At 48.2% G+C, this 71,455-nt stretch overlaps 1 protein-coding gene, 2 long non-coding RNA genes and 1 other non-coding gene across 4 annotated transcripts in view; 3 read left to right on the top strand and 1 right to left on the bottom strand.

The window, feature by feature from the left end:
- The window catches only part of LOC143271696 (uncharacterized), a 6,142-nt gene extending 651 nt beyond the window's left edge, over positions 1–5,491 (top strand). Inside the window, exons 2-4 of the long non-coding RNA XR_013048887.1 lie at positions 1–472; positions 3,547–3,636; positions 4,653–5,491. The exon at positions 1–472 is cut by the window's left edge and continues 57 nt beyond it. This is a non-coding gene — a long non-coding RNA (uncharacterized LOC143271696). The remainder of the gene's footprint in view (positions 473–3,546; positions 3,637–4,652) is intronic.
- A 1,913-nt stretch (positions 5,492–7,404) lies between these two features.
- On the top strand, positions 7,405–9,983 carry Gja4 (gap junction protein alpha 4). Its single transcript, XM_076565091.1, has 2 exons — positions 7,405–7,541; positions 8,440–9,983. The coding sequence occupies exon 2, from the start codon at positions 8,457–8,459 to the stop codon at positions 9,456–9,458; it is 1,002 nt and encodes a 333-aa protein (XP_076421206.1). The 5' UTR covers positions 7,405–7,541; positions 8,440–8,456; the 3' UTR covers positions 9,459–9,983.
- A 28,148-nt stretch (positions 9,984–38,131) lies between these two features.
- LOC121827697 (U6 spliceosomal RNA) lies at positions 38,132–38,235 on the top strand. The gene has a single exon (XR_006070013.1). It is a non-coding gene; the product is annotated as a U6 spliceosomal RNA (small nuclear RNA).
- Positions 38,236–40,738: 2,503 nt separating this feature from the next.
- LOC143271989 (uncharacterized) lies at positions 40,739–55,294 on the bottom strand. Its single transcript, XR_013049333.1, has 3 exons — positions 54,304–55,294; positions 50,899–51,045; positions 40,739–42,378 (listed from the first exon to the last, which is right to left on the bottom strand). It is a non-coding gene; the product is annotated as an uncharacterized LOC143271989 (long non-coding RNA).
- Between the last annotated feature and the right edge of the window lie 16,161 nt (positions 55,295–71,455).

Here is a 71,455-nt window from a genome sequence, read left to right as displayed (position 1 = left end):
GATGATAACGGACTAACCCACCAAAATTGTAAGCAAGCTTTCCTTTCATAAATTGCCTTGGTCATGGTGTTTTGTCACAGCAGTACAACAGTGACTTAGACACGCGACAAGCACCTACCAACTGAGCTTCCTTCCTAGGCCCCTCCAGAACCTTCCTAGGTAGGTGACAGATGTCTAACAAAGGGTGGCCCAGAAGTCACAGCAACCAGAAAACATCCACTCTTCCAGGAGGGGACTGAGCTCTTGGCCCTGGTCACATTTCTCCCAGATGGAAGCCAAGCCCACAGAAGGAAGGACATCTTTCGCCTGCTTCCCTGGCTCTTGCTGGCAAGTCCATTCCTTTATTGGTATAGAGCCAACTTCTTCAGGATTCCGATGTGTGCTAAAGACCAGCTGAGATCTCCAGCCTTGCGGACCAAACAACTACTGAATCATAAGACCTTCCGTTGGTAGATGGCCACTGTTGGATTGGGTAAGCCATTCTAATAAACCCCCTTTCTGCATATAGGTAGATTCATTCTCTAAGTTCTGTTCCTCTAGAGAAACCTGACTAATCCAGATTTTGGTACCAGAAGTGGTTCTAGAGCAACAGAATTATAAGGATGATCTTTAAAAAAGTTATATGGAATAACTTTGAAATTTGCCAATACCTACAGTTAACAGTTACTGAAGCCTCTCCTGGAAGCTCGGAGAGTATTGAAAGCCCACACTGTGAACTGTTTTACAAACCTAAGCAGACAAATGCATCTGATTAGCCTGATTCACCAACTGTGAGAAGCAACAGATTTGGTGACTCTGTCTATAAAGCTTTTAATAGTTTGTGGAAGAATAAGGAAAATGATGATGTTGGTTACTAAACTCCTGCCCTCCCTGGATAAATTGACAAAGGAAAAGAAGGGGTTCCATGATAAAATTAACCAATTTCTAGCATCTCAAAACACAATGAAAAACAATAAATTTAGGGACAAAACTGACGGATTCCAGATGTGGATAAATGTCTAAAGTTTTCTATGTATGCCCCGGAAGAGGATCTTCTCTCCAGCAGCCACCAAGCTCAAGTTTTAGACAAACCAACGCTTTCATTCGGATACTGGCTGAATTAGAAAGAAAATTCAAGCCCCAGCCTCTGAAGGTGTTAAAGTGGGAGCACTGATTGGTAAAAAATGGGATCCTGTAACTTGGAGTAGAGATGTGTGGGAAGGCCCCCATTGAAGCTGAGAACTGTAAACCCTCAGATTCTCAAGGGTTTATCTCACCTGAGGAAGGAGTCTCTCCACCCTCAACAGAAGATATACCCCACGCCTACCCCCACCCACTGAAATATTGCCTTTTCTGCCTTGGACTGAGGAGATTAATCTTTCATTGTCTGCTAAACCAGCAGTGACTTTCCCTAAAGGAGATGCCAGGCAAGACAATACTGCCGTCCCTCAGGGCTCACCAATGGTTACCTCTACACCTATAACCTAAAGCAAGCTCCTAGAAAGGAGGTAGAAAGTGTAGTCCATGAGGAGGTGCACCACACTGCTAAAGAGCTTAATGAGTTTGCCAACTCACTCAAGCAGAAGTCTGGAGAACATGTGTGGGAATGGATTTAAGGATTACGATAATGGCAAAGGGAGCGTAAAACTGGATCAGGCTGAGTTTATTGATACGGACCCTCTATGTGGAGATTCTAAGTTTAATACGGAAGGCTTGCACAGTTTTTAAGAAGTGTCAAATTTTGTTTGAATGGTTGGACAAAGCTTTTGTCAAAGGAAGGCCTAGGGAAAAGAAGTTGGAGGTGCCTGATCTCCCTTGGCTTAGTGCTGGTGAAGGGATTGTAAGGCTCAGGGAAACGGCAAGGCTAGAGTGGGTGCACTGTGCACCCAGAAGCCATGCCCAGAAGCCATGGCCTTCACTAACCCTGTGAGATGCACAATGGTGAGAGTGTGCCAGCGCATTTGAAGAGCTTTGCTGTTGCCCTTCTCCTGTGCCAGACCTTTGGAGACCCTGCTGCTCAGTTGGATGAATTAAATACAGTGGGTTTAATTGGCACCCAAAATAGCAGAGGCCAGGTGGTAGCACTGAATCGCCAAAGGCAAAGCGATCGGAGTTATCATAATAAGCAGCAGAGACAAAGCAACGTTCATAATAGCCTGACCTGTGATACTCAGCAAAGGCAAAGTGATTTTTATAGGGGCATGACTTTTGGTACTGGCTAATCAATCATGGTGTTTCCAGATACGAAATATATAAAATGCCTTCTGAATTTTTGCCCAGCCCTGTGCATCGAGCCTTTGACAGAGATGTTCTGAGGCAGTCTGCACACTGATCCACCCGGAGCTTGTATCTAGCTGCTGTTCACAAGTCCCCAGTGACAATCACTATTGCCACCAGGTGGCACTCATATCCCCTTGGAGTGCGTCTCTCCCTACCTACCCTTCGCAGATGCAAGGGGAGTTACAGCAGGCCTCCCTCATTCCTGCACTTAATAGGAAATTTCAAGTCATCTCCAAGTCTGAGTCTACTGCACATGGTCACCACGCCCTACAGCCCCAGATGAGCAAGAGGTCTTCATTCATTCTAGAACAAACCCCAGTGTTGTATATGGACAGAATTTGTGTTATCCTCCCCGGCCCCCAAATTCATATATTGAACTCCTGTCTCCAGTGTGATGGTATTAGACAGTGGTCCTTTGGGAGATGTTTGGATTATGAGGGTAGAGCCCTGTCAAGCGGGATTAGTGTCCTTATAAAAAGAGATACGGGAAAAGCCCAGCGTCTGAGAGGCTGAGGCAGGAGGATCATCAGTTTGAGGACAGTCTCGTCCATGCTGTGAGACTCTTAAAAATACAAACAAAAACAAAAGGTGTGGGATGAGTTGGGGGTGTAGTTCAGTTGGTCAAGAGCTTGCTTAGCATGCATGAAACCCTGGGCTCAGTCTCCAGCCCCCCACAAAACTGAGTGTAATGGTGCAACCTCACAATCCTAGCACTGAGTAGGAAGAGGTAGAAGAGCTGAGGTCAGGTCATCCTCAGCTACATATGGAGTTTGAGGGCAGCATGGCCACAGGAGACTGTTGAAAAGGGGGCAGTCTGCATGTGTCTGCATGTGTCACCCCACGGTTTATTCCTAGCACAGCCCGGGGTGGGGACAGGCTGCAGAACCAAAGTGAGACCACAGCATTCCTCTGCCTCAAACTGTCAAAGTCGTCTGGGACAGGCCTGAGTATCTGCCCCACCCCACAATTTACCTTTCACCTTCCTGAGTGCCTCTTTATTACTGGTCCCAGCCATACAGATCTCCTCTCTGCACCTCCGGGAGGAAACACCAGACCCACCCCTGCCTCGGGGATTTAATACCCAAGTTCTCTCCATCTGGAATGCCTAGGCAACCATGGACCTTCCTTCTTCAAGGCTCAGCCTGAATGGCAGCTGTTTGGTGCAAATTTCCCTTCTATGGGAACTTAAAACCGGATGTTCTGTGCTCTGAGTCCCTACTGTATTTGCCCCTCAGCATGAATCACTAACTCATCTTTTATTTCATTGTCTTCTCTGTCTTCCCACAGCTGGAAAGTAAAGTTCAGGAAGCTAGGAAGCTCTGTGTCCTCTGCTTGCTCACAGTGTCTGGACAGTGTTACAGAACCACAAGGTACTCGGTAAGCACACGTCGAATTGGTGAAGTCGTCTACAGGCCTGCCGCCCTGCTTTGTGCTGGTTGCCGGCCCTTAAGAAACTCCCAGTGTAATGGGGCAGGGGGAGTAAAGAAAAGGGGATTCAATGAGTACCACTTCCACGTGGCAAGATGAAAAGTTCTGGAGAGCTGTTGCCTAGCAACGTGAATATACTTGATAGGTGTTGAAGCTAACTCAGCTGAGATGCAGGTTTTATGGTGACAGGTGTGTGTGTGTGTGTGTGTGTGTGTGTGTGTGTGTGTGTGTGTGTGTGTGTGTAAAAGGTCCTCTTACACACACATACTGCATCTGTGTTAAAGATGTCCTACCAGGCTGACTGATTAGAATTGTGATTGTGGGGAACTGAAATGTTAGAGGTCTCAAGTCAAATTATCTTATCTTTATCACCCCTAAAAGCCATCTATTGCCCTAACGTCCTTGTGACAATTAGGTAATATGGTTGGAATATACAGACTCCTAGCTTCTACCAATCCAAAGGCTAAGAGCATTCTGATTGCATCTGGGGCCTGTAGTATGGAATTCTCTGCTTGGCCAAGACCCAGCCCCCTGATGTTTCCACCGATGTATTCTTAAAACACTTTGCTCTGTTACTATAAAAACCTCATGAAATTGTTACCATGTTAGAACACGATATTTGGGGTAACTTAAGTGCGAGTTCCCAGGCCTTGGCCACTCATATTTGGCTCCAGAATAAATAAACCTTCTCTTATTCCCTTTGGAATAAGAGCTGTGTTTTGATTGAGACGAGATCTTGTGCAGTATAGGCTAGCCTATGACTGTCAATCTTCCTCATGAATGCTAGAACTACTAGTCTATGCCACCAAGTCTCATATATATACATATATATATAACATATACATACATACACTATATAGTGTATGTATATGTTAAATCATGCATGTTATAAATAAATATTTATATACATATGTATTATTACATGTATTAACTACAACTAAAGAGATTTAAACAATGAATCGCAGGGCAGAGGCACACCTGACCCAGTGGAGGCCAGCAAGAGGACTTCTGGGGAAGAGGACATCTGAGCAATGACCTGAGAGACTAGAGGGATCTACATGTGAGGGTGCTCCAGGAAGGTACAGTGCCATGAACAAAGGCAAGAGCACACAGAGACCCCATAGTTAGAACAACTGCATGGGGCCAGTGACAGACTGACAGAGTGCTAAGGACACAGGCCAAGGCCTGGGAAGTGAAAAGTGCAGACCCTGCCCTGAAGGCAGGAAGGGCCATAGCAGGGTTTGAAACAGGGCGACTTAATAGCCAAAGTTCTATAAAAATGTGGCCACTGAGTGGCACAAGGGCCTGGAGGCTAGGAAGACCACTGAGGTGACCTCGCAGGTCACTGAATCGGTGGCAGCCTGAACAGGGGAGGAGGGAGAAGACTGGGGATCTAAGCACATTTTCCCTCAGAATGGCTGACTTGTGGACATTGTATTGGTTGGTCTCTACTTCTTCTTCCTCCGTGACACCTGATCTTGGAGGTCACAAGGGAGGGGCTGGAGGTGGGTAAGAGCAGCCTTGGCATCACCCCCACGGTCCTCAACTAGCTTCCTGCCCCCTTCCCAGGGAACAGGATGGGAGCACAGCCTTCCAAAGCGCCAGGCCCAACCCCAAAGGCATCTCTGCTGAGCAGCGCTGTAGCAGAGGCTGTCTTGGGCTGTCTTGGGGGCGTGGTAGGAGCTGGCCAGGCCCCGTTCCCATGCCCTCCAGGGTCAGGACTAAGTGGCCACAGTTGTCCCCTTTGGAATCCCAGGAGGCCGGGTTCAGCCCGTCCTACCCTGGCCCTGAGAGGTCTGGAAGGGAAAGGCAGCCCAGTCTGGTCCTCAGACAGCAATCATGCTGGTCTGTGTCAGAGCCCCACCCACTGGCTGCCCCCTCCCAGGAGGCCCTGAGAGTGCAAGGGTACAATCCTGTTTGGACTGGGACTTCCCCCAGCCCCGGGCTGCATACCCACCTGCCACCTTCCTTGCCCCTAGCTGCCCTAGACCCCGCCAGTCCTCCACTCTGACCTCCCCTGGCTTTCCCCGCCCTCTCCCGGAACAACACAGATCCTTTCTGCCAGGTTTTGTGATTTTTGTTTGTTTGGCAGGTTGGTCATACTCATAATAATAAAGACTGAAACCTTGGGCTCTTTACAAGCCAGGCAAGTGCTCTCCTACTGAACTACGCCCGTCAGATTTCTTCCTTTCAACTTTTTGAGACAAATGTCTTTCTAAGTTGCTCAAACTGGCCTTGAACTAACTAACTAACCATCTCTCTCTCTCTCTCTCTCTCTCTCTCTCTCTCTCTCTCTCTCTCTCTCTCTCTCTCTCTCTCTCCTCATGTATCCCAAACTGGCTTCAGATTCACTGCGGAGAAGGGGATGACCCTGAACTTCTAACCCTCCAGCCTCTACCTCCTGAGAGGTTACAGGCATGTGCTACCACACCTGATCCATATGCTAGGGCTAGAACCAATGCTTTGTAAGTACTGGGCAAGCACTCTGCCGATTGGGCTACATCCCCAGCACCATAGCGCTGAAATTTTAATCTCTCTGCCTCAACCTCTCAAGTGGCTAGGATTACAGGCCTGTGCCACTATGCCTGGGTATTTCCTTTGTTGATTGTTTGTTTATTTGTTAGAGCAGTTCCCACTATCCCAGGTTGGCCTGGAACTCTTGCTCTGCCTATCTTAGCATCCCAAATTCAGGGCTTACAGCACAGTGGTTTCAGGTATTGACTCAGACCTTCTGGACCAATGGCACAACAAGTGCTTTGGCCGAATTTCCCATCAGCCTTCCAAAGCAGGCATATTTCTGTCCTTATTCTGTATGGGGAAGATGGAGACGTGCCTAAGGGCAGAGGAGGCAACAGATGTCTGACCCTCTCTACTCTGGCAAGGGTCACGTCTGGGTCTCCAAACCTTTTCTGAGCGTTAGCCCCAGCACCAGCCAGACCTGGTAGCTCCAGGATGGGCCGCTGGTGCTGTTCTGCACTGTCTGGGTTACTCAGCCCCTAATCACACCCTGTGATGCCCTGGTTCTACCACAGAGGACCCCACATTTACATTTTTACTGCTACCCAACGGCTTACCTGCTCCATTTCTGCACCTAGGAAGAAGCAGGGCAGGAAGCCAGGCCTGGCTAGTTTATTCTGGTTTTCCCATCTGCAAGGTGGGTCCTCCTTAATCCCATGCTCTTCATTCACAGTGAAGCCTGAGTGAATGACAGAGCTCTGCTTGCCTCCAAATTCCTTTGAAAGGCTTCTCTCTCCCTTTTAGAGACATCAGCTGGGATCCAGCTAAAGGACTGGGATCCACCCCTCACCCACACCCGAGTCTTTAAGGGTCCTAGGGAGTTCCTAGGTGACTTCTGAAGGTATAGCCCGCCCAGAACAGGCAAAGTAGAGACCCCTAGATCCACCGGATTCTAGGAAGGGGGAAGTCTCACCCCTCTCCAGTGTGAGTCCAATGTCTAATAAGCCCGGCACACTGAGTCTCTCTCTTACCCCACCCACTCCTCACAGGCTCGGGACCAGGGGTCAGATCTGCCAGCTCTCGCTGAAAACCCGCTCCCTACAAAGGACGGGGACTGAACCCTGGGAGAGTGCAGTCTGGAAGATCAGCGGGAATAAACAAGAGGGTTTCCATCTCCCGCAACACAAGCAGCTCGATCTGGGCGTGTCCTGGGAGTCTGTCCCGCCCAGTCCCCGCCCCCTGCTCCCCAGAGCCCTCCCGCTGGCGTTTCCTGCCCTAAGGCCGCAGCTGCGCGCTATTTAAGGCGTCCGGCGGGAGGCGCGGTCCCGCAGGATTCCCGCAGGAGCAGCTTCGGCCACTGTCGTCCCCTCCACCTGGGCCAGCCGGGCAAGCAGGCGGTGAGTTCGGGGAGCTGGGAATGCGAATCACTCCACTCCTGGGGGGCTGAGGCTTGCTTGCCCCGAGTGCCAGACGCGATGCGAGCCACCAGCGGCGCTCACCTAGCTTGCCTATAGCCCGGCTCTGTGCTCAGCGCCCTTCCCTCGTATTTCATTGAATCCTTCCAGAGAGACTGGAAGGTTACTTATCCAAATCCCCAGCTAATGAGAGAAGGAAGCAAGATTTGAATGTAGGTCTGGTAGTACCTGCTTTACTTCTAGGAGAAGCACCCACCCACCCACTCCCAAACACACACCCTAAAATGTTTTGGGAACCTTGGGACCCCCCACGCTGCTATGGTCATTTCTTTTAAGGGTCTAAAATGACTGCACCAGTCTCGGAGGGAAATGGGATGGAGGCAAAGGCTAAGACCAGGTGTAGTCACTAAAGTCACAGGTGGTCTTTCGTTGGCAGGTGAATCAAATGCCCCGGCGTCTTCTACGCCCCTCACCCCATCTTCCCTCACCCCCACCCCCACCGGCAAGTGCAGAGATTACAGTGAGGCCCTCTCATTTTAAATGAGGCATGGAAGGTGGGAATAGGGACCCCTGATAACCTGGAGATGACATCTCGCTCCATCCCTACTGTCCCAGTGTAACCAGCCTTGAAGAAAAGGGAGGAAGGGCATGGCATAGCTGTGCGGCCTTGGCCAAGTCCCTCAACTGGTCTGTTTCCATAGGAACCTCTAGTTAATCCAGACCTCTTTGGGATGTGGTCATCCTTGGGCACTGGCCCGTGAGAGAAGGCACAAAGGTGTGATTAACACTGGCAGACCTCCTGTGGGCTTAGATCCCGGAGGAGCGGCGAGAGGCATTGAGCTGCCCAACTGATGGCTGTCTGACCCCTGTCTTCCCACAGAGAGAGGCCCTGGAAACATGGGGGACTGGGGCTTCCTAGAGAAGCTGCTAGACCAGGTCCAGGAGCACTCGACTGTGGTGGGCAAGATCTGGCTGACCGTGCTCTTCATCTTCCGCATCCTGATCCTGGGCCTGGCCGGCGAGTCGGTGTGGGGCGATGAGCAGTCCGATTTCGAGTGTAACACGGCCCAGCCAGGCTGCACCAACGTCTGCTACGACCAGGCTTTCCCCATCTCCCACATCCGATACTGGGTGCTGCAGTTCCTCTTCGTCAGCACGCCCACCCTGATCTACCTGGGCCACGTCATTTACCTGTCTCGGCGGGAAGAGCGATTGAGGCAGAAAGAGGGAGAGCTCCGGGCGCTGCCATCCAAGGACCTGCAGGTGGAGCGGGCCCTGGCTGCCATAGAACACCAGATGGCCAAGATCTCGGTGGCAGAAGACGGCCGGCTTCGGATTCGTGGGGCCCTCATGGGTACCTATGTGGTCAGTGTGCTGTGCAAAAGCGTGCTGGAGGCAGGCTTCCTCTACGGCCAGTGGCGCCTCTACGGCTGGACCATGGAGCCCGTGTTCGTGTGCCAGCGTGCCCCCTGCCCCCACCTCGTGAACTGCTACGTCTCTCGACCCACAGAGAAGACCATCTTCATCATCTTCATGCTGGTGGTGGGAGTCATTTCCCTGGTGCTCAACCTGCTGGAGCTGGCACACCTGCTGTGCCGGTGTGTCGGCCGGGGGATCAAGGCGCGCAAGGACCACGACACGCCCCCAGCCCGGGGCGGCGCTTCAGACCCTTACCCTGAACAGGTTTTTTTCTACCTCCCCATGGGCGAGGGACCCTCGTCCCCACCATGTCCCACCTACAATGGGCTCTCATCCACCGAGCAAAACTGGGCCAACTTGACCACCGAGGAGAGGCTGACCTCTTCCAGGCCTCCTCCCTTCGAAAATCCAGCCCCTCAGGGTGCCCGGAAGCCCCCTAGTCGCCCCAACAGCTCTGCATCTAAGAAGCAGTACGTGTAGGGGTCTGGGGTTCCTGTCACTCAACAGAGAGGTCCTGAGAAGTGTGTCCACCTTGGATGCCTCTCAGGCGGCCCCTCCTCAAAGGCTGGGGCAGAGAGGTGTACCCTAGCTGGGCAGAGGACCTGACTATGGGTGGTTCTGGAATAATTGGAGCCTTTATGATGACCAGGGGACACTGTGGCTTCTTTCCAGAAGGTGATTCTGCCCAGACGCAGTCCCAGCAGGTGGGGGTGCTCCCGGCTCAGGGTGCTCGGGGGGGCCCTCTGATCCTTTTCACCTGATCCAGAGGGACTCAAAGCCAACTGGACTTGTTGGGAGCCCCCCCATCAGACCGCACCCCGGGTTTTCATCACAGCCTGTCCTCCTGGGGAAAGGCTGATGCAGGCTGCTGGCTCGGCTTCATCACCTGGACAGACATGGCCTGCGCTGGATCTGGCCCTTTCCGGGGGAACCGGTTGGTGTCTTCTTTCTGTCGCCCCTCGTCACACTGTTTATATTTCTAAAATAAACGGGACTCGATCATAAGTCAGGCGTGTACTGATGCTGTCCTGGCTGCCTGGGGCAGGGGGAGGGAGGGAGGCAGTTATTTTGCCCAGGCTTCCGTTTTTCCTAGTCTTCTGTCATCTGCCTTTCATCTCCACAGCCCACCTCCAGTCAGCACCCTAAACCCTCAGACGCAAATCCTTCCTCTCAACACTGAGTCCTCACCACTCTCCCTTTTGAAATACCCCGGGTCCTGGCCTCTTTTCACTCACTCCCACATCCTGTCTACTGTCCTGTTAATCAGCTACCCGTTAATTGGTGGCCAAAACCATGCCTGTCTGGTACCTCCGCCTACTGTCCCCTGCAATGTGCCCCCTGACTAAACATTTTGCTCCCAAGCATGCCTGTCACCGAGACCTTCATATTCTAGATGAAACTCACCCCATATGTCCTTCCCACCTCACTGTGGGCGCCTAAGGACTTCTAAAGGGAGGGTTAAGAGTAAATTGTGTTTCCTAAACCCTTTCTAGTCAGCCTATGAGAAGGAGCAGCCCAAGGGCCTAGATCTTAGCTCCTGTCTGTGTATCCAGACCTCACTGTGAGACCATGCCATGGCAGTGCAGAAGGTCCCCTTCCTACTCTGCTGCTCCCTGGAGCCTCCAAGTGTCTGGAGACCCGAAAAGGTCAGAGCATTGGTTCAGGAGGAGTAAGAAGAGCCTTCACACCTGTTTCCTAAGTTTGTTGTTCCCACCTGTGCCAGCCATGTGGCCTGGCGTTGATCAAGTCTGAGTCGCTGTTTTTCTCATCTCTAAAAACAACATAACCAGGCTGAGGATGGGGCTCGGCTGATAAGAGTTCCTGCCCGGCCTGAGCAGGGCCCCGGGTTGGATCACCAGCATCACATAAACTCAGCATGGTGCTGGACACCTGTCATCTCACTTAGCACTCGGGAGGTGAAGGCAGGGGGATCAGAAGTTCAAGGTCATCTTTGGCTGTATAGGGAGTTTGAGTCCAGTCTCCCCGTCCTCACAAAGGATATGAAATAAAATAAGCGACAGTACATGGCTGCCTGGCTCAGCAGAGTCAAGCAACAGAATTCATCTCACACTTGGCAGCAAGGCCGGGAACATAACATCTGTCCTCCTCCAGGAAGGCTTCCCTGACTTCACCAGCAATGGCCACTACCTCTCAGGGTCTGGACCACTGCTCAGAACACTTCTGTCTCACTGAGTCTCTAAACATTGTCACAGAGACACTTGTACTCCCCTAGAGGCCCAGATCTGGCAGTGAAGTGAGAGCTGAAGCTGAGAGGGCACAAAGAAGCAGATCTGCTGAAGGCCTGACCCACGAGCCTGAGTCCCTTCCCAGCTGAGAGGTCAAAGGCTGTAGGCCCTCAGAGCCACCGGTGTCTGAGGCCCTGGAAGCCTGTTTTCTGTATCCTCCCCGGGCCCGGTTTGCAGAGGTGGTGGCAGAGGTTTAATGAAAGGTGAGCATCCTGGCCTTGAGCTCACTTTCTCTGAAGTTGATGTGGGGGCTGGGGTGCAGCTGGGCCACAGGGAAACCCGGGACTGGGACCTAAACCGGCAGCTACACAAACACAGGGCAGAGGAGCTGAGGGTGGGGATGGGGCCGTGGGATGGGGAGGGGCAGTGTGCATGAAGACTTCCCAGTGAAGAGCATGAAAGGCTCCATCCCACCTGCCTTTGATGGGCAAAGCCACTGTAACCATGGTAACAAAATACTGGAAAAGGGTGGCTGAGACGATACAAATGTATCTGTCACAGAGTCGGACCCTGGAGGTTCAAGCTCCAAAGTTGCCTAGGGCTGTAGGTGAGAATCCCTTCACACCTTTCTCCTGGCTCCTGGTAGTTTTTTTGAACATCTTTCTGCTTTTTTTTTTAGGATTCTAGAAGCATCCACCCCATCTTCACAGGCTGTTCTCCCTCTCCTTACATCTCTCTTCCCCCCAACATCCCTGTGTGTGTGTGAATGTATTCATATTGGATCTGATCCAAAGACGTCATTTCAATTTTATTATTTCCGGGAAAGACCCTTTACCCAGATAAGTTTACATTTTGAGAGCCTGGGGGTTAAGACTTCAGCATATCTTTGAAGGAAGATAGTTTGACTCACACGGATATGCTGCTGATCCCCTCACTTCCAAACAAGGGTCCAGAAGGCGGGGGAGAATGTACTGACATATGCAAAACTCAGTGGTCTCCTTGAGGGTGGAGCTGGACAGTAACTTTGCATCATTTGGTTTCCTTTGCTCCCTTATTCCCACCCGCCCCTCCCCAGAGTCCACCAAGACCTAAGTAGCTCTGGGTCCCAGAAAGAGCACCATCCAGGGTAGGAGACTTGGTGTCTGCCGCCCATCTCTCACACTCACTATGGTTCTGACCATTCTCTGGGCCTCAGTTTCTCCCTGTGAAATGACTGGGCTGAGTGGGAAATAGGGTAGTTAGACATGAGGAATGTGTCACAGTTCCCGGTCTGAAGCTCAAGAGTGACGTGTTATTTTTCGTGAGTCAGAAGAGACGCAAGGTTATTTAATAAAAAGATGGATTCCAGTCACTTGGATTCACCACTGTGGCCTTCCTGGGGAGGCAGAGAAGTCCAGGGTTATACGGAGTAGGCGTAAACAAAGCTGTGTCAAGCTGGGCAATGTCAAAGCTTCCTGATTTAAGTGTGCTGGCCGACTGGTCACTGGGTTGCTGACCTCATGATTCTTTTTTCTTCTTTGTCTTTGATTTTTGTTGTTTGGTTTGGTTTTCGTGAGAAAGGGTCACTCAGTAATCCAGGCTGACCTGGATCATCTACAGTGATCCACTGCTGGATTAGAATAAGTGAAAAAAAAACACGTATAAAAAGGCCATAACAAAACCCATTACTTTGTATGTTAACTTCAAAAATAAAAGATATGGCTGGACATGGGCGCACGCCTTTCATCTGCACTCTCCTGGCAGAGGCAGGCAGATCTCAGAGTTCTAGGCCAGCCTTGTCTATATAGCAAGTTTCAGACCAGCCAGGTTCAATTCCCAGCATATATGTATATGTGTATGTGTGTGGAGAGAGAGAGAGAGAGAGAGAGAGAGAGAGAGTCATCCCTTTACATATTCTTTCATGCTTATGCTCACATAAAATCAGAAGAACAGTGTGGCATGTTCTGTGTTCTGCATTTTCCACCTTCTTTGAATCCCAACCTTTCCCCCACATTGTTTAATGCCTTTGGAAACACAGCTTAGGTCAGGGGCTCTATCAGTAGCTCCTTAACCAGGACTCCAGAACTGGACCTCTGATGCTCCCAACTCATGCTCGTCTGTGCTAAATGGCACTGTGATATTGACGCTGCACAGACCTGCTTTCCCAGTTCCTTTCTTTGAAAGAAAGAGCTTCCAAGAAGTGAAGTAAAAGGAAGGGTCGGAATTTATGAGATTGTAAACGGAAAGAAATTTAGGGGCTTTCTTTCTGGTAACGAAAGTAAGTCACTGTAGATGACCCAGAAACACGGACACAGGATAATTATGCGAAGTGACAACGGTGGCCCTCAAGTGGGTGGAGATGGAGCTGTCCAAAAGGAGACTGAGCCCAGGAAGCCAGACCCAGGGATCCCCTCCTCTGTGGAGCAGGCGTGGCCACCCCTCCCCCCACACTATGGAACACTGGGCCTTCCTTCTCTAAAGGGGTGAAGCCTGGAGAAAGAGCATGCCTGTGAGGATGTGAGGTGACGATATGCCAAAGGGGGAGGCGGCACCAGTGCTCTCTTGGTCACAGAACAGCAGTTGATGGACAAGGCTAAAGGCAGAAGAGCTAACCCAGCCTGGAGGGGGTAGAGCCCTGCTGCGGGGAAGGTAGAGGAGGGGGGGACCCTGGGGGTGGTGCAGGGAGGGACTGGGGAGGGCATTCCAGGCCTGTGTCCTGAAGAAGTAGCAAGGTTGATAGATTTCTTGTTCAGGGTTGTGGTGTTTCGTTTTGAGTTTGGGTAGTTTTTTTTTTGCTTGTTTTATTTTTAATCTGACTGTCATGTAGCCTAGGCAGAGGGCAGCTTAATGTTTTGTTGTGAGTGACCTTGAACTCCTGATCTTCTTACCATCGTCCCCCTTCCCAGTGCCAATATAACAGGCATGCAATGTCTATATCAAGGCTGTCCTTGGTGGTGGTGGTGGTGGTGTGTGTGTGTGTGTGTGTTTTAATATTTTAAATATGTATATTGAAACTTTACTATGTAGCCATTGGCTAGCCTGGAACTCACTCTGTAGACCAGGCTGGCCTCAACTCATGGAGATCTCCCTGCCTCTGCCTCCTGAGGATTGGGATTAAAGGCATACACCACCATGCCTGGCCTAGTTTTTATTTTTATTTATTTATTATTTTGTTTTGATTTTTGAGACAGGGTTTCTCTGTGTAACCCTGGCTGTCCTGGAACTCACTCTGTAGACCAGGCTGGCCTCGAACTCACAGAGATCCACCCTCCTGCCTCTGCCTCCTGAGTGCTGGGATTAAAAGCATGCACTACCATTGCCTGGCTAGTTTATTTTTAATTTTGTGAATGCGTATGTAGCTCTGTGTGTGTGTGTGTGTGTGTGTGTGTGTGTGTGTGTGTGTGTGTGCCTGTGTGAGCACAAGTGCCGTGGAGACCAGAGGTGTCAGATCCCTTGGAGCTGGAGTTATAGACATTCGTGAGCCATGGCCTGGATCCTCTACAAGAGCAGTGCACTCTCTCAACCACTGAGCCCTCTCTCCAGCCCCCAGGGTTGTCTGTTCTGCCATGTGCTTTCGGAAAAACCGTGTGTGTGTGTGTGTGTGTGTGTGTGTGTGTGTGTGTGTGTGTGTGTGTGTATTGGAGAAATTATTTTGGCCACTCCACGTAGTTAAAAGGATATTTATTTAATGGCGTAACTCACAAATTAAGTAATGGGTAGGTCGCAGGGTCTGGGGAAGGTGTAATGCAGTCCAGCGGTGTTCTCCGGAGCTCTGCACAGTCAATCTGCACCGGTCAGCGTTCCGGCACCGAGAGCGCGCCCAGAGCGAGCGCTGGCCCATCCAGCTCTCGGGTCCCCAGGCGCCTCCCCTCGCCCCGCCTCGTAGGCGTGACAGTTGCCAGAGTCTCAATGGGGGTTGGAACTTCCAGAACCAAGCTGGAATGGCTACCCACTACATCTCCCCCTTTTTGTCTAAATAAGAAGGTTCTAAACTAATACAAGACTATATACAAAGGAATGGTTATCAAATATTGTCCAGAAATAATGAGAGATAATGACCTAGATAAGATGTAACTACAACCAATGCAAACAATATCAAGCAAGAAACACATACTAAAATCCAGAGAAGTATAGAGCATAGGTAAACAGCATGTTATAAAGATCATTCAAAGGTGTCCTATCCTAAAGAACCTGAACCTAATACTTAATATGTTCTATCTAAGATATTATATATACTAAGTTGTCACTATAACTGCTAGATGGCCAGTGACCAGGCAGGAAGTATAGGAGGGACAAAGAGAGAGGAGAATTGGGGAAACAGGAAGAAGGAGGAGAGACACTGCAGCCACCGCCAGGAGAAGTAGCATGTAAAGACGCTGGGAAGCCACCAGCCACGTGGCAAGGTATAGATTTATAAAAATGGGTTAATTTAAGATAAAAGAACAGTTAGCAAGAAGCCTGCCACGGCCATACAGTTTATAAGTGATATAAGCGTCTGAGTGATTATTTTATATGTGGATTGTGGGACTGCGGGGCTTGGGGAACCTGGAGAGAAGCCCTCCGGCAACAAAGTGTGTGTGTGTGTGTGTGTGTGTGTGTGTGTGTGTGTGTGTGTGTGTGTGTAAGATTTTTGCTACATTTATTTGTGTGTGCACACACATGCACATTTATGAGCCGAGGGAGGCAGTCCTGCCAGAACACCAGCGTGTCTGTCGAAGGATAACTTAATAAGAGTCATTTCTCTCCTTCCGCCACGTGGCTTGCAAGACTAGAACTCAAGTCATCAGACTTGACGGCAAGCACCTTTACCCACTGTTCCGTCTGGCTAGCCTTGTGGTCTATATTTTTATACATAATCTAGAACTCTACCTCGCCAATCTACCATTGTATTTACCACTCTTGTGCTCTTCACAATGTAAGGTGGTGATGCCTCTCGTAACCCTCAGGCTTCATCTGAGTCATTTCAATCTCCAGAACAAATCAAAATGCAGATTGGCATCTGAGTCTAGGCAGCCTTATCTCACCACACCATATATCCTTGTTTTGTTCAGATTCAACTAAAAGCCCCAAATAAAGCTGTTCCCTGGCTCCTGTGTGTGCCCTGTGGAGAGGTTCTACAGCCAGGACCTCCAGTTCCCAGCTGAAATCCCTGAGGCTTTTGCAAGTCACCTGCCACCCAGTATGGGCTGGTGCAGTCTGAAATCTGGGCAAAAGAAGAGAGGACACCTGCAGCAATTAGGCATTGTCACCTTTGCTTCAGCTCATGGTGCTACTGACAAGAACTGGCCTCTTGAATCTGGACTCTAACATCCAGAGCACAAGCTAAGCCGATCTTTGTGCCATCAGAGTTACCCTGCATCCGGGGAATCCAAGGAGCTTCAGTCACTTACGTGGCATCCCTGGTGAAGATGATGCTGAGCTCTTAGCCTTCATGGTAGAGGACTTCATGAAGGGGCAAGAAGGAGTGTGTGTGGTGTGTGTGTGTGTGTGTGACAGAGGGGGGGGGTCTCAACCAGGCTGTGGTGGCACACTCCTTTAATGCCAGCACTTGGAAGGAAGGAACTCATACAGGAAGCAAGAATGACATGGAAAAGGGCAGGTGACAGGAGCACATATAACGAGGAGTGACGGTGTAAAAACTAACAAGGGCTGGGAGTGCGCTCAGTCGGCAGAGCGCTTTCCTAGCAGGCTGGGCTCGATCCACAGGGCTGCATAGAACCAAGCACAGTGGTTTTTTGGTTTTTTTTGTTTTTGTTTTTTTGTTTTTTTTTTTTTTTTTTTCGAGACAGGGTTTCCCTGTGTAGCTTTGTGCCTTTTCCTGGAACTCACTTGGTAGTCCAGGCTGGCCTCGAACTCACAGAGATCCGCCTGGCTCTGCCTCCCAAGTGCTGGGATTAAAGGCGTGCGCCACCACCGCCCGGCCTAGAACCAAGCACAGTGGTACAATACAGGCCTGTCACCCCAGCACTCAAGAGGTGGAAGCAGGAGGTTCAGAAGTTCAGGTTCATCCTCAGCTACATACTGAATCTGAAACCAGCCTGAGACCCTCATGTAGATCCTCAAAAAATGAAAATCAAATGTCACATGCCCTCCCCCCAAAAAACACCCTCAAAATGGATCATATGCCTAAAAATGCAAGAGACATTAATTTTGTTGTGATCTTGGCCTAGGCAAAGCTTTCCATTTTATAATAAAACAAAAACTTTGGGAAAAAAAAAGAAAATTCTATGAAATATACCTCCATTAAATTTAATGTGATTTATCGGGGGCCTGGCCGTGCAGGACGGTCAAACCAGCTGCTCAAGAGACTGGGGGAGGAGGAGAGTGACTTCAAGACCAGCTCGGGCTACTTAGAAAGACCTTATCTCAGCAAGGCGGTGGTAGTGCATGTCTTTCATCCCAGCACTCAGGAGGCAGAAGCAGGCGGATCTCTGTGAGTTCGAGGCCAGCCTGATCTACAGAGTGATTTCCAGAACAGCCAGAACTGTCACGCAGAGAAACCCTATCTTGAAAAACCAAAAATCTGAAGCAAAACAGAACAAAAAGAGTAAAGCATTTCATCCTCTGTTCCGCCTCACCTCCCAGAAGGGAAGCAGCAGAGCAAACACTGGTAGAGAGAGCCGAGGATGTGGGGACCTGGTTAACTGGCCGATGTGCTGAGCTCCAGGAACCCCATCAGTCCAGCTTGGCCATGACCCAAGAAATCTCTAAAACCAGAAACAGGAACTCTCCAGAGGCGAGAGGATGAATCCCAGGAGGGGGTGTGAGGGCCATGGACAGGAAGCCAAGCCCAGTGCAGGGTTCATAAAGCTTCCCCAGTGGGGCTGCTCAGGAACCACACTAGATCATGGGTGCCAAAGCTGGGCTCCAGCCATGTAAAGGGCAGCTTTGGCCCCTGCTGATCTCTACCAAGGGCAGAGCACTAAGCCAATAAAACCAATAAACTGAGAGGCCCCCAGAAGGACAAAGAAGCAGGGTTTTTCAGAGCCATACCTGCCTAGAGCAGAGAAGGCAAGTTCTCAAGTCTGAGAACTCTACCAACACAGCCACAGCCTCAGTAGAACTCCACATCATTTCCCAATGGTGTTAAGCATACAGTTAGATTTCAGTGTGTATGAGGTATGTGTTGAGATGTAGCCCAGGCTAACTTGAAACTTGCAATGCAGCCAAGGATGACCTTGAACTTCTGATCCTTCTGCCTCTACCTCGCAAGTGCTAGGATAATAGGTATATGCCATCATGCCTGGTTTAGCATGTATGTTTTCAAAAAACATTCAGGAGCTGGAGGGATGGCTCATTGCTTACGAGAGGACCCAGGTTTTGTTTCCAGAATGCACATAAGGCAGCTCACAACTCCCCGTAGTTTTAACTTCAGCTCCAGAGGATCTGAACCTTCTTCTGGCCTCTTTGGGCACTGCATTCATATGCATGTGTTCATGTACACACACAACACCACACTCATATGCATGTACACATGTACGCACACTGCACTCATACGCATATGCACATGTACACTCATACACACAAATACACTGTACTCATATGCATGTGCACATGTACACACACATTAACACACTGTATTCATATGCATGTACATATATACACACACAAACACACTGCACTCATATGCATGTACACATGTACACACACATATACACACAAACACACTGTACTCATACATGTGCACATGTACACATACATCAACACACTGTATTCATATGCATGTACACATGTACACACATATACAAATACACTGTACTCATATGTATGTGCACATGTATACACAAAAAAAGATACACTGCACTCATGCATGTGCACTTGTATACATACATATAATTTTAAAATGAAATAAAATCTTTAATTTAAAAAAAAGCATTCCGCCGGGCGGTGGTGGAGCACGCCTTTAATCCCAGCACTTGGGAGGCAGAGCCAGGCGGATCTCTGTGAGTTCGAGGCCAGCCTGGGCTACCAAGTGAGCTCCAGGAAAGGCGCAAAGCTATGCAGAGAAACCCTGTCTCGAAAAACCAAAAAAAAAAAAAAAAAAAAAAAAAAAGCATTCCATGGGCTTAGTGATATTCTTGCCTAGCACGTGCAAGGCATAGGTTCATTCCCTACCACACACACTACTCACCATTGTAAACATGCAAGCCTTTTGGCAACTCTACTAACTCTCTATTTACTATGTCACGAGCCTCAAAAAAAATGCAAGTAACTCAGGTTTCTCAGCAGATGAAAGTCTTTGAAAGAAGTCTGCAAATTGGATTTTAATGTCCTAGGTGTCCAGATCTTCTTTCCTAGTCCAGAAATTCCCTGAAGACCCCATAACAAATGCCTAAAATCGATCCCTACAAATGCAACGTTTTCTGAACCAAGAACATGGGTCCATTAAAGCTAGTAGAATTTAAGTGAACTGGACTCAGAGCTTCTGACAGAGCCCAGGGGAAACCCTTACAAAAGAATGAAGTCTATGAGCTTGGATTTGCAGACTCTAAAAAGGAAAGGACATCAGAAGAGCCCTACTCCATCCCCAGTCAGTGCAGACTAGAACTTCAAAGCGCGGTGGGAGGCATAGGCCAGGGACACAGGAAAGAAAATAGGATGGGTAGAGGCAGGAAGGGGTGGCAGACAGGGAGCCATCCCACACAAGAGAATTATCTCTGGGTTGGCAGATGTCACAGAGACCTCTGAGCCCTTCCTGTCGGGGAAGTAGTCCTAAATGAGTTAGAGACAGGGCAGACCTCCTACGATGGAAGCCAAAGTGGATACCTCTTTCCTGGAACCCAGCAACTAGGTGTGACCATGACTTCCGTTCAACCAATCAGTGCTACCACCTCGACCATCTAGGAAGTGCAAAATCACAGAGCGGGTAGAACGAGGTCAGGAATACGATGGCGCGTGTACAGGGACTACCAATCCCAGGACACAGCAGGACAGGGCCAGCATAGCCATCTCTCCAGTCCCCAAAATGACTTTTCAGAGGAGGCAAAAACAGGGTTATCGGATGTATTGGTTTTTAGAAATGAAGACTGATATATAAGGGGGCGTGAGATAGGGAAAAAGAGAAACCCAGAAAAAGAGGAAGGACATTTATGGAACCACAGCTGGTGACAGAACCCCCAAATCCTCCTCCTTTTATGGAAACCAATATAGACCAAGCTGACCCTGAGCTCACAGAGATAGACACCCTCTGCCTCCACATGCAGGGATAAATGGTGAACGCCGCCATACCAGCTCCCAAATCCTCCTTCTACCAGAATTGTTGAGCAGGCGTCTACAAACAACTTTTCAAGTGCGTAGCTGAGCAGAAAAGAAAGACCACAACTCACGAGAGAACTCAGGCTGGGGATGTAGCTCATTGGCAGAGTGCTTATCTAGCATCTGTGAAATCCTGGGGTCGATCCTCAGCACCACACAAACCAGGCATGGTGGCACATGCCTGCAATCCCAGCACTTGGGAGGTAGAAGCCAAGAGTACATCAAACGAAATGAAATATGATAAATAAAAAGGCATCTCCATTTCTGAACAAATAATCCACAAGAAGGAAATAGAACAAATTGGAATATGCAAAGGGTATTTTTGCTCTTCTGTTTTAGTTTTTGGTTTTTGTCAAGGTCTCGTGTGGCCGACACTTACCGGGAACTCTGTAATGTGGAGGATGGCCTAGACCTCCTGATCCTTCTGCCTCTCCCTCCAGAGGACCAGGATTCCAACTGTGTACCACTCTCCGTTGATCTGCTCGACTGCACTGTCACACTTTTTTTTTCTTGAGACAGGGTCTCACTGTGTAGTCCTGGATGTCTTAAGACTCTCCAAGTAGACCAGGTTTTCCTCAAATTCACTCTGCCCCTGATCAGAGTAGTGTGTCATCACCACACCTGGCCTGTCACACTCTTGAATTCTGATGCAGGAACACTTGAGGCCAAAGACATGGGGAGAAAGTGACTCCTAGACTAAGCCATAAGAAACCTCGAAAGCAGTGGTTTTTGACCTTCCTAATGCTTGCAACACTTTAATACAGTTCTTCATGTTGTGGAGACCCTTACTAAGTTGCTACTTCATAACTGTAATTTTGCTACTGTTATGAATCAATATCTGATTTGCAAACACACACACCCCCCACCCCCCACCCCCCACACCCCAATCCCGGCCCCCCTCCCCCCCCATGGGGGGTCGAGACCCACAAGTTGAGAACTGCTGGGTAGTTAGAGGAGCGTGTAGTACTCACCCACCTGTAATCACTGAGGAGGCTGGCATGGTAATGCCATGAGTTTGAGCCTATATATCAAGACACTGTCTCAAAAATAAATAAATAAATAAATAAATAAATAAAGAGGAGCCACCTCAGGTGCCTCAGTTTGTCCTTTTGTGCCTCTGCAATCCTGCAAAGACTGTCTGCAGATCTGCAGGGAGACAGCCATGCTCACAGACACAGCTAAACAGCTGCTCTAGCCAATCCTCAGACCCAAAGAACAGGTGGTTTCTCTTCTAAGCCACTAGTTGTTTGTGGGGGTGGGGTAGGGTATCACACTGCTGTGGGAAAAGCCATGGCTATGAACAAGCATGTTTCAAATGGTCAGGAGAATAACTAAAAAGAAGCAAAAATAGGGTTGGGGATATAGCTCAGTGGTAGAGCACCTGCCTAGTAACTGCAAGGCCCTGGGTTCAAACCACCCCCCAAAAGAGGAAAATTACATTGTTAAGGGGAAAAAAGAGTCATACTTTTTATAGAGAGAACTAAGTCAAATATAAACATTTTTAGGAGTTATTGGGATATAAAACTGATAGAGAATTGTGCTTTAACTCACAATGAACTACTATGAAAACTTCTCTCCAGATGAGATATATAGAATTGGCTCCTTTCAGACACTGGATGGTGGGCAATGAGAGGTCTAATCCTTGACCTGGTCCCACCATCTTGCCATTTTACCATATGGAAATAGTCCCAGTCTGCAGAGCATGGGAGGACCCACATGGAGACTAATGGATCTGCTGTAGAGTTGAAAGAGCTCAGAGTTAGGGGTTGAAAGTAACTAGATGGGGCTAGGGAGATGGCTCAGTAGTTAAGAGCACTGCCTGCTCTTCCACAGGACCCAGGTTCAATTCCCAGCACCCACATGGTGGTTTACAACTGATGGTAACCCCAGTTCCAAAGGCTCCAGTGCCCTATTTTGATTTTTGTGGGCACCAGGCACACACACATGGTGCACAGATACACATGCAGGCAAAACACCTGTACACATGACATTAAATAAATCTAAAAAAAATGCTTATGACAGAAAAGTTAAAAAGGAAAAAAGAAAGAAAGAAAATGTGTAGATTTTGTGGCACAGAGTAGCACAGGAGATGGACCTGCACACACTCACAAATGCATGCACACGTGTGCACAGCTCCAGAGACTGTCTGGTGGTTAAATGGGGGTGGCCCCATATGCTCGCTCGTATGTTTTGGTAGTTGGTCCCTAGTTGGTGTAACTGTTTCGGAAGGATTAGGAGGTGTGGAGGAGATGTGTCACTGGGGGTGGGCTATGCCAAAAGCCCATGCCATTCCCAGTTAGCTCTCTCTGCCTCATGGTTGTGGGTTAGGATAGAAGCTCTCAGCTACCGCACCAGTACCATGCCTGCCTGCTGCCATGCTTCCCACCATGATGATCATAGGCTTTAACCCTCTGGAACCATGAGCCCCAGTAAATGTTTTCTTTTATAGGTTGCCTTGGCCATAGTGTCTTGTCACCAATAGAAAAATAACTAAGATACTGTCAAAGGCTCCTTGGGACGTGTAGCTAAATAATGATCATTACAGGTAAAGGATGAAACTCCATGAGTAGCTGGTAAAACTCACTTAGAAAGATAGAAACTGAACAAAGCCTGGAGCCCTGAGGGGTTAGGCATACGTGGTTCATGTCCTTACCTTCCAGAATGGGAATTCTAATAAGACCTGGGCATTAGATGAATTCCCCATGAGAGCATCACATGGCACTGAGCTGTTAGCCTTACACCAAAGGATGCTCTAGATTCATGCAACAAAACCAAAAACAATCACTAGCCTGGGATGGAGCTCAGTTAGTAGAGTGCTTGCTGAGCAGACAGGAGGTCTGAGGTTCCATCCCCAGCACTGTATAACTGACCTTCTTGGCATGCCTATAACCCCAGCACTTGGGAGGTGGAGGCAGGAAGAACAGAAGTTCAAGGTCATCCTCAGCTATACAGTGAGTTTTAAGTCATCCTGGGTCCAGAGCATCCTTTGGTGTGAGGCTAATAGTTTGTGGTCCTAGGGAGCCTTCTAACAGTATCTCAGCCCATTTTTTGACCCTGTTGAAGAGGAAGAGGAGGGGGGAGGGAGAGGAAGAGGAGGAGGAAGGCTTAGAAGATGCTGCCCAAAAGTAAAATGTGGTTCTGTGATAGGAAGGGAAGAGGATGCAGCCCCTGGGAGGGATGGTGCTGAAAAGAAGGCTCAGAGGCCCCCAAAGTCATAGCCTGTGTGAAAACTGTTAAGGGGAGCCATGGAAAAGCCAAAGTATAGGATGAGAGTTAGTGATGCAGCCATACAATACAGTGAAGATAAAGCCAGACAAGGAGGTAGCTTGGGTCATAGGACCAGACTGGGAGCATTTCAGAAAGCATTTGCCTTGCCTGTAAGTGGAATGAATATGCCATGTTTATAGACCCTCCAGTTAATTCAAAGTTTAGATAATATTATCATGGTTGAAAGATACTCTAGTTTGATCTCTTTTTCTGTGATGAACACCATGACCAAAAACAACTTGGGGAGGAAAGGGATTATTTAGGTCATGATCCATCATTGAGGGAAGTTAGGGCTGGGACACAAGGCAGGAACCATAAAGGAAAGCTACTTATTAGCTCGCTCTGGCTGGACCAGCTAGCCTTCTTAGCCCAGGCCTACTGCTTAAGGATGGTGCCACCCAGAGTGGAATGGACCTTCCTACATTAATCATCAACCAAGAGTCTCACACAGACGTGGCCAATCTGATCAAGACAATTACTCAGCTGAGATCCTCTCTTCTCAGGTGACTGTAAGTTGTGTCAAACTGACCATAAAAACTAACCAGGAGGGGCTGGAAAGATGGCTCAAGGTCAAGAGCGTTTGCTGCTCTTCCAAAGGGCCAGGGTTCAGTTTCCAGCACCTGTATTGGGCAGATCACACTGCCTGTGACCCCAGTTTAGAGACTCTAATGCCCTCTTCTGGTCTCTGAGGGCCCTGTATACATGTGGTACACACACAAACAGGCACACACATACACATTGACATAAATAAACAAATAATTTTTAAAGAACTAATCAGGACAAAGGGACAAATCATATAAGACTTCTTTTAAGTCTCTAACACCCCAAGTAATTCAATTGGGTGATTCAACAATTCCAACATTTTTAAAGCAATACAACAAATTTCAACTTACAATGACTAACTTGATTAAAGAAAAAAAAAAAAAAAAGCCTGAGCCGGGCAGTGGTGGCACATGCCTTTAATCCCAGCACTTGGGAGGCAGAGGCAGGCAGATCTCTGTGAGTTCAAGGCCAGCCTGATCTACAGAGTGAGTTCCAGGACAGCCAGGAAACCCTGTCTCGAAAAACAACAACAACAAAAAAGCCCACCATACATAAAGCAAGAAGAAAGTAACCCCAACCAGGAGAAACTTTACACCTAAGAGCAGATCCCACCATGATAGAGAGGAGGATATCATCAGAAAGTTAGATTCTAAAAAGTTGTTTCACAGGGTTGAGCTTGTGGCCCAGTGGTAGAACACCTGCGGAGTATGGGAGAGAACCTGGGCTCCCTTCCCAGCACCACAGAAAAAAAAAAGTTGTTTTGGAAATACAAAAATATCCTTTTGGGAATATAAAGAAAACATGATGTTGCTCTAGAAAGAAAATGGAAGAGACTGGGACCAACAATACGGCTCAGTCGGGGAAGAGCTTGCCTCGAAAGCCTGATGACCTGAATTTGACCCCCAGAACCCACATAAACTCCTCAAAATTATCCTCTGACCTCCACACACTCACTATGCTGCATAAACACACATATAAACACATAATAATAATAATAATAATAATAATACAATAGATAAAGTTTCTAAAAATACTATTAGAAATTAAAGTACAAAAAGGAAAGCATTCAAAGAAATTGAGCATAGCATTGGTGAGCTATGGGAACCACTGAACTGTGCACACTGTGAGTGAGTGAATTGCATGGCCCCTGCATTATACCTTGGACACTGTTATTTTCATAGTGAGAAAGCAACACAAGGACATTTTCTTGCTTCCTTCCTTTCTTTTTAACTGAAGAATGAATCCAGGGCCTCACATAGGCAGGTACTCTACCACTGAACTATATTCCCAGTCCGTTTATATTGTTTGCTTGTCTTTTTTTAGTTTTTGTTTGTTTGAGACAGGGTCTCAATTGTGTATACCTGGCTGTCCCAAAACTCATTATGTAGAGCAGGATGGCATTGAATTCATAGAGATCTGCCTCTGCCTCTGCCTCCGCCTCCTGAGTGCTGGGATTAAAAATGTGAGCCACCATGCCCAACTCCTTCTATATCTTTTATTTTAAGACAGAGTCTCATTAACTTTCCCAAGCTGGCTTTGAATACATTCCATATCCCAGGCAGGTTCTGAACTTTCAATCCTCCTGCCTCAGCCTTCCAACTATTAAAGCTGGGTTTACAGCCCTGCCTTCCTGGGTCCAGAAAAGTGTTGTTCTGTCTTGTTTGCAGTACTAGGCTTCATGCATGCTGGGCCAACACTAGCACTGAGTTAATTTAGCCCCAGTGCGAGATTGTAACTTACAAGGTCAGTATCCACAAATTAACTATTTTTACAAAGCATAAAGAACAATTACAATTTAACAGTTTAAAATACAATTTGCAATATCATTAAAGCTATTTTTAAAAAGTGAAGTAGGGGTCAATTTAATAAAATGTATGCTATCTCTACCTTGAAATCTAACCCATGGTAGAAAGAACATAAGTATAGGCACTAAATAAGTGAGAGGCATACCATGTTCAGGGATAACATGATGCAACATCTTATGATATTGATTCCTCTGAAGTTGGTTTACAGATTAAAAGCATTTTCTTTGAGCTGCCAACCAGCTCCCAAATAAAGACACAAAGACTTTTTAGTTATGAATGCTCAGCCTTAGCTTAGCCTTGCCCCACTGGCTCTTTTAACTTAATTTAACCTGTTTCTCTTCATCTACATTTTGCCTCAGGCCTTTTTACCTTTCATTCTGTACGTCCTACTTTCCTGCTTCCTCTGTGTCTGGCTGGCCAGCTGGACCCTGGCATCTCCCTCATGTCTCCTTTTCTTTCTTCTTCTCTTTCTCCTCTGAGCCTAAATTCCTCCTGCTGCTTACTCTCCCTGCCCCCGAGTTCCATCTATACCTCCTCCCTCGCTATTGGTCGTTCCGCTTTTTATTAGACCAATCAGGTGCCTTAGGCAGGCAAGGTAGGATAGCAACACATCTTTACATAATTAAAGAAATGCAGCACATCTTTGCCTAGTTAAACAAATACACCACAACAACCTTGGGTTCACAAAACTCAAAAAGGTAAAACACTAAGTGGGACTTAACGGAAGTAATCTAAAAGACGTGAAGAGACAGATGTTCAGTAATGCCAGCCATTGGAGAAACGTTAACTTTACAAAGAAGGTTCCCCACAACATCTTCTAGAAGGGCTGAAAGGAGTCATTTTAGCAACTGCTGACCCACACCTCAAGTGCCAGCATGCTAAGTGGAAAAAAGCCGGGCACAAAAGACCCTGTGATTTCATTTCCTGAGGGATTCTGTGAACGTGACGCTTTGGTGAGAGAACACCTCGGGGAGGGGGTCTCACATCCCTGAGGACCAGCCTACTTCTTGAGGTTGTTGCAGGATTAAGTGAGCGTTAAAGGAAATCACTTCCACAGAGCGTGCTGTTTGCACATCTGAGTTCAGTAACTGCTGGCTCTGTTTTTCCAACATTGTTATTATGACAGAATCTGGGAGTCCACACTGGTTTCATGCTGTCCCCATTCTCCTGGACCCTGATTCTGTATGCCTTTCATCTAGTGTGACTACAGAACCAGTTCTCATAATGGGCTGTGGATGGGCATGATGTGTGACCTCTGGACAGGGCAGGTAAGCGTGTACTGACTTCTCCATGCTCTCTGTTTGCTGGAGGATAGAGAGGCCCTAGAAAATGATGGCAGAAACTGAGTCCCTGAATATCTATATGGAACATGGATGTCACCATTGCCCTGTACAGAGAAATAAGCCAAACCAAACCTACATCGTGTTAGGCCATGGGGCTCTTGGAGGGCTGTTTGGTCTTTTTAACAATAACTTTTTAAAAATCAATATTATTACATAATTTCCTCCCTCTAAACCCTTCCATTGCTCTCTCAAATCCATGGCCTCTTTTTTTAACCATTCTTTTTATTTTGTCATTGTTTTACACACACACACACACACACACACACACACACACACACACACATACACTTATAAATACAGCCTCAGTCCATTATATATATATATATATATATATATATATATATATATATATATATACAGAACTGGCCAATAGGGGCCCTTCTGTGGGAAAGACTATCCCTCCCTCTCCCTTAGCATTCCTTGACTGCCTGTAGTTCTCTGTCTAAGGTTGAGGTCTTGTGATCTTTGCCCTTCTATGTTAGCATGTCTACGGGTATCATCCTCGTTCAGGTCTTGTTTAGGCAGCCATGTTAAGGTGACCTCATGGGTGTGGCTTCTCTGACGTTTCTAGGAGACACGATCTCACAGCAAACTCCTTCCTGGCACCTTTTCCACAGTGATCCCCGAGCCTTAGCTACAAGCGTTGTGTGGAGACGAAGCACTTGGGACTGGGTAGCCTGCAGCCTCTTCTCTGTGCTTCGATCCACTGTGACAGTGTTTGTGAGTCTGTGTTGCTGTTGTGCGGTGTTGGTGTAACTAGCCCAGTGCACCCAGGAGCCTGCTCACCACGCCCAGTACTGCTGACTTCCTCCCCTCTCTGAACACTATGCCCCAAAGCTCTAGTACACGCCAGACCCATTTTCCAACTCTTCTCTTTCCACGGCTGGCCTTGTGACTGGGCCGCCATCTTCATTTATTTCCTGCTACAATCCTGAGTCTAGACTCTTCTATGGGACAAAGAACTCAATTCGGTTCCCAATACCATGTCAGACAACTTAGAACAGACTATATAACTCCAACTCCAGGGGATCTGATGCCCTCTTCTGGCCTCTGTGGGAATCCATACATGTGTGGCATATGCACATGGAGACACACACACACACACACACACACACACACACACACAAGTGAAAAAATTAAAATTAATTTTAAAATAAAATAAAAATTCCCAGTAATAGTGGCACGTGCCTTTAATCCAAGCACTCAGGAGGCAGAGGCAGGCAGATCGCTAGGAGTTCAAAGCCAACCTGGTCTACAGAGCTAGTTCTAGGATATCCAGGGCTACACAGAGAAACCCTGTCTCGGGGGAAAAAAAAAAAGAATTCCCAGTTCTGTAACATTGGCCATGTGACTCCATCTCTATAGTTCAATGTCACCATCTCTAAAATAGGGTAAAAATGTGTTCTTCACAGCATTCCTGTGAAGACTTAACTAGACAATAAGTATATTAAGAGCATATACAGCCTCCGGTGCACATGAGTGTCTCAGTAGACCCCAAACTATCTTCCTATCCCCAAGGATTCCCAGAGCTGACAGACCACATGTCAGCTTGCTGTGCAGATGTTGGGAACAGGCATAAGGAGGCACTTCCTGGCTGCAACACCACTGGCATCCACTCATCCTTCCTTCCTACACCCACAGATATTAACTCTAGATCTCAAGAGGTAGAGGCAGGAGGATTAAATGTTCAAGGTCATCCTCCTCTACATATCAAGTTTGAGGCTAGCCTGGGCTACTTGAAACCCTGGCTCAAAAACAAGCAACACCAACAAATTAATAGAATATTTTCTTGGAAATGCTGTGGCCACTTGGTCCAAAGCACATTTTGAGAATCATATCACCAATATCAGCCACCATGTGCTGACCCTGGTTTAAAAATCTGCGGCATTTCAGGCATCGTCTACTCCTTAAGACAAATTCAAGATGCCCTAAAGAAAGCATTTCACTTGCACAGCAGTTCTATGATATACATAGTCTATGGATGAAAAAAGCAAGGTTTAGACAGGTTAAGTGACCTGATGGATATCACACAGTCACCAGAGCTAGAAGACATTCTTCTTATGTTTGACCTATCCTGGATTTAGTTGTGCCAGACACCTGTTCCAGGCTTTGGCCACATGCTAGGACTGGAGACACAAAGACACAGGAGGACCACATCCTCAAGGTTTTTGAGGGGAAACACATCAGTGACTGCTGGACTGTACAGCCCTGTGCGGATTGGAGCCCTGAGGTACCAGGCCCTCTCCACTCCCCTCCCACAGGTTCTGCTCAGGGCAGCAGAACCCCAGACCAGACGTGCTTCCTGCGGCCACTGTTTTCCTTGGCCCCCGAGATGGGAGACAGTGTGCCCAACGCGGTGGAAAACAAGACACGGGATGGGGGAGGCCAAGGGAGAGCGGTCCCTGCTCTCACCCCTGCAACCTGTCTCTAGATGGTGGAAACAGAGAGCAGAGGGGCTAGCCTTCCATCCACCCGCCAGCCCATCCAAGCTATTGTTCCCTTGTTGTAACAGAGGGTTTGTCTGAGGCCCGTGGACAGGACCAAGGGTTTCCTCCCCAGCTCTCCCTGCTTGGACAGCTGGAGGAAACAGGCGGCCGGGGCGCCAGCTCTCCATTCCAACAATAACAGGTTGCCTGCCCCACTGGTAGGCTCACTGTGGAGGGAGGGGGGCGAGCCTGGAGCCAGAGAGGCCACCCCACTCCACCCCGCCACTGACAAAACATGTTTTCTTGTTTTCAGAAGGGGAGGGGGTGATGGGTACCCCTCCTGAGCAAATAAGGTACTGATAAGCGCAAAGGACCAGGCGGGCAGGCTAGCCGCTGGGGCTGCATTCCTGGGCAGAGCCAGGTTGACCCTCGAGGGTCACTCAGACCAGCCTGCCAGGTCTGGGAATCTGGGCAATGTAACAGAGAGCTCCTGACCACGAAACCGGAGTTCTTCACTGAAGAGAGAAGACCCCAGGCTTGCGGAATGGAAGCGCAGACCTCAGCCACGCAGAGGGCTTTGAGAGCTGGGATGTCTCCTGGTATCTGCCTCCCCCCACCCTTCACCCACCCCCATCTCTGTGTAACCCCTCTGCCTCCCACTTAGCAGCAACACTACTGTCAGTGCTTCTGGAAAACATGAGAAATAAAGATGGCTGCCCTCTGGCTTTGAAGAAGCGGGTTCAGAGAGACTGTGTGACTTATTCACAGCCACGCAGCAATGAGACTATAAATTCACTGTCCATCATCCTTGTCGGTTCTGACCCTGTCCAGAAAGCACCCATATCCTTTGGTCCCCTCTGCCTTCCAACCCCACGCACAATTTGTTTTATCTCCCTCTAGGAGGAAGGTGCTTCATTTATTTATTTTTCTGAGACAGGGTCTCATGTAGCCCAGGCTGGTCTCAAATCCCCTTTTCTGAGATAACCTTGATCATTCCTAATCCTCCTGTCTCCACCTCCTCAGTGATGGAATTATAAGCATGCACCACCATACTCAGTGTATACAGTGCTGAAACCAAACCCAGGACCTCAGCATGCCAGACAAGCACCCTACCAACTAAGCTATGTCCCAGGCCCCAAGGGAAGGTCTTAATGCAATGTCTAGAAAATGTGCACGGAGCATGCAAACCCCCTTTACCGTATCTCCCTCTAAGTGGGGGGGGGTGTGTGGGGGGGGGTAAAACCAGCTCAGGGTCTCCTGTGCATCTGAAGGTTGAGAGTGCTCAACCGAGCAAGCGAGGCCACTCCTGTGTCGCTGCACAAACTCCGAACAACTCTAACAGCCAACTTCACAGAGCAAACTGTCCGTTGATGTCAAGTCTTTGGGGGAAAAGAGTGTGCGTGCATCCAGTCCCTGGAGGTTTCCAGCAGAAGCTGGAAGAGTGGGTGCCTCTGTCCCAATACTCACAGTTTTGGGTGTGCTGGAGTATATAATATACTGCGGTAAGGGTAGGCGTTGTGTGGGCCATGAGGGGATGCAGTGGTGAGACACTTTGGGACGGATGAGAAGGCCAACTCAATCTGCTTCTCACCCCCTACAGAGAGAACCCTGGAGATAAAACTTGTGTCCCTAGTGGGCGCCCTCCCCCCCCCATGCAGCCCTGTACTGCTGTGGATATTACTGTATGTAAATAAAACACTGATGGCCAGTGACTAGGCAGGAAGTATAGGCGGGACAAAGAGAGAGGAGAATTGGGGAAACAGGAAGAAGGGGGGAGAGAGACTGCAGCCACCGCCAGGACAAGCAGCATGTGAAGATGCTGGTAGGCCACCAGCCACGTGGCAAGGTATAGATTTATAAAAATGGGTCAATTTAAGATATATGAACAGTTAGCAAGAAGCCTGCCATGGCCATACAGTTTGTAAGTGATATAAGCGTCTGAGTGATTATTTTATAAGTGGATTGTGGGACTGCGGGGCTTGGGGAACCTGGAGAGAAGCCCTCCAGCAACAAATGGCGCCCAACGGCTCGAGTTTTCACCTTAAACCTGAAAATATTTAATAACCAATTCTAAACAGAGCCAAAACCAGGTTCCTGCTTCTTGTCTCCTATGAGCAGCTAGACGCCGCAAAACGCGGGTTTGAACACTGGCGGGTTCCTGGCGGGTGCGTTTGACCGGCAGTATGGCGGGAATGAGGGGTCTAAGACGCCAGAGGCACATTATGCTGTGTAGTAGATTTAGTCTTTACTAGTATTTTTTAAAAAAAAGGTTTCTGGGCTACATGCTGCTTTGATAAAAGCTTAGACCCACTATTTCTGAGACTTGATGACTCCCAGAGTTGGCGGAAAACGTACCACTGCCATGTTGGGAAGCTGAAGTGGGCGGAGCCAGCAGCCACAGCACTCTTTCAGGCTTAGAAGGATGCAGTTTAAAGCAATAGGCTCACAAAAAGACTGATTCAGATAACATCGTTTACAATGTGTGTAAAATATACGTAGGCTTGAAAGACACAAAAGAATTAATGTAAAAAGCCACGTAAAGATGAATATTACACAGACAATCTGGATTGTGTTGTCTTTGGGATTTTTAACTACAAAAAAACATTTGATCAAAAAAGATGTTAAATTAAACCAATATGTATATTTTAAAGGTAACTTGACTTCAAAATTTGGATTTAAGGATATGTTGCTTTGGAAAAGAAGTTCTGCTTTTGTTTTCACAGAAAGCCAGAGGCTGTGGATTTGTTCCAGATTAAGATACATCAGGTTTCACCAGCCAAGACCCCCTGAAAGGCCTCCGGTGACACCATGGCCCAGATGATCCAACATCCAGAGCAGTTTCAAGGCAACTGGTTCACACAATACAGCCTCAAGGACTACCCCATAGGCTTAAAATTTCCTTTGCGTCCCCATAAGATACAGCGCCCCCCTCCAGCAGGAAGTAGTAAGAGATGCTATGCCCAAATTCCCAAATATACCAAGCTGGCTTTAGAGGTGGAATTGGCTCACTCCCCCTCTAAACCCAGACATATTGCTTTAAAAAAAAAAAGGTAAGAGATTCTTGTGTCCCAAATCAGAAGAGCCCTCTGGTGTGGGACAGAGAAAAACCAATATTTTTATTTAAAACAGGTTGATTATAAATGTGATCTCTTTCTAAAAAAGAAAAAGGGGATATGATTAGATATATAGGAGGATATAGAGATGATAAGATAAAAGGGTAGATTAATGAACCTACTTTTAAAGAACAACTTGTTTAAAATGTTTTACATTGGTATAAATTTTAGTTTATTGATACAAACTTGAAGTTAATTTTGTTATACTGTATATATATATTTCTATTCTTGTTTGAGGTATTATGTTTATGTAGCTCATTTAAAATTGTAATGGATAATTAAAAAATAGATTAATAATTAGTCATCTATGATAATCATATTTGTAGCCATGTTAGTTAAGTCTTCTAGATATACATAGATATATTTCAGATAGATAGGTAATCTTCAAACACTTCATAGACCTAGAGAATATGGCATTTAAATAACTTAGAATTCTGTTGACATGAGACACAATTGCTCCTGGCTGCACCAATTTGATCCCGAGAGAATGTTGGGCTTCTAAGACATTTCCATTTGGAAGTTTGTCTTCTTGGCACAAAATGGCCTACTGGGCAAAGAACTGCCCTTGCCTTGATGGCTGACAGTACAAATATAATGCTGTCCTTTCTGGACAAGCGGGACACAAGGAAAGCGACCACTGTACTCTGCCAAGACAGGGTAAGATGGTCTCTCAAAATTCCTGCTTCTAAAAATGGTCTGTCAGATACTCTAGGCCTGTAGCCAATTTAAATGCACCAACAATGCTGAGAAACATTAGGTGACTGTCCAGGCTGCCAGCTGTCTTTGTCTACTCTTGCAAGATTCCCAAAAGTTGCTTGCATCCATCTACCATTTCTCAGGTACCATTATGTTCCTTCTCAGGTCTTTGATGTGGTTGAAGACTAGATAGTTGTAATTTCCTCAGTTATGATAAAAGATAAGTTAGATATAAAACCTTAAACTCACAAATATAAGATAGATAGGACATCTTCTTTAATATTGTAACTGTAATTCTTGCTTGATAATTGTTTTGTTATATGTAATTTTACTATGTTAAAGTTAAAACCTTCCTTTTTAAAAAAAGAAGAAAAGGGGAAGTGCTGTGGTTATTACTGTATGTAAATAAAACACTGATGGCCAGTGACTAGGCAGGAAGTATAGGCGGGACAAAGAGAGAGGAGAATTGGGGAAACAGGAAGAAGGGGGGAGAGAGACTGCAGCCACCGCCAGGACAAGCAGCATGTGAAGATGCTGGTAGGCCACCAGCCACGTGGCAAGGTATAGATTTATAAAAATAGGTTAATTTAAGATATATGAACAGTTAGCAAGAAGTCTGCCATGGCCATACAGTTTGTAAGTGATATAAGCGTCTGAGTGATTATTTTATAAGTAGATTGTGGGACTGCGGGGCTTGGGGAACCTGGAGAGAAGCCCTCCAGCAACACTGTACCACCCTCCCGCTCGGTAACTGCGGCAGATATTAGGAACCCCTCCCGAAGTGGGATGCTGCCTCCAAATCTGCCTTCCGCGCATTTCTCTAAGCACCCGTATTCCGGGCTGACATCAGAACCTAACCCCAGGGCTGGCCAGGTGGCTCAGTGGGTAAAGTGCCTGCCACACAAGCTCAACGGCCTGAGTTTGATCCTCGGAACCCACCTAGGGAGAGAAGGAGAGAACCAGCTTCCCAAGTTGCCCTCTGACCCCCACACCCGTGCTGTGGCACAGGCACCCCTTCCCCCAACCCTTGACGTCACACACAGAACAGTAAACAAAATAAATTGTAGAAGAGCTGGTTCAGCCAGGCGGCGGTGGCGCACACCTTTAATCCTTAGCTCTGGGGAGGCAGAGGCAGGCGGATCTCTGTGAGTTTGAGGCCAGCCTGGTCTGCAGAGTGAGCTCCAAAGCTACACAGAGAAACCCTGTCTCAACCCCCCCCCATCTCCCCCCCAAAAAAACAAAAACACAAACAAAACAAACAAACAAAAACCAAAGAACTGGTTCAATGGCTGGGTCCGGTGGCAGCATAGACCTGTAATTTCAGCTGCTTGGGAGGCTGAGACAGGAAGATTGCAAATTCAAGGCCTGACTGGGCTGTAGACTAAGTTCGAGGCCAGTCTAGGAAACTTATGGAGATTCTATCTCAAAGAAAAAAAAAATACTGGAAGGTCTGGGAATGTAGCTGTGTGATAGAGAATTTACTATGTATAGGGCCTGGGCTCAATCCTCAGTACTGAAAACACACACACACACACACACACACACACACACACACACACACACACACACACACAGTGATCCTGGAACCTAGGATCCCAGGGACCACAGGTCTCATGTTATGGCCTGTTTGAGATCTCTTTCATGGACCATTCTGTAGCTGGAGGTGTCTAGCTTGAACCCCATCCTTTCAAACTGAACAAACCTCCCCACCCCAACTCTCTGATTCCACAATCCTCACCCATCTTCCCTTACTGTCCGAAGCTCTAATTTTGTTCTATCCTTATCCAGCTACACACCTGCTTCCTGTCCTGAGAAGGTCCTGGCCTGAGAAGCCAGTCCAAAGAGACCTGGCCTCCCACCAGTCTAGATACGGGTTGAGCTCTCCATGTGGGCAGCCAGCACTGTCCCCAAGGGAGTCCTGGAAGGTGACTTCTCACCTGTGCTTCGTGCCATCCATCCAACCTTGGACCTCCGAGGAAATCCCCAGCCAGGAGACCTGGCCTTTAGTGCTATGGCAATCTGAAGTTACATCATGGCCAGGCTTGTAGGTTTCGTGTCTGGCCCCTTCCGCTGGAAAGTGAAATTCAGATCAGCGGAAGCCCGACCCAGCTGATTCCTCCCCACACTGCCCTCCCCAGGACCCACAGCAGGGCCTGTAGCATGTGGGCCGTTGGAAGCCATCAGCTGGATGAAGGTGTAAATGAGCTTGGTCCCACAGGCGCAGACCCCATGTGGGGCAGCCTCCCTGTGTGGGCGCTGGGCCTGGGGACCTCAACCTCTGAATACACCGGCCCTGGCCCTTTGGCCTCTCCAGGCTCTGCTCGCCAAACTCTGCCGTACTCAGCTGCCTTCTCCTATTGTTCTGACCAGTCTCCTTTCCAGGGAATCTGAGTCTCTCCCCACATGGCAAAAACCACCCAGGGACCTTGGGGATGGATATAAAAAGCATAAGAGAGCAGGGCTAGCTTCGGAAAGCAGACAGGCCCTGCCACCCATGCAATGGGCGGGGCTGAGGAGCGGGGACAAGACAACGGACACACAACAAGTGAAGTAGAGCCCCAGCATAGTTACACAGAAAAAACAGCTCACATAATTGAGAAAAAGTACTCAAAAATTTTAAATTTCTTTATTTTTTAAAAAAAATATCATTTATTTTTATTTTATGAGTATCAATGTTTTTTATCTACATGTATGTCTATATGCCGTGTGTGTGTGTGTGTGTGTGTGTGTGTGTGTGTGTGTGTGTGTGTAGTGCCCTCATAGGCCAGAAGAGGGCATTGGATCCGCTGGAACTGGAGTTACACATGATTGAGCCACCATGTGGGAGCTGGAAATGGAACTTAGGTCCTCTGTAAGAGCATGGCTTAACTGCTGAGCCATCTCTCCAGCTCCCCTCACCCCACCAAAAAATGACTTTATTTTTAATTAGAGATGTGGGAGGGGGTAAGTAGGTATATGCACGTAATTACAGGTGTTCATGGTGTCCAAAATTACAGGCAGTTGTGATCCACCCAATGAGGGTGCTTGGAACCCAATCCTGATGCTGTGCAAGACCAGAAAGCAGTCTTCTCACGAGTTATCTTTTAAACAGCAGATAGTACCAGCTTTAAAGAAAAACTAGGAAATATCGGTTGTCGAACACAGAGCACACACCTGTAATCTCTGCTCTGGAGAGGTAAAGGCAGGAGGAGCAGGAGTTTAGGGTCATCCTCAGACACACACAGAGTTCAAGGCCAACCTGGGCCACTGTGAGACCTTGTCCTGAAAAATGCAACAATGATGCTCTTAAAGGAGATCAAAGTAGGCTGGGTGGTGGCGCACACCTTTAATCCCAGCACTCAGGAGGCAGAGCCAGGCGGATCTCTGTGAGTTCGAGGCCAGAGTGAGTTACAGGAAAGGCGCCAAAGCTACATACACACACACACACACACACACACACACACACACACACACAAAAGGAGTAAAGCAAGACCTGTGTCTTTCAGGTATACCTGTAGTGTTTACTTCTGTCACAGATGGGACCCTCCCGAGAATGCTAGAATAGTGACAATTGTGGTAGAGCTGGTTGAGGCAAAAATCTCCCCTTGTTCTTTTCTGCTGATTTTTTGCAGCAGCTTGAGAACTGGAAAAGATGGGTTAGAGGACAATAAGTTTGAATAGCATGAGAATGAAGATATGGGCTCAGGATGCATTTGTCCTCTCGAACATCTAAGTTTGTTTCCTCTTCTTACCTGCTCACTAGTCACCAAAGTGTCTCTAGTCATTAATAAAGAACCCATGTGACCTGCATGGACATGAGCGACTTGGATGTACTTTTACCTTTAGTTTTGACCCAAAGAAGCACCAGTAACTCTCAAGCATTCCCATCGGCCTCAGAAACCTGAAGATCAGCTATGACAACTTGAAGAGATGTGCAGGGAATATTGGGTAGTTTGTTTGGGCTGTTTTGTTATTTTTTTTTTTTGCTCCTTTGGGGGGGGCACCACCCAGCTCCCAAATAAATCACACACGGAGGCTTATGCTTAAATATGAATGCCTTTAAAAAAAAAAAATGCCTGACCTTAGCTTGGCTTAGTTTCCAGCCAGTTTCCCAACTACCTTTTGCCTCTGGGCTTTTCCTGTTCTCTAACTTCTGTAAATCTTACTCTTGCTGTGTAGCTGGGTGGCTGGCCCCTGGAGTCGTCCCCCTTCTCTGACTGCTAAGTCTTAGATCTCTCCCCCCAGTTTTCTCTTTCTATACACACTCTCTGCCTGCCAGCCCCACCTATCCTTTCTCCTGCCTTGCTATTGGCCAATTCTTTATTAGACCAGCAGGTGTCTTACACAGGCACAGTAACACAGCTTCACAGAGTTAAACAAATGCAACATAAACAAAAATAACACACCTTAAAAATATTCTACTACAGGGCTGTAGTAACTGGGATATGGAAATCGATTTTCCGATTTTGGGATTTTTTTTAAAAAGGAAATTTTTGATATGTTATTTTCATTTTCAAAAGTGAATAAATATGTATGGAATAGACTAAAATTGCCCTATTTGGTGCTCACATTGACAGCACACATGCTAAAATTGGAACCATGCAGAGCAGAAGAGCATGGCCCCTGTGCAAGGATACACAAATTTATGAAGCATTTTATATATATTTAAGGCCCATTTGGGGACCAGAAAGATGACTCAGAAGCCACAGGCTCTTGCTGCCAAGCTTGACAGCCTGAATTCAATCCCAGCACCCAAATGGTGGATGGAGAGAACTGACTCCTGAAAGTTGCTCTCTGACCTTCACAAGTATGATAACATGACAAATAAATGAATGAATGAGTGAATGAATGAATGAATGAATGAATAAATGCAGTGTGATAAACAAATGTATATTAAGAGGATTTTAACAATCGTCTGGGAAAACAATCTCAACTCAGTCGGGCCTTACAAAGATCCCAGAGGAAAACAAACAGAACTTGGGTCTGCACAGGGCTCAGGCTGAGAAAGGCCGTTCTCGTCACCATTCATCACACATTGTGCTGATGACCCTGACTCCTTGCCCTTCCCTGTACACAGCCTTTGTTATATGACCCTGTTCCCACTTCACGGTGGCATCTGCATGCCCTCCTCCTGCCGTCTGCTCTGTCCAACAAGGAAGTCGTAGCAGAGATAACTAGGTAGCAGTTCTGAGTCAAGACCTTCAGAGGTCTTCAGGCTGGTGTCTGCCCTGCATCTGGCCCCACCGTAGCCAAGCCCACAAGCCTGGGTCCACCTGCAAGATGCAAGATCGTGCCATCATGCTGGCCAAAACAGTCTAGATCAGTCCACCACCCAGAAACCTCCAGGCCTGTAAGCCCCATCCTAAATCAATAGTGCAGTCTACTCTGTCTCAATTCACTCCAGACCTGTGGGCCGTGAAGCTTTCCTGATGTGTGCCGCAGACATTGCGTGCTTCTTACACAGCAGGCGCTGACAGATACACTTCCCAGGCAGCTCTTGGGTTAATTTGTTCTAGCTTCTTTCCTCAAAGCTGCCCAACACCTTCTCATACCACCTCCACCAACGGGAGCCTTGGTACCTCCACGGCCCATTTCAAAAGCTCTGTCTGTGTTTTGAGTTTAAAATCTCCATCTGTGTACTTCAGCACCAAGAATGAACAGCTGTGCTACCCAATCTACTCAGGCCTGTCTTCACGTTCATCCAAATGCTCACTGAGTTACAAAGCCCAAAAAGGAAGGTTGTTTTCCCTCTTACTTTGTACAAGACAAGAACCCCTCTGCTCTCCTGGAGCCTCCCTCTTCCTCACCCTCTACACTGAAAAGCTGCCAAAAGGTGAAGATTGAATTTCCTCGGGGTCAGACCTCACTCTCTCCGGGGCTGGCTCCACATCTCTGGCCTGGATCCTTCCAACACTTGCCTCCCTGCCAGGAGTCACACCTCTCTATTCCTTCCTCCACGGCAGCTGTAGAAAACCCCACCTCCCATCCCATTCCAAGTGTCTCCTGGCGTGTCTTCCGATCCAGGAACTGGGGCGAGACTAAGGACATAAAAGACACAGTAGTCCTGCTCTCCAGGAGTTCAGCTAGCGAAGGGGCTCTGATGTTCCAATCCAGGGAGCTCAGTCAGGACAACACATTCTTCATGGGATGCCTTGTACATGCCAGGTAGTTTATGTACCTGTATCTGTTTAGCATGCATGAAGAGGTCAAAATACAACTTAGAAAAATCAGTTATCTCTTTCTATCATGTGGATTCCAGGCGGGGTCGGAACTCAGACTTGGTGGCAAATACCTGCTGAGCCACCTCACCAGCCCCCACATTAAGTACTTTAGGTGCACGTGCCTCTGTGTGTGTGTGTGTGTGTGTGTGTGTGTGTGTGTGTGTGTGTACACGCGCGCATGCGCGTGTGCGTGCATGCATGTGTAACTAATCAAGGTCTCTGTTCTACCACTGAGGCATAACCTCCAGGCCTGTATCCATTTTTAAAGATGATCAAAGCTCGAAGTTCACATGACTTGCCCAAGCTATAGCTTACACACAGTGACATCTGCGTGTCAAACCCAGGGTCTCCCTATGCACCAAATTGCCTTTGACCCTCCCCAGTCAAGACTTCTGTGACTCCCCATGGGCAATGGAATAAGCCATTCTCTTTAGCGTGGCCTCTGGGGCTGATCCTGATATGCTCACACCAAGCCAGCATTCCCCAGGCTAGCCTCCATCCAGAGCCTTGGATTGCTCTCTACTGTAGGCTATCTCACTCCCACTCAGCTTGGATTGCTCCCTAATCTAGGCTATCTCACTCCCATCCAGACCCACTGCTTTCTAACTCCCAGCTCTGGAGTCTTCTGCTGGGACTCTCCTGTGTCCCCACAACACTTTGACAGGACTTCTTATGGCCCAGGCCAGTCTCTCCCATCAGACACAGGGGGGTGCAGAAACAAAGATTGAGTTGGTACCCCTGATGCACCCCACATAGGGCCAACATTCAGTATCAGTGGGTGAAGACAATTCTGACTGTAATACGGACAAAATAGGGCAGTGGACACTATGTTGGCACCAAAATTGGCTATTTAGAATCACTCAACAAAAGGAGAGAGAGGGAGAGAGGGAGAGAAGGAGAGAGGGAGAGAGAGAGGGAGAGAGAGAGAGAGAGAGAGAGAGGAGAGAGAGAGAGAGAGAGAATTTCTTGTAGCTCAGGCTGATGTCAATCCTTGAACTTCTGTTTTGTTCTATTTTGTTTTCTTTTTATCGAGACAGGATTTTTCTGTGTTGCCTAGTCTGTCCTGGAACTCACTCTGTAGACCAGGCTGTCCTCGAACTCACAGAGATCCACTTACCTCTGACTCCCAAGTGCTGGGACTAAAGGCGTGCACCACCACCGCCTGGCTAAACCTTGAACTTCTGATCATCTTGCTCCCAACTCCTGAGTGCTGGGATTACAGGTGTGCACCACCAAGTCCAGCTTTGGGTCCAGGGCTCAGGGTCAAACCCAGGGCTTCATGCACGTAAGCTGAGTACTCAACCAATTCAGCCACATCCCAACACCATTCAACCAACATTTCTTGAGCACCTCGATTCTGTCAGGATTCTCTTTATAAACACCAGTGACAACTCAGCCCGACCTGCATGGAAACCCACTGAAGGGATGCACAGTATCCGTGGGAAGAATCAAAGTGAGTCTTAGAACACCCATGCGTCCAGGAGTCCTTGGCAGCTAGAGTTCCAGCTGAGCTAAAACTGTAGTCAGAGAATTCATGCGGAATGCCACCACAGATGTCCATTCACACCTGTGAGCATGGCTTCTCAAAATGACCCCTCTGCTACCCCGGAAGTCTGGGTGGATCCACCTCTCTGGGTTCAAAGTCCTAACCTAAGTCACATGTCGTCCAGTAGCTATACAAGTAGGAAGAGGAACCTGCTCCCACCAACCTCTCAAGGAGTGAGAGACAATTCTTCCCTCCAAGACTCGAAGAAGATTCCGTAAAAACAAGGAAGGGGCCCGGGTGCTAGGCAGCCAATATTACATGGCCAAGGTCAACAACAGTCCTTAGCCTCGCCGCTCACATTTTGGAGGGATCTTAGTTAGAGATCACCTGTTAGACCATTTCCCAAACTGTAATCAGTGGAAGGATAGGCAGCCAAGATATGAGAAGGGTTTCAGTGAGCAAAGGAGTCACCTGAGAAACACTGCCTTGAATGTCTTCAAGACCTGTCAGAGTTTTTCCCGTGCAGTGTACACTGTGACTATCCAGAGATGGGCGACATCCTCCGCTCTCTTGGTCATGCGACCCTTTTCTTGAAGTGTTCTGTAGGACTGACATCCAGCAAGCCGTGCTGAAGGAAACCCAAGTGGCCTATCCTCATCAGCAGACAGGGAAAGTGAGGGGCTTTCCTCCCCTCATGGCCTCTGACAGGCAACCCAGGACTCAGGGAAAGGACCAGTTCCCGGCAGGAGTCAGCGAGATGGAGGTCAGCAGCCAGGCCGGGGGAACGGATCAGACCCTCGCCAGCCTTGCGCCACTTCCCTATTTTGCCTCCTGACACAGACTCCAGGTGCCGTTGAACAATGCACTCTCTGTGCCTGCAGGTCTCACTTCCACCCTCAGGGAAACCCCTCGTAGGACAGACGGACAACATCATGAGAAACACCGGGAAACTGGACCAGAAGGAAGGGGCAGGATACCCAGCAATTCGCAGATGCTCAGTCCCCCAAATATGGAGTGGGATGCTGATGTCTGCTGTTAATCCTTCCACACATCTGTGTGACCTTGAAGAAAGCTGCATTCTCTCAGCCTTGGTTTCTTCAGCTGGAAAAAAAATTAAAAGCTGTATCCTACATGTTGATTCATTTCAAATAAACATCTAATAAAATGTTAATCATTCTTTAGATATAAAGTTATTATCATATTGGACATCAAATAAGAAATACCTCCTTGCCTATGTAAGACCCTGAAAGACTTTTCAAGTAGCTCACACACACATACATGCCATGACATATTGTTCCTTCTTCTCTAATCTTACTCTGATGGTCCAGGCTTCATAGAATAGAATTCCCTATCTTCCCTTGGTGAATTTCACAGTCCCAAGAGCTGCCACCTCTTCCGGGAAGTCCTCCCAGACTCCCCTCTCCCCAGGTTCAATCAGGCACCGCCTTTGCACACTGGCTCTAGGTCTTCCTCGCTCAGGTGCCTGGTCTCTCCTGCTTGTTTGTACACTGATGGCTTCCAACAGCCTGTGACTTCAAAGCTATGGTCTGTGAGCTGAGCCCGGCACATGCCGTAGAGTGTGGGTGAACATAAAACCCAGCCCTCGTCTCTCCCCACCGAGCGTCTTGTCTTCCGTCTACCCTTAAAGAAAATTCCACATGTCCATCATTTCCCCCAAAATAAACAGGGTTCACGCAGCATCTGAGCACTGAAGGTTTTTTGTAAGGACAGAGGCGATGCCCACAGCGAGATTCCAAATGCTTCTCCCAACAACTGATATTCTCCAAGTGAAAAACAACAGGCTTCCGTGGCTCGCTAAGGGGAGAAACACATCATTGAGTTAGGGCAGCTACCCGGGTGGTGGTGGCGCACGCCTTCAATCCTGGCACTTAGCGAGGCAGAGGCAGGTGGATCTCTGTGAGTTCAAGGCCAGCCTGGGCTACAGAGTGAGTCCCAAGATAACCAAGGCTACACAGAGAAACCCTGTCTCGAAAAACCAAGAAAAAAAAAAAAAGCTAGGGTAGCTGCCCTCAGCCTCACTGGGGAAGCAAGGCCACAATTCACCCACCACAGGGCAGTGCTCAGAGAAAGGGAACACAGAAGGGATAGGGAGGGAGAGAGCTCACTGACGAGAAGACATTGCCTGGAATTTAGAAGACATGGAGGCCACCATTGAATGAACTGTCCGGACATCTCAAACACAGAGAGACACTGAGAGACAAGTGACAGCCACGGCCAACTGTAGAGGCGACCATGGAAAAAGAACAGCTGAGTATGTCAGTCCTGGCTGCTCCTGGCCCAACCTCCCGCCAGTCCCAGGACAGAAAATAGCCTGGCTGACCCAGAGCATACAAAGCATTTCCTGTGCAGCCCGGGGGACCCCTGAGTTGTACTTTCTCAGGGGTGGGGCTGCCTGGGGGTTGAGGGCAGAGGAGGAGGAGACAAGCCATCTTGAACTCTCTCTAGCACCAAAGTGGCCAAAGACGAAAGGGAGTTGCATGCCTGTGACTTTTGGAACCCATGTGTAGGTGTGTGTGCCCCTGTTGGTGCTGGGGTGGGATGGCGGCACCTTTCTGTGCGGCTGATCTTGGGTTCTCCGTGCATTTCCCTGGAAACTGAAAGCTGGATGGACACACAGCCAGCCAGGCTGGCCACGTCCCCGTCTTAGTCCCAGAGTAAATGGCAGGTAGAGGGGCTACTTTGTCACTAACATCCATCCCCTGGGACCCTCCAACCGTGGTGTTCCTGGAGCAACTTCCGATTGCTCTCCATCACCATACCCGGTCCCCCAAGACCCCACCCTGCGTGCTCCCTCAGACGTCAACAAATTGGTTCTGACTTTGTGGAAGACCGAATGACCAGCCAGGACTTTCACTGGGAGGCCTTTCCCAGGAAACGGAGGAGGAGGGTTCGGGACAGTGAGGCCTGACTTCTAGAATCCAAAGTAGCTGACTGAGAGGATGTCCCTTGGGAAGATTCCAAACATCCCCAAGTGATATCCCCGTGACGTGGGCTAGCTTTTCCTCCCTCCCCTTGTTCAGTCCTTGTCCCGAGGCGACTGTTTTGAGTACTTGTCCTTAAGCTGATCTCCCCAGCTCATCATTCGACAGTTCCTGGGCTACCTCTGTTTGTCAGTTGTGGTGGGTTTTGTTGTTGTTGTTGTTGTTTATTGTTTTTTATTTATTTAATTTTTTAATTTATATTTTATTTATTTGGGGGTTTCAAGACAGGGTTTCCTGGAACTCGCTCTGTAGCCCAGGCTGGCCTCAAACTCACAGAGATCTGCCTGGCTCTGCCTCCTGAGTGCTGGGATTACAGGTGTGCGCCACCACTGCTGGCTGTTGTTTGTTTGTTTTTAATCACCTCATGTTGTACAGCGCTATCCTCCCAGCAGAACAGCTGCCAGCTGGATCTGCTTTCAAAAAACCGTCACCCTGGGCTTGCTGTGTCTCCCTCAAGAAGGAGGAGCAGGAAGAGTCACTGGCTCCTCGGGGTACAGCCCCTCCTCCAAGCCAACTGTATGCAGTTCTGCCCTAACTGCACACAGCCTTGGGGGTCTCTGAGAAGGGAAGAGTACATTGGCCAGGAAAGACTGGGAGGAAAGGGGCTCCATCTGTGCAGCCACGGGGAAGTCGTCATCCATGCTGTGTGCAGATCTTCTCATGAGACAGGTTTAGGTCACCCATTGCTCGGTCAGTAAGCCTATAATAAACTCCTTGTATCTCTAGGGTGAACTGTAGTAAGGATCAAACTTTTGTCTGTCACTGGGACCTTAGAAGAAAGGGAAGATATTACCTGGTTCCTCGATCCCACAAGAAGAAAATTCTCACAATATCCCAGCATAGGGAGACGGACTTTCCTAACTGGTGGGCCTGCCCGCAAGGGCAGTGGTGGGAACTGTAGCAGCAGCTGAATGGGGGGAGTCCTCTGGGAGGAAGGTGGGCTTTCATGTTCAGGGGGTAGATACACACACACACACACACACAAGGGTGTTGTCAAAATGAAACACTGCTTTTTAGGACACTCAAATTCATTAGCCTCGTATTCCCCCGTAAGTGTGAGGTCTCAGCCAGAATGAACATCCCTGACCCTGGTCTTCTGCCCTGATGCACGGTGCCACCAGCCAGCACCTTTGACCCTGCAACCCTGGACCCCAAGGAGTTAAATATTCAGAAAGGTCAATGGTCCCCCCCTTCATTATGGGACAGTAACGAACTCCTCGTGGAGGAAGGGGAATGCCTACCACGTTCCTTCTTAACCAACCCAGAAGCCTTCTCAGGGGGGCTGCAGTTCTGGTGAAGGGTTTTCCGGATGGAGCTACATCAGGATTCAGAGTGTGATTGCATCAGATAAGTTATTCCTCCCTGTGTCATTGACAAGAGGAGGGCCTGAGGCAGAGGGAATATGGAGAAGACCATGACCTTTCCCAGCCCAGCTCCTGGGACTGGGTCAGAGACTTAACAGGAAGGGAGAGTCCACGGGAGCAATCTTTCCTGAGGAATTTTTAGAGAGAAATTCATAAGCATGCTATTTTGAGGTTCAGGGACAAAGCATGAACCTGAATTTGGTGAGAGGACTCAACACACACACACACACACACACACACACACACACACACACACTCCCCTCACGAGACTCCAAGTGGCTTTGTAAAGACTAATGGAAACACAGTGTAGCCAGGTGTGGTAGCACATGTAATCCCAGCCCTCAGGGCAGAGGCAGGCAGATCTCTGTGAGTTCAAGAACAGTCTGGTCTACAGAGTGAGTTCCAGGGCAAACAGGGTTATGCAGAGAGACCTTGTCTCAAAAAAAAAGAAAGAAAGAAAGAAAGAAAGAAAGAAAGAAAGAAAGAAAGAAAGAAAGAAAGAAAGAAAGAAAGAAAGAAAGAAAGGAGGGAGGGAGGGAGGGAGGGAGGGAGGGAGGGAGGGAGGGAGGGAGGGAGGGAGGGAGGGAGGGAAGGAAGGAAGGAAGGAAGGAAGAAAGAAAGAAAGAAAGAAAGAAAGAAAGAAAGAAAGAAAGAAAGAAAGAAAGAAAGAAAGAAAGAAAGAAAGAAAGAAAGAATAAGAAAAGAAAGCCATATATCAAAGCCATATATCAAAGCCAACCATCTCCTGTAACATCTAAGCCTCTGGTTCTCAACTTCCCTAATGCTGCGGCCCTTTAATACGATTCCTCATGTTGTGCTGACCCCCAAACCATATATCTATTTTCACTGCTACTTCATAACTGTAATTTGCCAACGTTATGAATCATAATATAAATATCTGTGTTTTCGATTGGGTTTGGGGTCGCAACCCACAGGTTGAGAACCACCAAGTAAGACATGAGTGCTGTGTACTCTGCATAGACAGGTCTCTGATATGGGGCCAATGGAAACATGGTGTCCCCTGGAACCCAAGATGCCTGCTAATTGAGCTCAGCAGGGCAGCCTCTGGACACAGAACGGACACTCGGCCAAGTGCCCTGTAGCCCCTCTGTGGCTTGTGAGGAGAGGGGCGGGAAGCAGGGAGGAAGGTGTTCAGTCTCAAAATAGTAAGCGATGGCCATGTCTCTGAGAGGACAAGAGTCAGCAGTCCTCAGGTGTGCAGCTAAGAGACCCAAAGGCATGCAAGCTGCAGTGACTGCATTTGCAGCCATAGGCTGGTGACTTTGATGGACATAAGAAACAGGGAGAGGCCGGGAGGTGGTGGCACACACCTTTAGTCCCAGCACTTGGGAGGCAGAGGCAGGTGGATCTCTGTGAGTTCAAGGCCAGTCTGGTCTACAGAGCAAGATCCAGGACAGGCTTCAAAACTACACAGAGAAACCCTATCTCAAAAAACAAAAACAAAACAAAACAAAAAAGTAGAGAGAGAGGGTTGGTGATTTACATGTTAGTCACGAGGCTATGTTAGACTGTGGTCACTTGTTTAAGCCCATGCATGCCCTTTCCGGTCCTCCCCGGCATGGGAAGGACAATGAACTACAGGGTCAGAAAAAAGAAAAGCACCCCCGGGGGGCAGAGGGGGCATGGGATCTCCCTTGGGCTTCTCAACAATGGCATGGGTAGCAACATTGTTTATTTCTGGAGTCAAGACCCCTCCCCGGATACCCCCACCCCTCGGTGGCAGTCGGTGAGGCACAAGCAAGAATGGGTGGCAGGGGCAGTTGGAAACCTCCCAGTGCTTGGGGTACCACCTCTGTGACCGTAACTTTATGTGGCCAGGAGAGGAAGAGGTCAGAGAGGGCTAAGAGAATGGACTGTTCTGTGTAAGAGAAGAGAATGACTCCAGGCTGAGATGGAGAAACGATGGGCTGACCCAGCTGGGTGTGTGGCCCCTACTCAAGCCTCAGGACACCCCCCAATGCTCCCCCCAATTGTGAAACAAGCAATAGAAGAACCTCTGGGCCAGAGACCCAAGTTTGGAGATAAGTCGATCACACATGTGATTCCAGACCCGCTTGTAACTTTGACACCTGCCCAGTACTAAACCCAAACTACGGCGTCTATGTGTGAACCTGCCCTAGGTGGACAAGCCCACAAGGCCCTCCTAACCATGCCCAGTACTAGAAACCTCAGTGCCAGGCATGCTGGGACTTCACTGTTGGTGAACACAAAGAGCCGGGACTTGGGCAGGAGAAGGAGCTAACTCCAAAGGCAGGGGCGCGCAGCCCACCAGTGAGATCTTCAAGCTGGTTGATGTCAGAACAGAGAGATCTGAGAATTTCGGGAGATGAGTATGATCAGAGCAGGAAGCCAGGCCACAGTTCAGGGGCACAGAGGCCAAGTCTTGCTCCTGCAGGGAGACAGGGAAAGGGCCAAGGCAAGACTGGTCAGATGTCAGAAATAAGCAGAGGTTATAAACCATAAACCAACCAGGCAAGTGTCACGGAGCCGAGGTGGCTAAGGTCTGAGCATGTCCACAACTCGTGCACATCCAGGCCCAGCTAAGAGAGCTCAGGAGCGATAAACAGCCACCCACAGGAGCCACTATCCATGCTCAAAGGATGATTGTGCCATCAGTAGCCATGTGAATATCTACTGTTTCTACGTAAGAAAGGTAAGAGAACAAGGAAAGGGTACCAGCCCTCAAGCTTTGGGACACAGGATCTCCTGATGGGTGTGGCTTCCCCAGGCTTAAGCAGCCACAATTCACAACTGGGTGAGGGCCGTGACACACAAGGCAAGCAAGAGTTATCAGTGAGGAGGTGACCTGTGTCAAGCAGCTTTCTTAGTCTAGCTACCCAAGTCCTGACCTTTGAGCGTCAGCCCACGCATCCCCCGGAGGGACCTCACCAACGGGGCAGAGTGCAGGGACGAAGAATACAAGCCCTAGAGACACTCAGAACGCACAGGGCACAGTGTGGAGCCAGCTCTCAGCTCCAAGTTCTCCGTCCTAGCTAACATGGTCGGGTACCACACACAGAGCACCCAGCAGGACACACCCCAACGATGGAATATTCCGTCTCTGCTGGCCAGCACTGTAGTCACAAGGCATGTGTTGCCGCTGAGCACTTAGAACGTGATGAGCCGGCTCCTCATCTCTGTTCATTGTCCTTTTAATGGTCACCAGTGGCTGGTGGCTTCAATGCTGCACAGCCCAGTCCAGTCTCTTCTATGTGGTGGGGCAGTAATGATGTTGCAACTCAGATGAGGCTGCCCTTACATGGACTACACTCTGGGGCTGCCCCTCACTGCTGCTCTTATCTCCATTCCAACAAGGGCCTCTGTTCTCCTCTGGTGAATGTCTCTGGGACACTCATCTCCAGATATGGTAAAATCTCAGGGCTAAGACAGGTTGTACATCCCCCAAGCTTGGACTAGAGCCAGCTCAGCTCAGACAGTATCTGAGGACACTCCATGTTGTATTTGACCTATCACCTGTGATAGTTATCACAGCTCTGAGAAGAAATCAAGAAGCCTGAGGAAATTTGTTCCTCTTGCTCTTCCCTACATCTTCATTTACTTGGCCTCATGGGTACCATCTCAACTCTCCTCTCAGATGCCTTTTACATAATCTCAGAAGGCTTTATCCTCCGGGAGAAGTCAGATCAAAACTGATAGTTTCTGCCACAGTGTCTGGCACTGTATAAATTGGACAGTGGCTCTCAGTGACCTGAAAATGGTCCCCTTCACATCCAAATTCGTATGAACCCAGAGAACCGGATCATCACAGCAGCAAATGGCCTTTTTCTACCTGGTGTAGTCTGTTGTTACTGCGTCACCACCTTAAAACACATTCCCATTTCCTTGTTCTCTGCCCAGCTCACTCGCTCTCCTGTCTGCTGATATTGTGTGGTACAATTTTCTCTTTAAAATGCTTCTCTCAAAAGTTTCTCTCTGGCTGGGCAGCAGTGGTGCATGCCTTTAACCCCAGCATTTGGGAGGCAGAACCAGGCAGATCTCTGTGAGTTCGAGGCCAGCCTGGTCTACAGAGCGAAATCCAGGACAGGCACCAAAACTACACAGAGAAACCCTGTCTCAAAACAAAACAAAACAAAAACAAAATTCTCTCTGCCTCTCTGCCAGGGCACCTGCAGAGGCTCCGGGTCCCAAGTGGCAGCCTGGAGTTGTAAGAGCCCACTGTCCCCTCTCCCTCCTGCCCACCCTTAACAACTCCCAGTGCACCCTGTTCCACAGGGGTGCCTGCCTAGATCCCCATGTCTCACACTCAGCCTCTTGGAGCTGGTAAGTTTTCACACCACAAATCAGATCAAAGCTCATGTCCACTACTTCCTCCCAGCTCATGTCCACTACTTCCGCCCCCTGCCCACAGCTCCCAGCTGCATAGCTCTCTCCTCTTCCTGCCCACAGCTCCTGCTTCCTGCAGCATTTGCACCCTGCGCTGCCAGCCACAGCTCAGTCTTAGATAGATAGATAGATAGATAGATAGATAGATAGATAGATAGATAGACAGACAGATAGATAGATAGATAGACAGATAGACAGACAGACAGACAGACAGATAGACAGACAGACAGACAGACAGATGATAGATAGATAGATAGATAGATAGATAGATAGATAGATAGATAGATAGATAGATAGATGGATAAACAAATGAAAGATGGGGTTTAAATTAGCCAACTCCCTCTAAAACAGTGGTTCTCGGGTTGGGGATTTAGCTCAGTGGTAGAGCGTTTGCCTAGCAAGCGCAAGGCCCTAGGTTTGATCCTCAGCTCCAAAAAAAAAAAAAAAAGAGAGAGGGGGGTGGAAAAAATAAAACAGTGGTTCTCAACCTGGGGATCGCGACTCCTTTGAGGTCACATTGAATATCCTGAATATCAGATATTTATGATCCATAACAGTAGCAAAATTACAGTTATGAAGTAGTAACAAAAATAATTTTATGGTTGGGGGGTCCTCACAGCATGAGGAACTGTATTAAAGGGTCACAGCGTTAGAAAGGTTGAGAACCCCTACTCTCCAACCTGGTCTGCTCAGACTGTATTTATGGGAGGGGGACTTCCCACCACACTCAGACCTCTCTCTTGGCTGCCACCCCCAGCAAGCCGCTGCCACCTGATCAACTGCCTACCTCCCTCTGGCACACACACCCACCTGGCTGAAGTTGTGTCTCAGTGTCAACAGTTTTCAATCAGATCCCACAAAACATCATGCTAAAGATGTAAAACACTTACATGTCACCATGTGAGTAACTTGTCGATTGTCTCCTGTTGGCCAGCAGGTTGTCCTGTCTGTCGGGACTTTTACAGCTCATGTTCATTTTATTTTTAAAAGTTAATGTAGATAACAAGACCTGTCACTCTTGAGCTCCTGAGACCTGTCTGAAGTTAAGACAAACATATTTGGAGGCTTGAGAGGGCTCAGCAGTTAAGAGCACTGGCATCTCCTGTGGAAGAACTGGGTTTAATTCCCAGCAATCACATGGTGGCTCACAACTGTCTGTAACTCCAGTTCCAGGGGATCCGACACCCGCTTCTGGCCTCGGTGAACACCAGACATGCAAGGGGTGCACAGACCTACATGCAAGCAAAACACCCATACCCATAAAATAACCTTGAGAGAATGAAAAACAAGGTATACACATTTTCCGTTCAGACTAACTTACTGTGCTTTAATCTGGCTTCTTACATTTCCTTTTGCCTAATTTAAAATATATACATTTGGTATTTCAAAACTGATGAGTTTTCATTTTTTTATCCAAAAAGTTGTTTTAAAAAATTCTAACAGGCTGGGCGGTGGTGGCGCACGCCTTTAATCCCAGCACTCGGGAGGCAGAGCCAGGCGGATCTCTGTGAGTTCGAGGCCAGCCTGGGCTACCAAGTGAGTTCCAGGAAAAGGCGCAAAGCTACACAGAGAAACCCTGTCTCGAAAAAACAAAAAAACAAAAAAAAAAAAAAAAAATTCTAACAATAACGGACAATTACAAGGTTAACATACAAGGTTTTGTTTTTGTTTTGTTTTTGGCCTTTCCTGGTAACAAGGTAATTTACAGCTCTTGCCTCAGATGTAATTTGGAATTTACTAACGTTATGTCTCATAAAATACTGAAATGTTGTAAGAATTAGGGTGTACTTGAAGATTCGCTGTTACAGGAACATGTCTTAAGCCAAAATAATTAAAACAAAATTTAAAAGTCTCCACAAGCTGTGAACATCCCAGTAAGTCACATGATGTAGAAAAGATAAAAACAAGAATAATATATGCTCAGGGCCTAGAGGGATGGCTCTGTGATTAAGAGCTCTTGTTGCTCTTGCAAAGGACCCTGGTTCAATTCCCAGCACCTACATCTCAGCACATAACCATCTGCAACTCCAGTTCAATGGGACCTAATGCCTTCTCCCGATCTCCTAGGACAAAACACTCATACACTTAAAATAAGCCTAACAGTACTTATGTTCAATAATTAAGTTAATTATTTATTTGCTCCTGTAACTGTTAGGTTAGGACATGGGACTAATGAGACCCATTTCCCTGCCTTCTTACAGAGAGCTGGGAAGCTCCCTCAGAGAGTTATGTCCGCAGCTGGTTCCCTGGGGCCTCCGGACTTCAGGAAATGCTAAATCCCTCAGGCGCTGCAGCTTGCTGTCTCTGTCTTCCACAGACAGTTCTCATAATTGTTTCTGTGCTTACGGATGCTGTACAAAGAGGTAAATAGCCTGTCTGAATTCGTAAAAGAGCCTCTCTAAGCATCCAGGGAGAACAACAGGTCTCTAGGAAGTCAGAAACCTTAGTTAAATAGCATCCCTCATCCACCCAATAAAGGCACCTGCCTTTCCCTTCATCCATGTCCCCACATCTAGGTTCAAAGTTTCCCCACAGTGAGACAAGTCCCACATACACAAAGCCTTAAAGTGGCTCCCTTAACCTTCCAGCCAATGAGATATTTTCTCTCTCTCCTTCAGACCTGCCACATTTCTCCGTGTTAAATAATTAGTCTTATGGAGTCAAGGAACAATCTTTATTGTCTTCATTCTCTACTGTATCAGGGACAACAGCTGTCTTAAATGATTTTGTTAAAGATAATTACTTATTGAACTGACAAACTAAGATTTAAACTATTTGCAGTTTTATCTGAAGTATATCTGATTACACAAATGTTATTAAATTTTATAAAGTATTAAAAGTAAGACCTGATCCTGTTAGGTTATAAAGTGCTATATATTTGGGGTTACATGGTACACATGTCTACGACTGTAAGTATGAATTTTTATTTATTTATTTTTTTTGGTTTTGGTTTTGTTTGGTTTGCCTTGGTTCAAGAAAATGTTTCTGTGTGACCCTGGCTGTCCTGGAACTCTCTCTGTAAACCAGGCTGGCCTGGTACTCAGATCTCTGCCTGTCTCTGCCTCTTGAATGCTGGGATTAAAGGTGTGTGCCACCACCACCCAGCTGGTATATAATATTTTAAGGTAAAGAGGGCTTTTGCTCAAAGACATCTTATGTTAGTTAGTAAGGTTTAAATATAACTTCCTCCCGTCTCCCCATCTCTGAGATGGGATCCCACTGTATAGACCAGGCTGGTCTCAGACTCAGATCTACCTGCCTCCATCTCTGGCTATAACCTCTGCTTTTACAATGTATTTTTTATAATAACTAATTTCCATAGTACAAGATGATTTCCTATGTTTATTACTTATTAACATTTATTAATAGACAATGTATAGATTTGGTAGAGGAGGTTTTTGTTAAATGCTTTTAGATTTAAAAAAAGATTTTTGTGAGAAATTTATAAAGGATGATTATAATATAGTCATCACTCAATTATAATCCCCAAGATCAAAATTCTGTTACACTTTGAAAGAATTGAAGTTAACTTTGTTTACAACAATACATGCTTTTAAATTAAGATTTATTTCTATTTTATGTGTATGGGTGGTTGCCTGCATGTATATCTGTACCATGTGAGTGCCTGGTGCCTGCAGGCATCAGAAGAGGGTATTGGAGCCCTGGAACTGGAGTTACAGATGGTTGTGAGCCTCCGTGTGGGTCTGGGAGCTGAATTCACATCCTCTGCCTGATCAACAGGTGCTTTTAACCCACTGAACCGTCTCTTCAGCCCCCAAATATGTTTTTCTTATTGGATGAAGACTTAATTTACTAAATAAACACCATCCTAAACGTAGGAACAATTCTATTACAAAAAAATTTTTTCCTACTTGACATTCATACCAAATTACAGTCAACATCAGACTTACTTTGTTAAACAACTGTCTAAACCTATACAAATCTGATCTATTATACAGGTCCCCCCCCCCATGTCTATATGAATCTGGCCACACCATACAATATCTCACTGTGCCCGTGTCCTTTCCTCCTTTGGATTGGTAATTAAACACCTGCCGTTAACTTTGAGTTCTCCACGGTAAACTCCTTAAAGGCAAAAACAACCAGAGGATTTCATTAATTCGAAGACGATGCCCTCAGACCAGCTCGGGTCACGGTCGCCTCAGCTGTGTCTCCCGCTACCCTACGTTACCTTTTCTCTCTTATGCTCTGTCTGGATTCTGCTGTCTTCTCTTTGCTGGGCTCCTCACTGTACCATAGGTGCTGACCCCTCCTTTCGGGGCTCCTGTCCTTACCAGAACCTCCGCTCTTGCTTCTTCCCTTCACCCGTCTGAGTTCTGTTCACTGTTCACGGTGCTGATCTCTGAGTTCACCCATCTCCAAAAGGTAAACTGAGGCTCACAAGGATGTCTGCCTGCTCCCTTGGGTTATACAGGGAAACAATTACATACAGTATATTGGCCATTTGTCATGTGCTATTTAAGTTCACTCAGGAGCTGACTCGAGAGGTATGTTTGACCCACTCACTTCAGACCCAAGTATATTTATCTCAGCATGTCCTCCAAACCCACCTGTCCTGGGGTTAGGCTGGCCCCTGACTCTGTAATGAGAGAGGTGGGGGAGAGAGTAGAAGAGGGGAGGGGAAGAGGGGCCTGGAGAGGGACAGGGAGAGAGAACAAGAGAGCAGCACTAGCTAAAAGCACTGTGCCTTGGACAAGTAAGAAGTAAATCATTCCCAGCATCAGTTGCCACTGTCTATCCCATGACATAAATGCCATCCTGATAATGACCCACAAGGTTACCCATGGAGAGGGCTCCCTGCCCAAAACCCTCAGTCACTGACTCCAGCATCAGTTTTAACAAGGTTCCTCTAGTTGACTTCTCCTGAGTGTTGTGGATACGCATTTGATGATGTTTCGCTGTTTGTCTCTATTTCCTACCTACATTCATTCAAATGAATAAGTGATACTGAAAATTAGGCTTGGTAATTCCTCAGTGAAGCAGTCACGCTGATTTAACTTGCTTAGACTACAGATAAAATGCTATCGTGACCTTACTTTAACCAAGTGAGCAGAAGTGCCTGCAGATGCCAGAGGCAGTAGATCCTTCAGAGTTGAAGTTACAGATGTGAGCTACCTGATGTGGGTATTGGGAACTGAACTCGGGTCCTCTGGAAGAGCAACTCCAAACATATCTTTTGATGTAATTATTTCTCACACACTGGACCTCTTTAAACCAAGTTTTCACTGGATTAAGATTCACAAGATCCAAATGCTTGGGGCTAGAGAGATGGCCCAGCAGTTAAGAGCACTGGCTGCTCTTCCAGAGGACCTGAGTTCTATTCCCAGCACCCACATGACTGTTAACAACTGTTTTTAACTCCAGTTCCAGGGGATCTGACATACTGTTCTGACCCCCATGAGCACAAAGAACACACATGGTACATATTACACATGAATAGACAAAACATTCATACATATACAATAAAATAATAAACCAGCAAATTAATGAATTAATTAAAATACATTCACTGTCTTAAAAGTCAAATGCTTCACTGTCTTTGTAAAATAATGTTTCATTGAGTAAATTTTAAAGTCAAGTCTTTAAATGCCAAGAAAACGTTTCCTATTTTTGCATATTAACTGGATCCAACTGCTTAGATTGCAGCTCTATCTTAGACCAATTCCATCCCCTATACAAGGGAACCTGAAGATTCAAATCACCTCCAGTTTAAGAAACCTGCCTCCTGCACCTACTATTTTTGCTTCTTTCAGAGTAGTGTTCTTAATCATTAAAATACTAACCATAATATTTCTGTTCCATCTGTGTTATATCAAATATAGAGCACAAAAATAAGTAATTGAACCTGGAGTATAATGTGGCTGGTAGATAATATAACCCCAAAATAATTTCTTTTAAAAATATTTATTTTTATTTTAGGTGTGAGCATTTTGCCTACACATGTGTCTGTGCACTACGTGTGTGTGTGTGTGTGTGTGTGTGTGTGTGTGTGTGTGTGTGTGTGTGTGTCTGGAAGGTCAGAAGAGGGCATCAGATCCCCTGAAGCTGGGATTATAGATGTTTTTGAGCCACCAAGTGGGTGCTGGGAACTGAAGCTGGGCCCTCTACAAGTATAGCAAATGTTCTTACCTGAGGAGTCATCTCTCCAGCCCCCCAGAAATCTCTTTCTTGGTGGCTCTCATTAACCACTCTGTCCCTTGAGGATCTGCCTCCCTGACATTTCAGCCTCCTCAGATTCGAGAGGAAGTTCTGAGCTGCACCGGCACATGCGCTGCCATAGACCAGAGACTGAACCTTCGGAAAAGAAGCCACATCCATGCTGGACCTTCACCAAGCTGCACTGTTAGGAAGTCACAGAGCCAAAGCCAAAATTATGTTGGGCTATGTCAGCCTTTTTAATATATGGCATGACATTTGGGTAACTAATACTCAAAACTTTTTAATGGGATTGACTTCAAGGAGACCTATAGCAACCCTATTGAGACCTGCCTTTTCTCTCCGCCTTCCCCACAACCGCCTCTAAAAGCTAAACTTCAGATCTTAACAGCACTCTCCTTTCTCATCCCTATTCCATTATTAGCTCTTCTGCTCAGCCTCCACCCCTTTCTCTCAGGAATTCTCCATGGACTTCCTGATTTATGCTTGCAATTATTTCTCTAATAACTGTTTTGATTCTTATGTCCATAGGAAGGTCCCTCTTTTCTAAATTAATTTATTTTAGGTATATTGTCTTGCCTGCATGCTCTACATGCATGCAGTCCCTGCACAGGCCAGAAGAGAATATTGACTCCTCTGCAACTGGGGTTGGTGACAGTTGTGAGCCACCATGTGGGTGCTACAAAGAGCAGCATCAAAGCCATCTCTCCAATCCAAGGTAGGCCACTTGGACTCATTAACATTCTCACCTCCCTAGAGACCAATGCTTGACTACTGTCTCTACATGGGGAGTCCCCACCCTAATCCCGGGAACATCCAATTTCAGCTCAAAGGAAGTTAGAGGACTCTGTCAGCTTCTGCCCTCTTGGCTTTCCTCCTCTACCCCCTGTCTTGGGAAATCTTCTATTTATTTTTCATACACAAGCAAAAGTCTGGAATGTAAGGATATGATGCTAGAATCCAGCTCTGCATGGGCCTTCTCTCACAGACACTGACAGGCACCCTACAGGGGCATTGTCTGTGAGCCCCTAGACTTGCTGGTGCCAAGACATCTCACCTGGGAGTGCCACATCCTGCTCTCCACCCCGCTCCCTGACTCTTGCCTGGGAACCAGAGAGCCTGACTGCAGGCGCCGGCTGGGAAGCTGTCCAACCCCTTCCTCAAGAAGGTATAGAGACTCCAGCCCTTCCCTGCAGGCTCCCGTTCCCTCAGAGACTCACACATGTCCTCAAGAATGTATAGAGACTCCAGCCCTTCCCTGCAGGCTCAGAGACTCGCACATGTAGTCTGTTTCTGGTCCTGGAGCCTGGTGTCTCCTTGAAGCCCTGCCATGCTCTTCCCTCTGTCTGTTCACGGCATTAACGATTCTTCTAATAAACCCCTTAGTCCCTAATGGGTCTCGATGTCCTCTTGAATCTCCATCCCATCTGTGCAGCATAGCTTTATGTCAACTTGACAAAAGCTAAAAAACGTCATCTGAGAGGAGGGAACCTCAACTGAGAAAATGCCTCCATAAGATTGGGCTGTAGGCACGCCTGGAGGGCATTTTCTTAATTAGTGATTGATGGGGGAGGGTCCAGCCTATGGTGGGTGGGTCCATCCCTGGGCTGGCAGTCCTGGGTTCTATTGAAAAGCAGGCTGAGCAAGCCATGAGGAGCAAGACAGTAAGCAGCACCCCTCCCCTCCCTGGCCTCTGCATCAGCTCCTGCCTCTAGCTTCCAACCCTGCTTGTATTCCTGTCCTGACTTTCAGTGATGGGCTATGATGATGTGGAAGTGTAAGCCTAAGAAGCCCTTTCCTCCCCAACCTGCTTTCGGTCACGGTGCTTCATCATAGCAGTAGTAACTAGGACTCCATCCCAAACCTAACAACATTCACATGCTGGAGCCTTCAACAATTGCTCTCTACTCAGAGTCAGGCTGAGCGACAGGAATGTAGGAAGGGAAGGGAAACACAGCCAGGTGATGGGACACACAGTCCCTTACTTCAACTCACAGAAAGCCTGAGAAGAAAATATCATTAATGCTTAAAGGTGCTGGATATGGTAGCTCACAACTGTAACCCCAGCATGCAACAGGATTGCCACCAGTTCCAGGTCAGTATGGGTTGCATCATGAGTTCCAGGCTAGCATGGTCTACAGTTTGAGACTTTGTCTAAAAACAACAAATTTTTGGAAGTGCCACCCTACAAACAAAGGGACCAAGACTCAAAGAAGCCAACAACTCACCCCGTCAGCTATTTTCAGCAAAGCTAAGGTTTGACCACGAGGGTCTGACTCCAAAGTACACAGCCTTCTGCCTCACAGAAGCTGAAACAGAAAGCGGCCTCTTCCTGGCACTGACAGCTTACAGAGCTGAGCAGGACAGAACCAATGGCTGCCACATAGCTCCCTAGGCTCATCTCCTCCTGGGCTGGGTCTGTCCTATTACAAAATCTAGAAACTGAACACACCCAGATTCACACATAAGGCAAAAGGCACCTGGCCAAAGAAAAATTATCTGCTCAGCGAATTAGTGCAGATGATAACAGTTGATTTGATATTCTTGGCATAAAGGAAGGCAGAGAGATGCTTTGTTTGGGCTGACCTTAAAATGCCACACACGCCTGTCTGCACGCACTGATTCGCTCCCTGGAGGACCTCTGGGGTCAGAAGTGAGCTGCGGGGGAAGACGAGGGTGGGGAGGACACTAACATTTCTTAGATATCTAATAAGTACCGGGAACCCCGTAGAAGCTCAGCAGATTATCTTAAGTAATAGCTGCCCCGAGAGCTACCTATGACTCTTCTCATACAAGACCCGACTGAAGCTCGGAGGGGTAAGGAGACTTGCCCTAAGTTACAGTGGACAGTGACAGAGAATGACCAGAAAACCCAGGTCTCCCGACTCCATGCTTACTCTACATCACACTGGCCCCTGGCAGAAGGCTGGAAAAACCCCCAGCATCAAAGAAAGCATCCAGGTCTAAGGAAGTCCTGGGGCACTTTATAGCCATCTGGTACTAAACTTGAAGTCCAACCGACTCCTGTGTGGCCATCCCTTCTTCCTGAAGTCCAGGCTCCCACGAAGAAGAAAGGACCCCAGCCCCCTGCCCATTGTGTGATGGACGACAATGCAAGGCCGGCCGGCGTCCCCTTTCTTACCCACCGCTTTCCTTCCCACCCTGTGTGGTGCTGCCAGTTCGGCACAATAGTACATTCTGTGTCCAAGGGCCTCCGATGGCGGCCCCCGGGCTTCTGCAGCCCCTGTAGACAATGGTAGGGCCCAGAAAGGCCTGATAGCCGGTGACAAATGTATGTGAATGACCAGCTCACAGGAAGTGGCCTTCAATAGTCCGATAGCTTCCTGTATCCTGACATTGTGAAGGCCCACTTCCTGCTCTGTCTCCGAAAATACAGTCAGGCAACCGGGGTGGTGGGAGGGGGGCAGGGGCAGAGGCAGGGCTCCCCTCTACCCCTGCTCCAGGTCCCTACAGTATTCTGAGGCCGCAACCAGTCTTATTGCCTTGCGATTGGAGAGTGAATTTCTGCTGGCATCTGACCAGTCAGCTCCTCCGCCTTTGGCCAACCCCCCACCCAGGTCCAGTCAGAACAAAACGACCTATTTTTAAAGATTTCACAACCTCAGCCTTCCTCAGTTTCACCCGCCACACCCCATCTTTCCAGGACCTCAGGCCTTCTGCTGCTGGGAAAGGCTTTCTCAGGACTCCTCGAGTACGCCGTGGCCCTCTCAACACACTTCCTGGTCAGAGCTGGTCACTCTGCTGTGAATGATAACCTTCCTGGGCTCACAAAGGATTCACAATGCAACCTTATCTTCCCAGAGTGGATAATCGCAATTCTTTCGGCTTCCTCTAGGTCGTGAAAAGCAATATGAAGGCAAGGAACCCAAACTGGGCAAGTGCAGAGTCTTCCTTTATCTCCAGGTCCAGATGGGCTGGGGAAAGCCTTTCCCAGGTCACGTCATCCCCACTGCACCTGAACTCCCGGCAGAGGCTAGTCAGGGGCCAAAAGACCAAGACCCAAGCAGCAGAAAAGAGGCAAGAGGGGCATGGATGATGTGTGAAGCCAGGGCGCTGGACAGCGAATTTTCTACTCAATTAGTTGGTGAAGTAGCAAGACATGTGGTCCATACCTCTAATCCCAGAACTCAGAAGGCTGAGGCCAAAGGATTGCCAAGAGGCTCATCATACAACCCACGACTCACAACTCCACCCGGTGCAGGATGCAAGTTTAGATACAGAGGATGAGGAGGCCACCACCTCCCCCTCTTACCACACCCACTCTTAGGACCACCACGCCATGTTCTAGATATAAAGAAGGGCAGAGGACGGTTTCCAACCTACCAGTAGCCTATCTGTTCTCCACTTTCAAAAACAAAGCAGGCCCTGAATCAGCCTCAAGCCATTGTAGCTGCCGGGCTTGGGAGGATTGGTATGGGAAAGGGGACAGGTCAAAAGGTGACAATTCCCCTGGAAACAACCTAGATGCCCGTCAACGGAAGAATGGATGAAAAAAAAATGTGGTACATATACACAATGGAGTACTACTCAGCAGAGAAAAACAATGAAAGCATGAAATTTGCAGGCAAATGGATGGAACTAGAAAAAAATCATCCTGAGTGAGGTAACCCAAACCCAGAAAGACAGTCATGGTATGTACTCACTCATAAGTGGATTCTAGATATAAAATAAAGAACAATCAGACCACAACCCATAGAACCATGGAGGCTATATATATAGCATGGAGGTCCCTAGGACGACTGTGGTTTATAATAAATTTCAGCTTTACTCAATTATTGAAAAAAAATAGCCAAATTAATGGAAACACATGAACTATGAACCAAAGGCTGAGGGGCCCCCAGCTGGATCAGGCCCTCTGAATAGGTGAGACAGTTGATTGGCTTGATCAGTTTGAGAGGCAAGTAGGCAGTGGGACCAAGTCCTGTGCTCATTGCATGAGTTGGCTGTTTGAAACCTGGAGCTTATGCAGGGACACTTGGCTCAGTCTGGGAGGAGGGGACTGGACCTGCCTGGACTGAGTCTACCAGGTTGATCGAAGTCCTCGGGGGAGGATTTGCCCTGGAGGAGGTGGGAATGGGGGGTGGGCTGGGGGCAAGGGGAGGGGCTGGGAGGGGGGAGAATAGGGGAACCCGTGGCTGATATGTAGAACTGAATGGTATTGTAAAATAAAATAAAAATTAAAAAATAAAAAATAAAAAAAGGTGACAATCTGTCCAGTTCCTGTAGGCCACTGGGACCTGAGAACCCCTAGAGTCTAGGCAGGAATGGGGGAACAAAGAGATCTCTAGAGACAGGATGGAGGCAGAGGGGAGCAGGCTGGCTCCAACTTCTCACCTTCTGCTGTCCGTGGGGGAAGATAGACAAAGGGCACAGTGAAGTTGGAAGGGACAGACAGCCTTGCCGAGGGACATCTTATGCTATTTAGGCAGTTACTCAGCCTCTTAGCCTCAGTTTCCTTGTGAAGGCCAGGCAAGGCCCTCCAGATGGCCAAAAGAGATATGAAGTGTCCAGCCCAGACACTTGAAGAGTGTGGCCGGAAGAGGCCCAGTGGACAGTTTCCCTGTTCCTCTTTCTGGGATTCATCTGCCTGGACTTCCCGAGAAGGACAAGACCCATAGAACAGAGTGGCTGTCCTCTATCCCTTCTCAAAAAGCAAAAAACTTCTGTGACCTTGGGTTCCAGGCATTGGGTAAGCAGAAGGTAGTGGGTGGCTGACCTGAAGCGTCCAGTCCATCCTTCATGTTCCTCCAGTGCTGCCTCCAGAATCTTCAGGGACAAAAAACCACATGAGAGCCAGGGCTGTTGATCCCAGAGGGAGACACAGAGAGCTGAGGGATGACAATGTCCTATCCAAAGGAAAAAAAAATAAAAAAAAAAAAAAAAAAAAAAAAGCCCCTGACATGACTTTGAGATCACCTAGTAGGGCTGTGTGAAAGGACAGTGGGGAGCCACAGGGCCACAGGGAAGGAAGGCAACGTGGTCACTGGCCATCCATGGCTGACTCTGACTCCGGCATGCTTCTGTACCACTTCCCGACTTGACCTCAGCTCTTACTGAGGAACGTATGTTAGCTGAAGGGACAAATGTCTTTATTAGAATATCAGCCTCAACCAACCCAGATGGGGAAATCTGGAAAAAATAATAGAAGTGATGTTTGGATTCCCCAGCTGTTCCCACAGACCATATCCTACCAGGTAGAGTGTACAGAGAGTTACAGGACTCAGCTACGACTAACAAAATCATTTTGTCTCCAACTGGGAAAGCCAGTGGTCCCAGCCTCGAAGCCAGCGGAAGGGTGTCTAAGTTCTGATAAGGCCAGGGGAAGGATGAGACGGTGCCTGAGGTCTGTTGACTGCCCCTTCATCCCAGAGAACACAGGGATAATGAACTTCCCGAGCCTTCCGGCCCACCCTACGGTCTCTTTGGGCAGGAGGAGCCAGAGTCAGCAGACCTGCCCACAGAGGGCCAGCACCTTCACAAGCAAGGCTGTCTCCTGTACAGAGCATTCTCCAGACACGGTCATTTGTCCTTAAGCCATGGGCTCACTGAATCTCTCCAAAGCTGCTATGCTGAAGCTCTAGGCCTTCCATGGTGACTGAATGACGAGGTGGCCGTTAGAATGTGTCCTAATGTAATCTAGCCGATGTCTTTTGTTGTTTTTATTGTTTTGAAGAACAGGTGATTAAACCAAGAGTCTGGTGTTTGCTAGACAAGAGTAATCTACCACTGTGTCATGGTCCTTTCGTTTGTTTTTTGCTTTGTTTGTCTTTTTTGAGACAGTCTCCCTCTGTAGCCTGAGCTGGCCTAGAAATCACTATGTAGACCAGGCCGATCTTGAACTCACAGTGGGAAGCAGGATGTGTGACCACCAGTGCCCCTATTGATGTAAACTCGCTTCCCAGGTAAGAAGCGAGCCTGGCACCAAGAAGTCTGTGAGACTCACGGACAATGTCTCAGTAGGGTGCCAGACAGTGTGTGAGAAGGGAAGAGAAGACTGCTGCAAAGCAGAGCGGCCTGAGCCTGAGCCGCAGCCGATTTTGACATTGCATTCTTACACAGAGTTCTAAGGAGTGAACCCAGGTCAGGTCCAGCTCAGGCCCATCTCACCAGCCTCCCCCCATTAAACTTTTTTTTTTTAATAATCTTATTTTTAAGTGTGTGTGTGTGTGTGTGTGTGTGTGTGTGTGTGTGTGTCCCAGAAGGTGTCATCAGATCTCCTGGAGGAGGAGTGACAGGCACTTGGGAGCCACCTCTGATGTTCGTACAAGGAACTAAACTCAGGTCCTCTGCAAAGACAGTGTGTGCACTCTTAACCACTGGGCCATCTCTCCAAGCTCCTTTTTTTTTTTTTGGAGGGGGCGTGGTCTCACTTAGTGGCCCAAGTAGGACTTGAACTTAGGATCCACCTGACTCAGCCTTCGCCTTAACTGGATTACAGGCTTGTGCCAGTGGGTTCATCTCTGCTTGTTTGTTGATTCTTTTTTCTTTGTTTTTAACCGGGGCCTCTTGTTTCCCAGGAACTCGATATGTGGCAGAATTCCGAATCCTTCTACCGACAGCTCCCCAGTTCTGGGATTATAGGTTTGTGCTGCTAAGCCCAGATCGTGATAATGATGTCTTTATAAAAAGAATTGGAGCTATGTCCGCTGATTCATACCTATAACCCCAGTGTCTAGAAGGTGTCAAGCTAGGCTACATCTCGAGATCTTGACTCAAGAACAAAACAAGGGGCTGGAGGAATTGATCAGTCATTAAGAACACGGGGCGCTTCACAACCAGTTCCAGAGAACTGGATACTCTCTCCCACGCACTCCTACACATAATGGCGCACATAAACCATGCAGATTCACACACATACACATAAATAGAAAATAAATCAATAAATCCTTAAAACAAATAGCCAAGGAGGGAGGCTGATGCTGCCAGAATCTTGATCTTGGACTCCCAGGCCCCCAAACTGAGGAAACAAATTTCTGCTATTTGAACCATTTGGTTAACCGTGTTTTGTTATGAAGGCGTGGCAAGCTAAGGAACCTCTCCTGATTTGTCTGGGGGACCACAAGAAAGAGGGGTTGGAGCCTCCTACTCATATACTCCCAGCTCAGCCCCACACTGGGTTACAGCTTCATGAGCCATACAAACTAGCCAGCACCCCTCTGGCTCCTCCTGTCCCTCCCACGCCCATCTTCCAGAAATCTTCGTTTCTCGAAATGTACCTACATGCTGCTAAGTTCTGCCGATCTCCTTAACCAATTCACCATAACTGCACACTATGAGTATGTGATCCAAGGGCCTTGGTGCATTTAGTCCTCAAATTACTCTGCTGTAAGGTCAGGTAGAGGTGTGCCCCCATTTGACACACAGATTTAGATAGTTAGACTTGAAGTTGCTGGCCCAAGTGCACACACCTCTAAGTGGTAGCTCTGGGCTTTGAGAAAAAGCCTTCTAACTCAGGAGCTGATGTTTTTTGTTTTTTGTTTTTTTTTTTCTGGAAAGCTTAAGAGAAGGGCTGGGATTTGAGCCCACCAAGGCTCCAGTATACGTCACATGACATGAGAGGCAGCCAGGACAGGGCTTTGGGGACAAGAACAAGCTGAGCAGTCAGACCCCTGTCATCAGTTGACAAAATGATAAACGCACAGGACTTCCATCTGTGGGAACGACCATGACCTCCCACCCAGCCTACAAGCGGGGAAAACAGCTCGGGGAGCATCAAAGGGCCAGAGCCACCCCAAGAGTTGATCTTTGCAGACTGGGAAACAAAGGTGAAAGGGGCAGGAAAAGCCTGCCACAGCCTGCAGCGGGGTCAAGTCGGAGAGAGAGAGGGATGCCGGCCCCGGGGCTGTGGCAGAGCCTGGCAGTTGGCAGGCACTCGGGGTGTCCCCTTGTCGTGTCAACCACTCTGCAGGCCAGAGCTGACCTTGGTTGCTGTGATGACAAGAGGCAAGCTGGGAAGGGGAGGAGGTGAGGCTCAGGGTCGGCTCTGCCAAGATTCCCGCCTTATCTTGGGCGAGCCGTTTCCCGTCCAGGCCTCAGTTCCTCTGTTAGCTTGAGGAGAACCAGTCGGTGCCCGTTGTCTCTTCTCCTGGAATTCTTCAGGGACCCGGATGAATGGAAGGAGGGTTTCTGGAGAAACACCACAATCACCACGCCAGCTTGGCTTGTCGGGTTGGGTTTTGTTGTCGCTACGGTTTGATTTCTCTTTGGTCCCGTGGATCAAAACCAGGACTTGGTGAGTGTTGTCTGCCGACTCTACCACTGCACCACTTGCCTGGTGAAAAGGAAAATACCACAGCCTGGCCCGTGTTATTTGCTGAGTCGGGATCACTGAGGGGAGGGCAAACTCTCTCTCTCTCTCTCTCTCTCTCTCTCTCTCTCTCTCTCTCTCTCTCTCTCTCTCTCTCTCTCTCTCCTAAGATGGAGTGGAGTCTCATGCAGTCCAGACTGGCTGAGAGCTCCTGATCCCCCTGCCTCCACCTCCCACATGCTAGAATTACAGGTGTGTACTGTCATACCAGACTTAACTTCAGCTTCTGGGCGAATCGGGGAAACCAGTCAGTCTACCCTTTGTGCTAAGAGTCCCCCTGCTTCCCAGCCTCACCCGCCGGCCTGCCCCACCCCTTGGGGTCTCAGCTAGTGGGGGAAGGTGGAAGAAAACTCTAGGCATTCCAGGCCAGCTCCCATAGGCTTTTCCAGATGGGATCCCCAAGCCTTTGCAGGACTTCCTGAGCCCAGTGGCTGCTGGGAGCTGCTGAGTCCATGAGCTCCACCTGGCAAGTGCATTAGGTGGGTCCCTGGGCTGCGACCCAGGTCCTTGCTGGATTCCTTGGAGTTTCCCATCCACCCTGCCGAGCTGCTGTGGGGCTTTGATCACCACTACACGAAGGGTTTCCTGAATGCTTTCCTGAGGACATTGTTCCCCACTGCAGAGTCATCAGGGTCAAATTCATCACTGGCTGAGCTGGGCTGGTCCAGGTCCTACCCAGTGGGGAAACACAGCCCTCTGCCCAAGCCCCACTTCCCCGTGGAAAATTAAGCCAGCAGTTTGTCTTGAGGAAGACAGAACTGCAGCCAGCAGAACACTCTTTTCCTGCCCTCATGCCACGCCCTGGCCCCTCAACACGCAGCCCGCGGGCCCTGCTCCCTAGCATTCTCTCTGCACTCAGACCCAGTTCCTCTCCCTCCCAGAACCACTCAAGCCCACCCCCCACCCCTTCATTCAGCATTTATCGATGGTGACTATATATGAGACATCCCTCCCGGGGCAGAGGGAAGACTTGGTCCCTGCCCTCAAGGATCTATGGCAACATGGCAATCACAAGGTCTGGTAACAAACACTGTCAGAGAGTACTGACCACAGGGCCAGACAGGCAGGGAGGGACCGGCAATCTGGACAAGTGGGCTTTGGGAACACCAGCTAAATTGTGTGTAACTAGGAGTCCATCAGGTAGGCAAGGAGGGAGGCAAGAGCCAGGGAGACCTGACTGAGAGAGCACAGTGCACACAAAGGCGCCAAGGTTCCAACAAGCAGAACACGCGCAGGAAATGCAAGAGCCAGGTTCCGTGTTCAGGAGTGATGGATGACAAGGTTAAGGAGTGCCAGGCGGTGCCAGGCCAAGGTGCATGCACTTGGGAGGCAGCAGCAGGAGGATCTCTGTGAGTTTGAGGCCAGATTGGTTAGGCAGAACGTGATGAGGGCCTAAGGCAGGGTAGATGGGGTCTAGATGCAGGAAAGGGTCACCAAAGGCTGGCAATGGAATCCATGAAGGAGGCCTCGGGGGAAAATGACCTCAGATGTGAGCAAGATGAGAACAGGATGCCTGTAATCCCAGCTGCTCAGGAAGCTGAGGCAAGAGAGGCACAGGTTCAAGGCCTGTCTGGGCTATAGGTTGAGACCAGTGTAGGCAATTTAGTGAGACCCTGTCTCCAAATAAAAATATGGTCAGGGAGACGACTCTGTGGGTTAGGGAGCTTGCTGTGTAAGCCCGGCAGCCCGAGTTCAATTCCAGGAGTCCACATAAAGGAGAAAGGAGAGGATTTACTCCTGAAAGTCTTCCTCCGGCCTCCATGTGAGCAATGTGCCACGGAGGGGCCCTCCCCACAACAGCCACAAAAGTAACTAGTTGTGCTGGGCTCTGGGAGGTTATGCTGAAGGTGAAGGAACAGGAGGATTTCAAGTTTTAGGCCAACTTTTATTTATTTATTTATTTATTTATTTTTTTTTTTTTTTTTTTGTTTTTCGAGACAGGGTTTCTCTGTGTAGTTTTGCGCCTTTCCTGGAGCTCACTTGGTAGCCCAGGCTGTAGGCCAACTTTTAATTCCAACATTAAAGAGGCAAAAGCAAGTAGATCTCTGTGAATTTGAGGCCAGCCTAGTCTACACAGGGAGCCTCAGGCTAGTCAGGCCTATATAGTGAGACATTGTCTCAAAAATCAAGACAAAACAAAATAATAATAAAACTAAATCAATTTTAATTAAAATAAAAAATATAAAAGATCTGGGGTTATAGTTCAGTGGTGGTATGGTAGCCCAGCATGTGAGGCTATGTATTCAAGTCTCAGTACTGGAAGGAAGGAAGGAAGGAAGGAAGGAAGGAAGGAGGGAGGGAGGGAGGGAGGGAGGGAGGGAGGGAGGGAGGGAGGGAGGGAGGAGGGAGGAAGAAGGGAGGAAGGAAGGAAGGAGAGAGGGAGAGAGAGGAAGAAGGAAGAAAAGAAGAAAGGAAGGAGAGAGAGAGAGAGAGAGAGAGAGAGAGAGAGAGAGAGAGAGAGAGGGAGAGAGAGAGAAAGGCTGTATTCCAATCCTATGCTGGATGTTTCTAAACATTATGCTGTGCTCACAGCTCTGGAAATAGTACTAATTAACCCCATTTACAGATGATGCTTGAAGAGTTTAACCGTACAACTAATCTCAGAGTTATCATTCACATCCAAATCAATGCATATTTTCCTTTCTGTGACAGGGTCTCATGTAGACTCAGCTAGCTGCAAACTCACAATGCAGCCAAGGCTAACATTGAAACAATCCTCCTACCTCCCCTCCTGAATACTGGGATTACCGGTGGCTCCACCACCACTGGTCTCATGCAGTGTCGAACCCAGCTCTGGGCAAGTGCTCTACCAAACTAGCTCCAACCCCAGCCTCAGAAGTCAACACTTTTAACCGCCATGCCATATGGTATGCCTGGCAGAGATGAACAGTGTTCATGGTATGCCTTTCCATGAGTTGGGGGCTATATTCAGAAGTAGAGATTCACATCCAGGAGCCATCAAGGTAGATACTGGTGGTGGTTGAAGCCACAGATGAGGCTAGCGCTGTTCAACAAAGAAGCTGAGGAAGGAATAAACTGGAGAAACATCCCCACCTTTGTTGGAGACAGGATCTGACACTGTAGCCCAGACTAGCTCGTCCAGGCTCCTCAAACTCATCACAATTTTCCTGCCTCAGCTTCCAAAGTGCGGGGATTATAGGCATCAGCCACCATAGCTCGTTTAAAAGGACAGAGTGGTTCAGTGGCAGAGCCGCGCTAGAATGGGATGTGGAGGTGCTCTCGATGTCAAGGGACATGGCCACAAAGACAGTGACACCCACCAAAAAGAGGTAGAACATGACTGAGACTAAATTGAGGATGCCAGATGAGTCATCCCTAAAACTTTTAGCCCAGATAGCTTCAGGCCCGAAGGGGTTGAACAGCGAGCACGCAAGAAGCGAAGGTCTGTGCACAGGGACAGTGTCGGGGGCTTGAAGAGCTTGGTGTAGGGAGGCCCATCCGCAAGCCTTGCAGAGGATGTCACATCCAGAAGCCACAAAAGGACAGTGCTAGGCTAAACTGCTCCAGCTGCACCTACCAGCTCAGGCTGAGAGGCAAATAGGAAGATCAGGCCGGGGATGGGGGGGGGGGGGGCTAGAATTGAGCACGAGGCACAGGGGCAGAGGGGGCCACAAACCACAAACACCTTTGGACACACATGAACACACACACACACACACACACACACACACATATAGCTGCCCTTGCAGGCAAACTATTGATTTGTTTACATCTCAATAATTTGGAGGACCCATTTGACATTTTTTGAAAGCCATGTTTTACCTCTGTATTCTGAAAAAAAAAAAAGGATTTCAAAAACAAATAATGTTAGCAAATGTAATTCATAATGAATAAAGTGTTTCTAGGTAGACGAGAGCCACCACTGGCACAGGATGAAAACTGATCTCCCAATTGCTAATTATTCTTCACTTTGTAGCTGCTTTCCATCAGTGACATCTGTTTAGCAAACACTTTTAGAAGAGGCTAGGTACAGTGAGGAATCAAAGACCACTTATTTACATCGAATTGTTCACAGACTGGCTGCCATCCCACTCAAACAGAAGAGAGGCTTTCCTGGGTCATTACAGCTAGCACTGGCTTGGACAAGCTCTGCACATTTTTCTGCACTACCAGCAGGGGTCAAGTAACAGCATCCCCCGTGTGCAGGTGAGGAAAGCCTCCCAGTGTACAGGTGGGGAGGCGGAAAGCCGGGAGAGGAAAAGCAGGAGACGGGAAGGCAAACCACAAGCCACCTGGTTCTCTTGTCTTCAAGTCTAAGGCTCCACCCATTCTCCAGATATGTGAACTCTTGCTGGCTCCCCACTTCCTGGCTCTGGCTTTGCACACTATAGGTCTAAAGCCTGAGATCCCTGATCCCTCAGGCCAAGTTGGAGTCTATAAAATAAGATGTCCTCAGCCAGGTGGCCTGTTAGGGACCTCTGTCGTCATTCAGCCAAGGCTGTTCTATCCTCTTCCCCACTCACCAGGATCACGTGCAGCTATTAGAGCAATGGCCTGTGGGTTGCAGCCCCTTTGGGGGTTGGGTGGCCTTTTCACAGGGGTCGCATATCAGATATCCTGCATATCAGATGTTTACATTACGATTCATAACAGTAGCAAACATTACAGCTATGAAGTAGCAATAAAAATAATTTTATGGTTGGGGTCACCACAACATGAGGAATTTATTAAAGGGTCGTAGCATTAGGAAGATTGAGAGCCACTGGCTCAGATGCTGAAAATTTCATGTTATTTATCAAAAACTCTTCCCCCTTTAAAAGGCAAAGACACCAAGGTTCAGAAAGGCTCAGTGACTTGGTCATTCAGGTAGTTGCTCAGGCAGAAGACGAAGCCCACGTCTGTAGATGGCCCTTGATTTTCCCTCGGCTACACTACCTAGCTGAGCATTCAGTGAGCACTAAGGGACCACCCTAGAGTGAGAGAATGAATCAAGACAGAGCCACTGGGGCTGAGGAGATGGAGAGGTCAAGTAAACCCTGGGGCTTGCAGCCCGCAAGTCTAGCTCAACTGTCCAGCTCTGGGTTCCTTGTGAAACCTCATTTCAGATAAAGTGGAGAGTGAATGAGGACGCTATCTGATGTTGACCTCTGGCCTCCACACACGAAAGCAGGTGCACATGCACCTGTACACACATGTACACGCATACACACACTGCGAGCCTTTTCACTCTGACGGCCCGGTTCCCAAACCAGACACTGAGACGCTAATTCCCCCCATCTCAGTCCCTCTAACAGCCTCGTCAACCCAGGGCCCCCTGAGAAGCTGACAAAAGTCCCAGGTTTCCCTGGCAGGCTTGTCCTGGCGGCTGCCCAGCCGACTCGTGCTAACACGGCCAACACACACAGGAAAAGAGTTCAGAGAGTGGAAAAGCACCGGTGAGCCCCTGAGGGGACAGAAGTCAGTCCTGCTACACTCAGACAGGAATCACCCTGCTCCAAAGTCATCACAGGGCTGGGGAAAGACCCAGGGAAGGGTGGGGAGCAAGCAACGAGTTCCAAGAACCACCATTTGTAACGTATCTCAATGAACCCTGACTGTTGGGCCAATCAAAAGACACGATTCACACTTCTCCAAGGTGAATCAGCAAACATGATTCACCAAGAAAGCCGGCCCATGCCTTGCTCATCCCAGCAACCCTGACCTGTATTTGGCCTGCATGCAGAGAAGCCCTGCTACTTAAAACCGTCACCTGCACAGAGAGGCAAGAGGGCAGGTGCCATCTTTCCACCATTACAGCAGAGACCTCAGCCAGCCCGTGGGAAAGGAAGGTCTAGCTGAGAATATTAATAGACTCACTGGAGACAGAAATTCAGCAAGGACACGCCCCAGGAAATGAAATTATTTAAAAGTAGGCACAAAGTAAAGTTGGAAGAAGGGAACACTTGGATTTCCAAAGATAGGTCTTCCTCGGCCAGGCACGG

Source organism: Peromyscus maniculatus, chromosome 2 (genome assembly GCF_049852395.1).
Source record: "Peromyscus maniculatus bairdii isolate BWxNUB_F1_BW_parent chromosome 2, HU_Pman_BW_mat_3.1, whole genome shotgun sequence".
NCBI classification, from domain to species: domain Eukaryota; kingdom Metazoa; phylum Chordata; class Mammalia; order Rodentia; family Cricetidae; genus Peromyscus; species Peromyscus maniculatus.
Note: the sequence above shows the minus strand (reverse complement) of the source record. Positions and strands in the feature narration are given on the sequence as shown.

Coding starts and splice junctions, on each gene's coding strand:
- Gja4 (XM_076565091.1), top strand. CDS start 8,457: ATGGGGGACTGGGGCTTCCTAGAGAAGCTGCTAGACCAGGTCCAGGAG.